A 71,046-nucleotide genomic window follows, 5' to 3' on the forward strand; every position below is an offset into this window, starting at 1 on the left:
CATCACGTATGTATACATGTGTATTATGCAGCTTTCCTAATAACTGAAAGCAATAGATGCCTCAAGGAGAACACTGTAAAAGCATGTATTGCTATACCATCCTCCTGTCTTGAATACTGTGTTTTTAAAACAATTTAATGTGGCAATGGTCTGGATTGGTACATATATGAATGCACAGAAAGATTATGCATGATTTAAAGTAAAAGTAATTCATTTTGTATTGCATGCAATAATAAACTTTTCATTTGTATTGCTCAATAGAGCCATGATACTGAAAATGTTTGCGATTAGTACGTTGACGTGTCTTGAATGACAGGGATTGTTGTTGACGTTACAGGGAACACATTGTAACCGCTTGTTCTGGCCAAAAATGACTTTTGGACGTACAATGTTGATCATAGGACTAGAATCCAGTCAGGTTGTGACACCATGGAGTGGAATGATGGCACAAAGACTGCATTGATCAACTCGTAACCAACCGAATGAGTGTACTGTGGTTTAACTATGCAGTCCTGAGGCCCTGGACATGCTGGAACCAGCCTCTTGTATCAACTGAAGAATCTGCAATAAAAAAGCAACATGGTGCCAATAAACAGTTGCCGCCTCTTCATATCTTTTAATAGACTCATCATTCTGGATTCCAAGCCTCTACCAATGTATGAACTCTTCCATGGACAGATTTAAAAAGGTAAAAAGAATGATATGCCCATCCTCAGTTCCTGGGCAAGAGATGCCTACTGACATTTTGAGAGAGCAAACAAATTTATTATAGTGCAAGGTTTTACAAAGATGCAACATGGTCATAGAAGTATGGAAATGAAGACATTTATTGGTTTACCTAAGTTTTAATACCTGAACACACACACACACAGTGCCATGTCTCATCTATGTGGAGCTTCACATTAGTAAACATTGATAAAGTATATTTCCATCTACCATAAACTATGAGGCAAACACATTTAACAGTAGAATACGAGGTAGCTACTTTTTTAACATTTGAGGGAACCCCCATTTTCACTCAATTGTCCATTTTTGGTGGAACACCACATAGGAATGTCCTCCATTTAGTCAAATTATTCTGAACTGTATTTTGGCATGATGGCACAAACAGATTGGTACCCAGGCTACAAAAAGGCCCTTCAAAAACAGAGAACATGGAACTAGAGAATAAAGTGCAGTTGACGGAGGATTGTCAAACAGAACAGGCTCTTTGTGTTCATTAGGCACAAAACGGGAAGAAAATACTTGGAACTTGTCCAATAAGAAAAACGCACATTTTCTGTTTTAAAACGTTTTGCTATATGAAACACGACCCAGGTAGGATCAGCTTGTCGACTGAACGGATGAGGTCGCTTCATTCGTGCGGGTGTCATCCATCACTGCTGACACATTGCTAAGGTGACTTTCCGTTTCCTGGATCAGTTGTCTCAGCTGGCAGGAAGAACAGACGAGACAAGGTTCAATTTAAAATTGCAGGCAGTCAATTCAGGAAGTGATTTTGAATTTTCTGTTTATTTCCTGAAATTGACTTGTCTTCAATTCAAATTGACCCCCAACCTTGAAGAACACCCTTCACTGGAACGGCATCAGTTCAATGTAACATTCATGGCTAGAGACTAAACATGGTTTGACCACTATGGTGGAAATATTGTCAGATGAAGGGTATCAATGTGCAGGGTAAAAAAAAAAAAAATTAATTATGAATTTGTCTTCCTACCTCACTTACACGTTCTCCTAGTGGTGTTACATTAAAGTTGAGTGTAGAGGCTTTCACCGTTTGGCCAGTGCTGAAAATATAACTAGAGGAAGGACGAAATAAACAAATCGATTCTGACAACTATCCCCGACCACTTGAATCGTGAGATAAAATCTGTGCATGGCAGGTAAAACCAACAATGACTTTAAAAAAAAAAAAGGTTAACTGTGTACATTTACTACTTACCAGTACATCTTGTCTTTCTTGAGGAGAAAGAGGTTTCGCAGAGCAGTCAGGTGCTGTGGTGTCGAGTAGAGGATTACACCCATGAGGCAGAGACAGCCGGCGCATTGGAGAGTGTTGTACACACTATATATGGGGGGGGGGGAGGAAAGACACACTGAGTACACAAAACATTAAGAACACCTGCTCTTTCCATTACAGGACTGACCAGGTGAATCCAGGTGAAAGATATGATCCCTTATTGATGTCACCTGTTAAATCCACTTCAGTGTAGATGAAGGGGAGGAGACAGGTTCTATAATATATATCTATTTTTGTTGCCTGGAAACAATTGAGACATGGATTGTGTCTGTGTGCCATTCAGAGGGTGAAAGGGGAAGACAAAAGATTTAAGTGTCTTTTGAACAGGGTGTGGTAGTAGGTGCCAGGAACCGGTTTGTGTCAAGAACTGCAACGCTGCTGTTTTTTTAAATTCTCAACAGTTTTCCTGTGTGTATCAAGAATGGTCCACCATCCAAAAGGACATCCAGACAACTTGACACAACTGTGGGAAGCATTGGAGTCAACATGGGCCAAGCGTCCCTGTGGAACGCTTTTGACACCTTGAAGACTCCATCCCCTGACGAATTGAGGCTGTTCTGAGGGTATTAGGAAGGTATTCCTAATGTTTAGTATACTCAGTGTATAACTAGTAAAAAATATACACTGCTCAAAAAAATAAAGGGAACACTTAAACAACACAATGTAACTCCAAGTCAATCACACTTCTGTGAAATCAAACTGTCCACTTAGGAAGCAACACTGATTGACAATACATTTCACATGCTGTTGTGCAAATGGAATAGACAAAAGGTGGAAATTATAGGCAATTAGCAAGACACCCCCAAAAAAGGAGTGATTCTGCAGGTGGTGATCACAGACCATTTTTCAGTTCCTATGCTTCCTGGCTGATGTTTTGGTCACTTTTGAATGCTGGCGGTGCTCTCACTCTAGTGGTAGCATGAGACGGAGTCTACAACCCACACAAGTGGCTCAGGTAGTGCAGTTCATCCAGGATGGCACATCAATGTGAGCTTTGGCAAAAAGGTTTGCTGTGTCTGTCAGCGTAGTGTCCAGAGCATGGAGGCGCTACCAGGAGATAGGCCAGTACATCAGGAGACGTGGAGGAGGCCGTAGGAGGGCAACAACCCAGCAGCAGGACCGCTACCTCCGCCTTTGTGCAAGGAGGTGCACTGCCAGCACCCTGCAAAATGACCTCCATCAGGCCACAAATGTGCATGTGTCTGCTCAAACGGTCAGAAACAGACTCCATGAGGGTGGTATGAGGGCCCGACGTCCACAGGTGGGGGTTGTGCTTACAGCCCAACACCGTGCAGGACGATTGGCATTTGCCAGAGAACACCAAGATTGGCAAATTCGCCACTGGCGCCCTGTGCTCTTCACAGATGAAAGCAGGTTCACACTGAGCACATGAGCACATGTGACAGACGTGACAGAGTCTGGAGACGCCGTGGAGAACGTTCTGCTGCCTGCAACATCCTCCAGCATGACCGGTTTGGCGATGGGTCAGTCATGGTGTGGGGTGGCATTTCTTTGTGGGGCCGCACAGCCCTCCATGTGCTCGCCAGAGGTAGCCTGACTGCCAATAGGTACCGAGATGAGATCCTCAGACCCCTTGTGAGACCATATGCTGACACATGCACATTTGTGGCCTGCTGGAGGTCATTTTGCAGGGCTCTGGCAGTGCACCTCCTTGCACAAAGGCGGAGGTAGCGGTCCTGCTGCTGGGTTGTTGCCCTCCTACGGCCTCCTCCACGTCTCCTGATGTACTGGCCTATCTCCTGGTAGCGCCTCCATGCTCTGGACACTACGCTGACAGACACAGCAAACCTTTTTGCCAAAGCTCACATTGATGTGCCATCCTGGATGAACTGCACTACCTGAGCCACTTGTGTGGGTTGTAGACTCCGTCTCATGCTACCACTAGAGTGAGAGCACCGCCAGCATTCAAAAGTGACCAAAACATCAGCCAGGAAGCATAGGAACTGAGAAGTGGTCTGTGGTCACCACCTGCAGAATCACTCCTTTTTTGGGGGTGTCTTGCTAATTGCCTATAATTTCCACCTTTTGTCTATTCCATTTGCACAACAACATGTGAAATTTATTGTCAATCAGTGTTGCTTGCTAAGTGGACAGTTTGATTTCACAGAAGTGTGATTGACTTGGAGTTACATTGTGTTGTTTAAGTGTTCCCTTTATTTTTTTGAGCAGTGTATATTTTAAAAAAGGCACATTGATCATACCATGCACTGAACAGACCATCCAGGCTCCACTCACGTCCACTATTGATGGTCACATCTTGGGTTACCTCTGAAAAGAGATGACATCATTAAAGCTTTAATCCCCTATGCGTACTGCCTCTTCCAAGAGATCAGGTCCTTAAAGGTGTAACAGTACTCCTTCTGTCCCTCTCCTCGCCCCGACCCGGGCTCGAACCAGGGACCCTCTGCACATAACTGACACCCTACGAAGCATCCATTACCTATCACTCCACAAAAAAGCCACAGCCCTTGCAGAGCAAGGAAAACAACTACGTCAAGGTCTCAGAGCAAGTGACATCACCGATTGAAATTGGCCATTGAGAGGCTTTGAAGCCACCCGTCGGCCATATTGCCTCTGCCCAGTAGGAGCAGTCCTCCATAGGAATGAATGGAATTCTACAATATTTCAATTAAGTGTTCGAAGGACAAAATGACATGTATTTAAGTATTTTTGCAGAGATTTGTTTTGTCCCCGCGGTACAGACGGCTATTGGTCCGCTAATACAGGACTAGTAAAGGACCATTAAATTACTTTAAAAAAAAATTAAAAATAAAGAAATAACTAATTCATCACCGCAGCTATGTTTCTATCCATCGAACGTTCTAACGTTGCTATGGGCACAGCCAAACAATGGAAGTGATGGATTCCACTTCCTCTTTACTTCCTATGGCAAACATGCCACAGTACATTATTTGAAGGAGTCAATTTCTAAGTAAAGAAGTATGTGTATTAATATCATTCAAGTTAGCTAACGTTACCGTCCCAAAGGTGTCCGATGGGGTTGAGGTCAGGCCCCTGTACAGGCCTGTCAAGTTCTTCCACACCGATCTCGACAAACCATTTCTGTATGGACCTCGCTTTGTGCACGGGGGCATTGTCATGCTGAAACAGGAAAGGGCCTTCCCCAAACTGTTGAAAGCACAGAATCGTCTAGAATGTCATTGAATGCTGTAAAGATTTCCCTTCACTAGAACTAAGGGGCTTATTCCGAACCATGAAAAACAGCCCCAGACCATTGGGGCAGGTAGCGTTCTCTGGCATCAGCCAAACCCAGATTCGTCTGTCAGATTGCCAGATGGTGAAGCCTGATTCATCACTCCAGAGGACGCGTTTCCACCGCGCCAGAGTCCAATGGCAGCGAGCTTTATACCACTCCAGCCGATGCTTGGCATTGCGCAAGGTGATCCTAGGCTTGCGTGCGGCTGCTCGGCCATGGAAACCCATTTTATGAAGCTCCCGACAAACAGTTCTTGTGCTGACGTTGCTTCCAGAGGCAGTTTGGAACTCGGTAGTGAGTGTTGCAACCAAGGACAGACAATTTTTTTTACGTACTACGCGCTTCAGCACTCGGCGGTCCGTGAGCTTGTGTGGCCTACCACTTCGAGGCTGAGCCGTTGTTGCTCCTAGACGTTTCCACTTTACAATAACATCACTTACAGTTCACTGGGGCAGCTCTAGCAGGGCAGAAATTTGACAAACTGACCTGTAGGGAAGGTGGCATCCAATGACAGAGCTCTTCAGTAAAGGTCATTCTACTGCCAATGTTTGTCTATGGAGATTGCATGGCTGTGTGCTCAATGTTATACACCTGTCAGCAACGGGTGTGGCTGTAATAGCCAAATCTACTCATTTGAAGGAGTGTCCACATACTGCTGTATATATAGTGTAGGTCGAGAGTTTTTTTTTTTTCGGCTTCCCCAGTCATTTCACCCACGCACCGCTACTGGATGTGACAGAGTTAATAAACCTAAGTTTGTAGACAACAAAAATCATTATACCTGGGCTAAAACACAGTGAGTACACAATATCAAGTGAGTATCACAATATCAAGTGAGCGTCACAATTAAAATGCAAAATGCAGTGATGCAGGGTAATTTGGAGAGAAAAAAAACCCTGCTCAAACGTCCTGCTTTGAACGTCCCTGTGCCTGACTATGCAACCATTTGGATCCGTTTGTATCTACAGTGAATTCTACAACTTGATTGGATTCCAACTGTGGTAAATGCAATTGATTGGACATGATGTGGAAAGGCTCACACCTGTCTATATAAAAAAAAAAGGCCCCACAGTTGACAGTGCATGTTAGAGAGAAAAAAACAAGCCATGGGGGTGGAAGGAATTGGCCGTAGAGCTCCGAAACAGAATTGTGTGAAGGCACATATCTGGTGAAGGGTAACAAAACATTTCTGCAGCATTGAAGGTCACCAAGAACACAGTGGCCTCCATCATTCTTACACGGAGGAAATTTGGAACCACCAAGACTCTTCCTAGAGCTGGCGGCCAGGCCATACTGAGCAATCGGGGGAGAAGAGCCTTGGTCAGGGAGGTGGCCAACAACCCGATGGTCACTCCGACAGACCTCCAGAGTTCCTCTATGGAGATGGGAGAACCTTCCAGAAGGACAACCATCTCTGCAGCACTCCATCAAATCAGGCCTTTATAGTAGATTGGCCAGACGGCCGCTTGGAGTTTGCCAAAAGGCACCTAAAGGACTCTCAGATCATGAGAAACAAGATTCTCTGGTCTGATGAAACCAAGATTGAACTCTTTGGCCCGAATGCCAAGTGTCACATCTGGAGGAAACCTGGCACCATCCCTACAGTGAAGCATGGTGGTGGCAGCATCATGCTGTGGGGATGTTTTTCAGTGGCAGGGACTGGGAGACTAGTCAGAATCGAGGGAAAGATGAAGGGAACAAAGTACAGAGAGATCCTTGATAAAAACCTGCTCCAGAGCGCTCAGGACCTCAGACTTGGCAAAGGTTCACCTTCCAACAGGACAACGACCCTACGCACACAGCTAAGACAACACAGGAGTGGCTTCAAGTTTCTGAATGTTCTTGAGTGGCCCAGCCAGAACTCAAACTTGAACATGGTCAAACATCTCTGGAGAGACCTGAAAATAGTTGTGCAGTGACGCTCCCCATTCAACCCGACAGAGCTTGAAAGGATCTGCAGATAAGAATGGAATTAACTCCCCAAATACAGGTGTGCCAAGCTTGTCGCGTCATACCCAGGAAGACTCGATGCTGTAATCACTGCCAAAGGTGCTTCAACAAAGTACTGAGTAAAGGCTCTGAATAGTTATGCAAATGGATTATCCGTTTTGTCATTATGGGATATTGTGTATAGATTGATGAGGAAAAAATGTAACGTAACAACAAATATGGAAAAAGTGAAGGAGTCTGAATACTTTCCAAATGCACTGTATTCTCGACAGTTTAGAAGGTCCAGAAAGGTACATTAGCAGGCCACTCATGATTTATTTTATCAGGATGTAGCCCAGTGTTATGATAGGCCTATTGGAAAATATGGGCTTCTCCTTTCGAACTCGCCCGCCTGAAGTAGGTGTCCAACAAGCTTTTGTAGTCTTGCGTCTCCTGGGCCTCTACAACATTTAAAAGGAATAATCGTTGCAGCGTATAGGTTCAGGTGCGTCATTTCACAACAGATCAAAGACAGACAGGCTGGAGATGTAGCCTATGGCCTAAGTGAGAAGCGTAAGTACATATACATCTGTTACATATGCATTATAGCCCACAATTCACAAGCTCAATGTAAAGCTTAATACTGCAGTGAATATATCCAGTCTGTTTACACAGCGAAAGAAAAAGTTGATTCGATAAAAAAAAAATATAAATATTTGCGCGCTCCCGAAGCGCGCTCCCGAGGCTGCACAGTGTGTTTCTCCCAGTCCCTGCGTGGCAGCTCGAAAATGTACCCTAGTTTCTTTTTTGGGGGGACAACAAATGTATCCTACCCTAGGCTACAACAACACAATGTAATGATGAATGTGATTGTTGTCAAGTGAGTACAAAAACTCTTGTCTATGCTGTAACCCGCAGTGAATAGCCTAAGTGATTTGAATAATCGCTCATAAGCATGGCGTTTTGAATGCATATTAATTTTGAAATAACTACATGTAGCCCGCTTGATTGAACAACCATTTGGATCAGTTTATGGGCCTTTTCACTTGCAGTTTAGCCTACAGGGTCCAGGCACATTAGCAGGCCAGTAATCATAGTGTATTTTTTTCCGGGATGTATCCGTTAACAGACACATGCTAATGTAGGGTTTTCTAATGGCGCCATATGAATTATGATCCATAGTTTCCGGGTTTGGCTTCCGTGTTTTAAAAACCTTCGAAAATGTTAATCGCTTCCAAAAAAAAATAATTTTACACCGGTGAGGGAGTGCCAAGATGGAGGCAACTTCAACACAGCGCCCCCTATTAGTCATCTAGTGTATTTATAAATCACTGGTCACGATTTCTTGTTAGAAAAAAAAATAACATTGAACACCTAATTAGCTAGCTAGATCCAATGAAGTAACTTACCAAGACAAATGAGAGAGTTGCTAGATGTTGCTTCTCCACAGATCCCTCGGGAATCAGCCCACACGGTGTTGCATTGTCCACAATGAAAAGTCACTGGATTCTCGACGATGGCTTGGTTCACTGACTCATTCTCCAGCTTTTGGTCATCTGTGTCGCAGGACTGAAATGACTCAAAATCATACATTTTATATTATATTTCAAAATGCCACGTTGTTCAACTTCAGCGATAACCTCTTCTGTTACTTTCAAGTGTTTTCTGTAATAGTTTTTCACCCCGTGGTTTTATCGTCATCTAGCGGAGAACCAGTAGTAATACTTTTTAATTGGTCGAAAGGTACTTCCGTATACATCTGCCAGCCAATCAAATGGCCTATACTCCAGTTTTTTGAACCTCCGCATTTTAAACGGTCAGGCGCGACAAATACATTGTGTTGACTGTGTTTGTGTGTAACGATACTCGTTCAATTAACGGGAGCTGATTAATTGAACGTGTTTCAGTAACACTGGCAAGCACATTGTTTTGTTTTTCGCCAAAACAAGAAAAATGGACTTGGATTCCATGAAGTATGCCGAATTGCGCAGTATTGCAAAGGAGGTTGGGCTCAAATCGTCAAAACTGAAGGTAAATCGCAAACATTATAGCGGTATTTTCATTGGGTTGTTTGTTTGTGTTGTGAGTGGTTAGTTAGTTACAATAGCTAGTTAACGTTAACCAACCCACTAGCTATTATCCATCTCGTTTGTTATGCAGTGTTACCTTGCTAACTGTGTCCGATCTGTGTCAACTACTACACAGGCTGATAAGCTTCTGAAGGCGCTCAGGGAGCATTTCCAACAACAAACGCAGGAAGATGTTGCCGTGGACGTAAGTTCTGGCTTGAATTTTTCCCTCCCACTTCTGTTCAAATGATAACACTTCAACATGATCTCCTATGTATATTTGGATTTCTTTTGAACTTGCTTTGTTTCTTTATGCCTGTAGATCTGTTTTGCATTGTAATTCCTATTGTCGCTAGTAATAGCAGACTTCTGATGGTCGTGTATTTAGCAGGGAGATGAGACTGGTGTTGACGCACAGGATAACACGGTTAACAGCAACTCAACTCATGATGAAAACAATTCAGCACTGGTTGATGAGCTGTCACAAAAACCTTCAGCTCAGGAGTTTGTGACCGAACGTCGTGGTAGACGGCAACCGAAAATGAGGAAGGAACCTGAAGATGAGGAGGCAGAGTGTGAACCTGCCAAAGCGCCACTCACCCCAGCTGAGGTATGGGACCACTATGAAAAATGTATGCACTCACTCTTGTAAGTCCCTTTGGATAAGCGCTTCTGCTAAATGTAAGAGTTGTGAGAAGTGTTTCTTGCACTGAAATACTGCTGTGCGTGTATCTCTGACAACCACAAATGCATTTTTGCTGCTTTATATTTTATTGAGGAATAGCAAGCTAAACTAGTGTTTTCAATATAGGTTGTTAACAAGGTGACTGAATCCATCATCGCCAAAGGGAGTGGCAAGAGAAGGAGAGTGTCTGCTGCTAAGGATTCTGGGGTGGCTGTGCCTGAACACAAAGTTGCAGCAGTGATGTTTGGTTAGTCTGGAGGACTCTAAAGGCCATGATGATTTGTGTAGACACATTTTTTGTTGTTGCCAGAAGTCTTATGTAGGGGTGTGTCTCTGGCCTTTTGTTTATGAAATAGGTGACTACATGAGCATCACCTCTGGTTATAATAATCCTATTATTGATCACGTTCTCATATTGCTTTGCACAGGAGTGGGACAGAAAGTGGTGAAGCCCGTAGGAAGGATCCCTCGCCACGAGGGGCTCCTGAAGAGGACTATGTTAAAGCCTACTACACCAAGTTAGTCGTCTGAATCATATTTGCTGTTGCTACACGATCTTAATAACATGCTCAAAAACTCTCTGTTCTGTTATGAAGAAAGTACTAATAACCACTTTCTATCGTAGACTTCAGGAAGCTCCACGAGGCGCATTTCAAAAAGATGGAGTCCATTGATTCATACGTGGAAAGGAAGACCAAGAAAATGGATTCGTTCAGAAATTCAGTTAATGAATTGAAGGTAATGAATTGTGTGTATAACGTTATAATGGAGATGATTGGGATCTGGCCACTGTGTGGTTTTCATTAAATAATAAGCCCATTCAACATGGCAACCATTGTTTTATTGTAGTCATTAATTTATACGTTTTTGCAAGTAGTTAACTATATAACCACTTTATTCTTCAGGTTCTTTCAGATAAGACTCTTTTGACACCAACTGAAGGAAAAACTCAAACAGTAAGTAGACTTTTTGGTTTCCATAGATGTTAAAAGTGAATTTACTACCCACCAATGAAACAGGTTTCCTTTCAAATGTAAAACCAGATGGCTATTTTGAGAGGGATGATTCCCAAATCCAATGTGTTGCTTGGTGTGGTCAATGTATTGTCGTGTTTTTGCAGAGCTTAACCTCGAGCCGCGCCTCCCTGTTCAGCCCTGCATCCCAGAAACCAGCTACAGACAGACGCAGAGTCTCAGCCAGAAAACCCGCCCAGAAGGACACGGTTGTCCCATTCAGACCCACAGTCCTGTCCACACGCCGGATCAACGTTCGGTGAGACACTCAAACATTATTTTGTCTTGAGTATTCCTAGTTATTTTTAGCAGTGTTGAAGCTTCTAGGTGTCTATGTTGACCACTTCTGATTTAACATTCACATCATTAAACAATGCTCTTGTAACCTATGTGAAATGGCTAGCTAGTTAGCGGTGGTGCGCGCTAATAGCGTTTCAATCGGTGACGTCACTCGCTTTGAGACCTTGAAGTAGTGGTTCCCCCTTGCAGAGGGCCGCGGCTTTTGTGGAGCGATGGGTAACGATGCTTCGTGGTTGACTGTTGTTGATGTGTGCAGAGGGTCCCTGGTTCGCGCCCGGGTCGGGGCAAGGGGAACGGACTAAAGTTATACTGTTACACTCTCATGAGTTGCGAACTGGCTTCGTTCAGGTGACCACTATGTATTGACATTTCTTGGGAAGGATTTAGTTACTTCTGAATACTATTGCCAGTTTGTGGAATGAAACTTGTACATGGGCGGCAGGTAGCCTAGTGGTTAGATTGGAGGGGCGGCAGGTAGCCTAGTGGTTAGATTGGAGGGGCGGCAGGTAGCCTAGTGGTTAGAGCGTTGGGACTAGTAACCAAAAGGTTGATAGATCGAATCCCTGAGCCGACAAGGTAAAAATCTGTCATTCTGCCCCTGAACAAGGCAGTTATTAACCCACTGTTCCCCGGTAGGGCGTCATTGTAAATAATAATTTTTTCTTAACTGACTTGCCTGGTTAAATAAAGGTTAAATAAAATAAATAGTCAGTCCAACGGTTGGTTTGTGTACAGGTTCTCTCAAGCTACTCAGGATAATGAGCACAAGAAAACCATGGTGAAGACGCCAGCACGCATGGCACCCCGCATGGACCTCCTCACTCCTGGGAAAGAGACTACATTTGGAGGGAAACCTGAAGTCAACAAGACCTTTGTTCTCTCCAGTGCTAAGACACCAGGTAACCTATGCTGAACAAAAATATAAATCAACATGTAAAGTGTTGGTCCCATGTTTCATGAGCTGAAATAAAAGATCCCAGAAATGTTCCATACGCACAAAAAAGCTTATCTCTCTCACATGTTTGTTCATATCCCTGTTAGTGAGCATTTCTCTTTTGCAAAGATAATCCATCCACCTGACAGGTGTGGAATATCAAGAAGCTGATTAAACAGCATGATCATTACACAGGTGCACCTTGTGCTGGGGACACTAAAAGGCCATTCTAAAATGAGCCGTTTTGTCACACATCACAATGCCACAGATGTCTCAAGTTGAGGGAGCGTGCAATTGGCATGCTGACTTCAGTGCTGTTGCTAGATAATTTAATGTTCATTTCTCTACCATAAGCCGCCTCCATTGTTTTAGAGAACTTGGCAGTATGTATAAAACATAAAAAATAAACGCTGACCAGGTGTAACCACGCCAGTCTAGGACCTTCACATCTGGCATCTTCACCTGTGGGATTGTCTGAGACCCACCATCCAGACAGCTGATGAAATTGAGGACTATTTCTGTCTGTAATAAAGCCCTTTAGCGGGGAAAAACTCATTCTCATTGCCTGGGCGTGGCTCCACAGTGGGTGGGCCTATCCCCACCCATGACTGCACTTCTGCCCATCCAGGCCCACCAATGGCTGTGCCTCTGCCAAGTCATGTGAAATCTATAGATTAGGGCCTAATTTATTTTAAATTGACTGATTTCCTTATCGGAACTGTAACTCAGTAAAATCTTAATTGTTGCATTTTATAGTTTTGTTCCAATGTACATCCTGTTAAATCGAAATCTAATTTTAAGTCGTCTTTGCTTGTTATTTTCTGTGCATTGCTCTACTGAATGGATTCCTTAACTGGCTTTTGTTTTGTTTATTTTCTTCAGCGTTTGTGTTTAATGCAAACACCAGTGTTCTTTCTAACTGTCCTGAAACCAACAAGAAGGCCAACTTTGATCTGAAGGCCAGTCTCTCTAAGACTCTCACCTATAAGCCTCATAAGGGTAAGATATACATGTCAGCATTCAGATTCCGACTGTATACATGTCAGCATTCAGATTCCGACTGTATACATGTCAGCATTCAGATTCCGACTGTATACATGTCAGCATTCAGATTCCGACTGTATACATGTCAGCATTCAGATTCCGACTGTATACATGTCAGCATTCAGATTCCGACTGTATACATGTCAGCATTCAGATTCCGACTGTATACATGTCAGCATTCAGATTCCGACTGTATACATGTCAGCATTCAGATTCCGACTGTATACATGTCAGCATTCAGATTCCGACTGTATACATGTCAGCATTCAGATTCCGACTGTATACATGTCAGCATTCAGATTCCGACTGTATACATGTCAGCATTCAGATTCCGACTGTATACATGTCAGCATTCAGATTCCGACTGTATACATGTCAGCATTCAGATTCCGACTGTATACATGTCAGCATTCAGATTCCGACTGTATACATGTCAGCATTCAGATTCCGACTGTATACATGTCAGCATTCAGATTCCGACTGTATACCGGTGCGTTCGGATTCCGACTGTGTGTACCGGTGCGTTCGGGTTCCGACTGTGTGTACCACTGCGGTCAGCACGAACCTGGTTGTCTGTAGGCTAACAAAAACATTTATTTTACTGGTCATCGTTTCTGGTTTGCCTGTATATAGGAAAGCTGAAGCCATTCATGGTGGCCAAAGAGAACACAGTGGACCAGTCTCAGACCGTTCCCACACACCAGAAGAACTACAAACAGCATCCGGTTCAGGCAAGGTCAGTATCCGGAACAACCGGTTAAAAGTGGAGGGGGAATCGTAATGAATTCCTGGCTCTTTCTCAATTCACCTTTCCTTGATTCCTCTAAACATATTGGAGAGGAATGTCAGATAAGGGACTTTTTCCATCCACAAGATGGTGCTGACAGACATGGCAGCTCTGCTTCTAGCTCCTAAGAAACTTTTCAGTATTTTTTACTTTTTTTTGTATGTTATTGCTTACATTATTAGCCCATAACTTTTTTTTTGTTGCTATTACATACAGCCGGAAATAACTTTTGGATATCAGAGTGGCAGTAACTCACCAGCATTATGACCAGAAATGAACTTAACTCAGAGGCTGCTCCATGACACCTCCGACGGAGAAGAGGTATTCTTTAGTCTGACTCGGGAGGCGTGCACACCATCCACCGGTTCTGAGTATATTACTCGCTAATGTTCAATCTCTGGACAATAAAGTAGACGAGCTCAGGGCGAGGATCTCCTTCCAGAGGGACATCAGGGACTGTAGCATACTCTGTTTCACGGAATTATGGCTCTCTGGATATACTGTCCCCCGTCCATACAGCCAGCTGGGTTCTCAGTACATCAGGGAGACAGGAATAAAGAACTCTTAATAAACCAATTAGGCAGTCTTGACACACAATTTTGAACAAAAATGCAATGGTTCGTTGGATCAGTCTAAAACGTTGCACATACACTGCTGCCATCTAGTGGCCAAAATCTAAATTGCGCCTGGGCTGGAATGATACATTATGGCCTTTCTCTTGCATTTCAAAGACGATGGTACAAAGAAAAAAAAAAAATTTTGTATTGTCTTTTACCAGATCTAATGTGTTATTCTCCTACATTAATTTCACGTTTCCATAAACTTCAAAGTGTTTCCTTTCAAATTGTACCAAGAATATGCATATCCCCGAGCTCCAGGCAGTTAGATTCAGGTATGTCATTTTAGGCGAAAATTGAAAAAAGGGGTCCGATCCTTTTAAGTTATTGCACAGAACAAAACGTAGTTAAGAACAAATTCATATTTACAATGACTGCCTACCCGTCATTGTAAATATGTGTATGTGACCAATAACATTTGATTTGAAAAGGAGATGAGGAATCAAGGAAAGACAAACTGAGAGAGCCTCTGTTTTAAAACTTGTTTTGTCTCCGAATGATTGGCTGTTTAACCTGTTTATGTTGATCTCCATATTGCTTTTTTTTCTAGGGAGGAAAGGAGGACAAAACATACTGAAGTCAGGAAGCAGAAGAAAGAGAAGCTGCTTGGAGCCAGACGAGGCCTCGTCATCACCTGATTTATTCTATACTTACTTTTGCTCTTGTGAAGTTTATTTTCTTGTCATTTCAGACCTGCTGATTTAATGCCTGTTTCACTTTACCCTTTTTCTCTACTTTGACTGTCAGTTCCAACCGAGTTTTTTGATTGTTCGATTTTTAGATTCACTTATAACAACGTTTAATAAAAAAATATATATATTAACTTTAGTATGGTACAAGTAATGTTTTTCATATTTTGTATACCTGTGTCGTTTTTGTAGACATTTACATTACATTTTAGTCATTCACGCTTTGAACACAACGATCGTGTCCTTGGTTGCTAGCCCCCTTGCGCAAAATGGTACGCAGCATCATCTGGTTATGTATGCAACAAAAGGTCAACATTCTCCTTCTGCTACTATTTCTGTCGACACCGAACGCACCACACCGTACGCACCACACCATACGCGCACCACACCGTACGCACCACACCGAACGCACCACACCATACGCGCACCACACCGTACGCACCACACCGAACGCACTTCATCGCAATGTGTTTTCATTGGAAATTAATGTAATTCTTGTGTACCAAAATGTAATGCCCGCTGTTGGTGCGTATGCAGATGGTCTTATCCAGAGCGACTTTTCCGGGGGCGATATTTTTTCTCTGTGCTGGCTCCCCCCCCCCTCCTTCTCCTTCTTCGTACCTAAATATTTTGTACAGTTTGGTCCTATTTCTTATTCATGTGAATTGTATATATATTTTTTTTTATATAACAATTTTTAACTTAGCTGATGTAAAGGCAATGTAAATACCAGTAGTAAAAAAAATAATTTCCCAAAGTAACGTTTCTTGTTTTTATTGAGGACTTGGATGGATGCTTGTATACCTCATATGCAGACTCGTGTGTGTGGTGTGTGTGCACGGACGTTAGATGGCTATGAAATCAATCTCCAGTTGAAAGGGACCCATCTGCCTTTTCACTTCAACGTGATTCCAATGGTGTTGACTTAATTAAAAACAGAAGGCTTTAGAATCGTTTTTTGTCTGTTTACTTGCTTGTATGCTTCTCAATAAGCATATTTGAAACATAATTTTAGTTAGCATAACATGTCGTGATACAATGTATTACTGTAAGAAAATCCATCGATACTTTGTCTAACCAGAGGGGATTTTGATCATCTTGTATCCCACCGTGACTAGAGGAAGCATTTTTGAGAATGACATTTGTAAAATAGTAATCAGATGTTAGTCTTGGACCCAAACACTTCTGGAACATATTAGCTTTCACAAGATCACACGGTGATACCAGAAATTGGAAATGAGTCACGCAAGTAGTTAGCGTTGTCCCAGATCTGTTTGTGCTGTTGTGGAAACCTATTTGGCGTTGGCATGACAGCACAAACGGACTAGTAGCCAGGTTAATATGTACTTTGTGCTGTCGTGGAAACCTATTTGGCGTTGGCATGACAGCACAAACAGACTGGTAGCCAGGTTAATATGTACTTTGTGGGACTCAAACCACTGAAGACAGTTCTGAAACTCTGGACACCTGGCTATACTGCACCTTGACATCTTACCAGCAAGACCCTCCCCCGTGTGTACAGGAAGTAACTGTATATGTCATCTTTCTGGTTGGAGAAGTCCGTCTCAGCCCTGACGTTGACCATCCATGGACACCTGGCAACACGGATGTTGAAACTGGACCAATCATGATGCTTACTGTCAAACAGATCCTGTAAAAAAAAAAAAAAAAATGTTTAGGTTTAACATAATAAATGGATACTTTACCTAAACTAATTCTGTAACACGGAAGGACATGCTCATTGTTTGGGAGAGGAAAGACTAGCCTGAGTGCCAGTCTGTCTGCGATCACGCCAACTCATTGTCATTTCAGATTTCCACCGATCTAATGTCCATTGCTCGTGTTTCTTGGCCCAAGCAAGTCTCTTCTTCTTATTGGTGTCCTTTAGTGGTTGTTTCTTTGCAGCAATTTGACCATGACGGCCTGATTCATGCAGTCTCCTCTGAACAGTGTATGTTGAGATGTGTCTGTTACTATGTGAAGTATTCATTTGGGCTGTAATTTCTGAGGCTGGTAACTAATGAACTTATCCTCTGCAGCAGAGGTAACTCTGGGTCTTCCTTTCCTGTGGCGGTCCTCATGAGAGCCAGTTTCATCATAGCGCTTGATGGTATTTGCGACTGTACTTGAATAAACTTTCAAAGTTCTTGGAATTTTCCGGATTGACTGACCCTCATGTCTTAAAGTAAAGATGGACTGTTGTTTCTGTTTGCTTTTTTGAGCTGTTCTTGCCATAATATGGACTTGGTCTTTTACCAAATAGGGCTATCTTCTGTATACCACGCCAACCTTGTCACAACACAACTGATTGGCTCAAAAGCATTAAGAAATTCCACAAATGAACTTTTAACAAGACACACCTGTTAATTGAAATGTATTCCAGGTGACTACCTCATGAAGCTGGTTGAGAGAATGCCAAGAGTATGCAAAGCTGTCATCGAGGCAAAAGGGTGGCTACTTTGAAGAATCTAAAACATAAAATATATTTTGATTTGTTTACACTTTTTTTGGTTACTACATGATTCCATATGTGTTATTTCATAGTTTTGATGTCTTCACTATTATTCTACAATGTTGGAAATAGTAAAAAAAAATATTTAAAAAACTCTGGAATGAGTAGGTGTGTCCAAACTTTTGACTGGTACTGTACGTGTAATAATATTGTAATATTCGACTAGTATTGGACTTGATAGACTACAATAAGCACATTATGGAAGATAGCTTTATTTTATTTGTAAACTTTTACAAGGATTTTAACATTTCATTTTTTAGAATCTTAATTTTTATTTTTATTTTCTATATTTTCAAAGTGTAATTAAGACACTTTACAGTAACAGTAACAGCTCTGTTAAATTATCCCATGGAACTTCACAGAGATTCGACATTAGATGTGGAATTAAACAAGGATGCCCAGTTTCTCCTTTCTTATTTTTATTGGTCACACAATTTATGGCACTTCATCTCAATAAGGATAGTTTTAGGGGTATTCAGATACAAGATAAAGAGAAAATATTCACAATTGGCTGACGACAACGCCATTTAAAAGATCATAATGAAGCCAGGAAAACTATTGAGTGTATTAGTCAATCAAATGTATTGATAAAGCCCTTTCTACATCAGCCGATGTCACAAAGTGCTATACAGAAACCCAGCCTAAAACCCCAAACAGCAAGCAATGCAGAAGCACGGTGGCACAGAAGCACATTCCTTAAAAAGACAGGAACCTAGGAAGAAACCTAGATAGGAACCAGGCTCTGAGGGGTGGCCAGTCCTCTTCTGGCTGTGCCGGTGGAGATTATAACAGTACATGGCCAAGATGTTCAAACGTTCATAGATGACCAGCAGGGTCAAATAATGCCTTCTCACATGTATCTCGTTTTTCTTTGAATATTAGGAAATGTGAATAATTTGCGTTGAAAAGACATGACTTAAACTCAGTATGTAATATCCCTGTAAAAGATGTGTACTTCTGTAAAAATCTGAAGGTCTGTTCAGATTAGTTTATACCTCCCTTGCCTTCGATGTTCCTCTGTCAGTAACTAAAATGGTTGATACTAAATTATTTAACTTCATATGGAGGAATTAACCTAATTATTTAAGAAAAGCGGTAATATGTAGCACCCAAAGTGAGGGAGGTTTGAATGCTCTGGATTTTAAAACCTCTAATATAATCTTTATCATCTAATATTAAATATTTTATTTATATATTCCAACAGATTGGTGGTCAGAATTCTTACTCAAATGCAACTTGTGGGTAAGATCCCTATTTAGCTTGCTACCTTTCATTAACAAGTACTTATAAGACACAATGTTACGTTCAAGCCTGAGAAGTTTCAAATAGTTGTTAGAGCTGTCCCTAAAGGTGCTATTCTTCTCTTAGGAGAATATAACAATACTCAAAGTGCAACTGTTGAGGATTTTGTAGCCTCAATACAGCTAGAAGGAATTTACATGTTAAACTATACATGTAATAACATGTATATAAGGAAACTATGTCAATATGTTACTATTCCCTTTGCTAGAACATACTGGAATACAGCCCTAGGACAAGTGAACTGGAACAAAGTCTCGTTGTTGTCTGGCAAATATTGTATATCTAATAAGGTGAAAGAAGAATCATACAAACTCATTCATAGAATCTATCCTCTAAAGACCTTTATTGTACACAGATTCTAAATAGCTATTGATAATAAATGTGTATTTTGTGGTTGTGACCCAGAGACTCTTGACCATTTATTTTGGGAATGTTCTTAAGTCATAAAATTTAGGAGTGAGTTAGAATATTTTATTTTAAAATAAACTACTATTAATGTTCATTTGAAAAACTCTGATATGTTTTATTTTGATCCAAATGATATATACCCTGATTTAACTTTAATTGTTAATTTGTTTTATTTTTCATGGATTATTTATCCATAAAATAAGTGGGAGGAGAACAAACCCCACTTCACATTGTTTAAGATATAATTTAAATATTATTTTGAAATTATAAATAAGTTTAAAAACAAAAAAGCAATACCATACAACTTTTTGACAATTTTTAAATCTCGATATGTAATACCCCTGTCTGTTAGCTTAATGTAATCTTGTTTGTATATTTTTGTTTTTGCATTTGTTTTAAAGTTCATAATAATAATACAAAATAAACTAGATGGATTTATGTTTCTAGAACTGTACCGCAATTGAGAATCGATTCACGTTTAGTTGGAGTATTTGGCTGTTTTGGCATCCAGAGCCAATTCACCTTTAAACAGAACATGTGAATGATGACTTTAGCTAGTCAGCTAATTTTCCCCGTTGGATCTGTCTCTTGTATCGATTTAGAACTGGCCTTTGGTAGATAGCATTGTGTTCATCACTCACAGCGTAGAATACATATGATAACATTTGTATAATGTTTTTATTTAATTTCACCTTTACTTAATTAACCAGGTAGGCTAGTTGAGAACAAGTTCTCATTTGAAACTGCGACCTGGCCAAGATAAAGCAAATTACAATATAGCAATTAAACACTGGAATGGTAGATGTGCAGAAGATGAATGTGCAGTAGAGATACTGGGGTGCAAAGGAGCCAGATAAATAAATACAGTATGGGGATGAGGTAGATAGATGGGCTGTTTACAGATGGGCTATGTACAGGTGCAGTGATCTGTGAGCTCTAACAGACTTATACATGTGTAATCATTAAGAAATAACGTATAGTTCCCATATCCAAGGTTTGTGGTCCGTGTAGATTAACATCCTCCCTGGAAACACCGCTGCTATTTTCGGTTCCACTAGTTTTTTGTTGTTGCTGTTGGGCCGTTTGTCATTGAGGCGCATGCTCAGTGGTACTCTAGCGCCTTTGTGTGTCTCAGGACCAGTTCAGGTCTGGCGGTGCTAAACTACTTAGCTACCGCCGTTTCTCCCGTCTTCAACAACACACCGCACACAGAGGTAGCCGAGCTTATCAACTAGCTAAATCATGGTGAATGTAAAGAAACGGAAAGGTCGAGTCGTTATCGACTCTGACTCTGAAGACAGCGCTAGTGATGATAATTTAGATCAGGTGAGTCTTGCACCTTTTCTGGATTTGAATTTGTTTTCCGCTACTTAGCAGGCAGGGGTGGTTGACAACCGGATAAGAACAGTTTGGGTTAGCTAGCTAATGTTAGCATGCTGGCTGTGTCTTGAGTTTGGAGGAAAACACCGCGCCGTAGGCCTGAAGTTTTATTGGCGTTATTTAATTCCCAGTATAATATCATGTGGCAACATTAATCTAACCCGTTGTGATAATTTGGTCATCGGAGAATACACTGACCTGCGGATTTATAACATTATATCCTGCAAGACGTAATGGGCGCTGCTAAAGTTATATTTTGGTGTTGACAAAACAGTTAGCTAGCTAGTTAGCTTAACCATAAGCTAAAGTTAGCTTCGGAGGAATGTGTTGAAAGATAGCATGTCATGTTACTTACTTTACAGACAATGTTGTGCTATTAAAAACATGCCAATCGTAGATTTAACATCACGTAACTTGCCGCAGTGAAGTTGCTAACTAGCTAGTTATCTTTGCTAGCTTGGTGTTAAACTTAATACTAGTTAGTTAGCAGCTAATTAATATCATAATGCTTGTGTTGGTAGTTAACAATTCGGCCTGTTGGTTAACATAAACAAACATAGCTACAATTTAAAATTGACACACACTACAACAGAGAGATTTATTACTAAGTGATGTCTCATTAGTTATTTACACAGCATCATATTGAAATACAATAAGTTAAGTTGCACAACCTATAAAATGAAAGACGACACAATAAAAGTGAGTGACTGAGAAACTATGAATCACTTACTACTACAGTACTATAACGCTTTCTAACACGCAGAAACCACTGTAAATATGCTGTAAAGGAGATTTGTCGGTCAATTGAAATGTTACCTTAACACATCCGCTGTCCCCTGAGCGAACCATGCAGCATTCATCCTGTAAAAATCTATTAATATTAACTGTTGATCTATGTTGTTACAAGATGTCAGTTTCTCCACTATTGTGCCTTTTTCTCTATTCAGAATATCTAATAATATCTATATCGTAACATAATGTGTGCTCCTCAACTTCGGCCTCTGTTTCCCCGTCACTATAAGTTCACTCGTCCATGCTTTAATCTCACCTCTTGTCTCTCTCACCCTGTGGCCCCCAGGAGCTCCTGTCTCTGGCCACCAAGAGGAAGAGGGTGGACTCGGATGACCAGCAGGACGACCAGCAGGATGACCAGCAGGACAACCAGCCGGTCAGCAAGCCCGCAGCCTCATCAGACTCAGAGACATCAGACAGTGATGATGAGGTATGTCACAGTAACGTCCTCTCTCCATATTGTTTGATCTTCTTACGGCTGTTTTCCCCGGACTAAGAAGCACGCCCAATGTAAAGGGTCACCTTTGAAATAACTTCTTAATCCCCCAGACTAGGCTTAATCTGTGTGCAGGAAATCAACCCTCATGAAAGAGACACTGTATAAGTGAACATTACTTTCATATCGTCCTTGACGCTTCACTTGACGTTCTGTTTTCTGTGTTGTTTTCACGTAGTGGACCGCCGGTGGTCCTAAAGTCAAGAAGAAGGTCAAGCCAGGGAAACCGACGGCAACAGAGAAGAAGAAAGAGGCAGCGAAGAAGAGGGTTCATAAAGCTGCTTCGTCCGGGAGTTCTGGTGGAGACAGTTCTGCTGACAGCTCTGCCCCCGAGGAGGGTACGTTTAAAAATATATATTTAAAAAAAAAATGGTTGCAGACAGATTCTACACCCTTTCTTACGAAGTGTGAACTTACATACGCCCTCTCGTGGATTTAATAGTGGAAACTCCCTCCAGCAGGGCGATAGAGCGTTGGGTTAGTGGTTAGAGTGGAGGGGCGGCAGCGTAGCCTAGTGGTTAGAGCGTTGGGCCAGTAACCGAAAGGTTGCTAGTTTGACTCCGAGCTGACAAGGTAAAAATCTGTCATTCTGCCCCTGAACAAGGCAGTTAACCCACTTTTTCTAGGCCGTCATTGAAAATAAGAATTTGTTCTTAACTGACGTGCCTAGTTAAATAAATAAAATAAACCTGCTTACAACAATCTAAAGCTTTTACGTCCACACTTCAGGAGGTAACCCAAGAGATTAGTAGCTGTCAGTGGTTCCACTAACAACAGTAAGTTCTCTGAAGGTCCGGGCTCATTCTGGAATCCTCTGTCCTTGGCTCCTTCTCAAAACACATTGGAGAGGATGATCCGAGGGGAGGGACCTTCTATCTTCTCCTACAATACGGTTGAGAAGGAGGTGAGGAGATGGGATGCAAGGAAACATATAAAGACGAATTGAGACAGACCCCACGAGAGTGGTTAATTGCTGCCTTTGGTTAATGTGACCAACAATTGATTTGACTCTCATATTGAAAGGTGCCTTAACACAGACAAAATATGCTGCTATAGAGCCGGCCCTGTATCGTCGTGGCCATAGAGCCGGCCCTGTATCGTCGTGGCCATAGAGCCGGCCCTGTATCGTCGTGGCCATAGAGACGGCCCTGTATCGTCGTGGCCATAGAGACGGCCCTGTATTGTCGTGGCCATGGAGGCGGCCCTGTATCGTCGTGGCCATGGAGGCGGCCCTGTATCGTCGTGGCCATGGAGGCGGCCCTGTATCGTCGTGGCCATAGAGACGGCCCTGTATCGTCGTGGCCATTGAGACGGCCCTGTATCGTCATATAGATGCAGTCTAAAAGAGGATCCCATTTATGCCGTCTTTCTCTCCACAACAATGCTAATGCCATATAATGTTCTCCTCCACCAGGTGAGGTGTCTGACTCAGAGAGCAACAGCTCTGCCTCCAGCTCAGACTCCTCGTCGGAGGACGATGTCTTCAGGGACGGCTACGGAGAGGACCTGATGGGAGACGAGGAGGACAGGGCTCGGCTGGAGCAGATGACTGAGAAGGAGAGGGAGCAGGAGCTCTTCAACAGAATAGAGAAGAGGGAGGTGCTCAAGAGGAGGTGAGAATAGGACAAGCAGAGGAGTTGTTACCGTCTGTCTGGGGTCATAAGAGTACAGGGCCAGGGGTGTGTTCAGCAGGAGAGTTGTTACCGTCTGTCTGGAGCCATAAGAGTACAGGGCCAGGGGTGTGTTCAGCAGGAGAGTTGTTACCGTCTGTCTGGAGCCATAAGAGTACAGGGCCAGGGGTGTGTTCAGCAGGAGAGTTGTTACCGTCTGTCTGGAGCCATAAGAGTACAGGGCCAGGGGTGTGTTCACCAGGAGAGTTGTTACCGTCTGTCTGGAGCCATAAGAGTACAGAGGCTTGTTGGCTTGTGAACATTATTCTAGTTATTTTGTTCATATAAAGAATTTTTAAGAAAGGTGAATGAATAGCACACCCAAGATATAGAGTTTCACATCCCTGTGGCTGTTATACTTGATCAGTAGACCAGTTGACTTTGTTCGGCTGTTTTAGGTGATATGAAATGAATATCCTGGGATTATTACTACGTAACTCGTCATCGAACACCGTTCGCCTGACACTGTGAATCTTTCTGTCAGATTTGAAATTAAAAAGAAGCTGAAAACAGCGAAGAAGAAGGAGAAAGAGGAGAAGAAAAAGAAACACGAAGAAGAACACAAGAAGCGTGAGAGATCATCCAGCGGTCATCATGAGGACCGAAGTCATCAGGACCAGCAAGTGGTGAGTACATCTTCTAATCCCAGAACCTTGTATAGAAACAACAGCACTTACTTTAGTTTGTTCCGTTAGTCCTTACCGGTACATTGTGACTGCGTTCTCCTTGTAGGTTATGTCTCACAACAAGGAGAGGAGAACTAAACGGGATGAGAAACTAGATAAAAAGTCTCAGGCCATGGAGGAACTGAAAGCAGAGAGAGAGAAGAAGAAAACCAGGACAGGTCTGTTGACTGTGCAGTGTTTGTCCTCACATTTCCATTGTCATCAAGCGATACATGTAGTCAATAGATGGCATTTATGGACTGGGTCAACGGGTGGTTGTGAAACCGGGGGGGGGGGGGGGGTGTTATCTGTATTTCTCCAATAAGAAATGTTGGTTTTCTTATTTCCTATTCCTATATAATTCTTATTTCCTTTTGTAAAACATTTTGGTTTGTCTTCCTGTGTATTGAACTTTGATCTCTGTTGGGAGAACAGAAGACATGTTTGTGAAATGTACTTTAAATAAAGTTTAAAGTGATTTGTCTGCTAAATGACAATATTTTTTAAATTTGGACAGCGGAGCTCCTGGCGAAACGGCTGCCCCTGAAAACCAGCGAGGTTTACTCAGACGATGAGGAGGAGGAAGAGGAGGAGGATGACGACAAATCATCTGTAAAGAGCGATCGCAGTTCACACTCTTCATCTTATTCCGAAGACGAGGAGTGAGTATCTTTTTATCTATCCGCTGCAGATAATGATAGACAGATAATGCTTTAATTGATAGTACTACTGTTTGTGTGTCAGCTGTAGATATACAGATAATGCTTTAATTGATAGTACTGTGTGTGTCAGCTGAAGATGGACAGATAATGCTTTAATTGATAGTACAACTGTGTGTGTCAGCTGTAGATGGACAGATAATGCTTTAATTGATAGTTCTACTGTGTGTGTGTGTGTGTGTGTGTCTGCTGTAGATGGACAGATAATGGTTTTGTTGATAGTACTACTGAGTGTGTCAGCTGTAGATATACAGATAATGTTTTAATTGATAGTACTGTGTGTGTCAGCTGAAGATGGACAGATAATGCTTTAATTGATAGTACTACTGTGTGTGTCTGCTGTAGATGGACAGATCATGGTTTTGTTGATAGTTCTACTGAGTGTGTGTGTGCGAGTGTGTCTGCTGTAGATAGACAGATAATGCTTTAATTGATAGTACTACTGAGTGTGTCAGCTGTAGATGGACAGATAATGCTTTAATTGATAGTACTACTGTGTGTGTCTGCTGTAGATAGACAGATAATGGTTTAATTGATAGTTCTACTGAGTGTGTCAGCTGTAGATATACAGATAATGCTTTAATTGATAGTACTGTGTGTCAGCTGAAGATGGACAGATAATGCTTTAATTGATAGTACTACTGTGTGTGTGTCTGCTGTAGATAGACAGATAATGGTTTTGTTGATAGTACTACTGAGTGTGTCTGCTGTAGATAGACAGATAATGGTGTAGTTGATAGACGGATAATGCTTTAATTGATAGTTCTACTGAGTGTGTCGGCTGTAGATAGACAGATAATGCTGTAATTGATAGACAGATAATGGTTTAGTTGATAGTTATACTGAGTGTGTCAGCTGTAGATAGACAGATAATGCTGTAATTGATAGTTCTACTGTGTGTGTGTCTGCTGCAGATAGACAGATAATGATTTAGTTGATAGACAGATCATGGTTTAATTGATAGTTCTACTGAGAGTGTCTGCTGTAGAGAGTTGTACTGTTGTTCAGTGCCAGGCAACGTTTTGATAATAGCTCTATATGGACAGTTTGTTCCATTCCGGGTCTTGTAAGTTGTTTTTCTTGAGATAAGAAAACACTTGACCAACGTTTCTGTTTCCTGTCTTTGTGTCGTTCCAGGAAAGAGGAGACGCCACCGAAGTCGCAGCCCGTGTCACTACCAGACGAACTGAACCGCGTGCGTCTGTCCCGACACAAACTGGAGCGCTGGTGTCACATGCCGTTCTTCCAGAAGACCGTGAACGGTTGCTTCGTACGGATAGGCATCGGGAACAGTAGTAGCAAACCAGTTTACAGGGTAACAAGATGCAGTTATTTATTGGGGCAGTTTCCTGGACCCAGATTAAGATAGTTCAATGGTGAATCTCCATTGAAAGTGACTAGGGCTTACTCTGTGTCTGGGGGAAACCAGCCGTATTCCTATTTAACTTTGGAGATTGTTCCTTGGCAATGTTGCTGTAGACCTTTTTCTATATGTTTTGTGTCATTTGAATTTTCAGTTAGCTATGTTCAATAATTAGTATTTCTTGTAATTCCCTGTGATAAGGTGGCTGAAATAGTTGACGTGGTAGAGACGGCTAAGGTGTACCAGTTGGGAACGACCCGGACGAACAAAGGACTACAGTTACGGTACGGCGGCATCATTCATTTAAAACTACTCTGCTCTTACCTGCTACTACCCTTGGCTTTCTCCTCTGCCCGTTTCTCTCCTACTCTGCCCGTTTCTTTCCTCCTCTGCCCGTTTCTTTCCTCCTCTGCCCGTTTCTCTCCTCTTCTGCCCGTTTCTCTCCTCTTCTGCCCGTTTCTCTCCTCTTCTGCCCGTTTCTCTCCTCTTCTGCCCGTTTCTCTCCTCTTCTGCCCGTTTCTCTCCTCTTCTGCCTGTTTCTCTCTGCTTGTTTCTCTCTGCCTGTTTCTCTCTGCCTGTTTCTCTCTGCCTGTTTCTCTCTGCCTGTTTCTCTCTGCCCGTTTCTCTCCTCCTCTGCCCGTTTCTCGCCTCCTCTGCCCGTTTCTCGCCTCCTCTGCCCGTTTCTCGCCTCCTCTGCCCGTTTCTCGCCTCCTCTGCCCGTTTCTCGCCTCCTCTGCCCGTTTCTCTCTTCCTCTGCCTGTTTCTCTCTGCCTGTTTCTCTCCTCCTCTGCCCGTTTCTCTCTGCCCGTTTCTCTCTGCCCGTTTCTCTCTGCGCGTTTCTCTCTGCCTGTTTCTCTCTGCCTGTTTCTCTCTGCCTGTTTCTCTCTGCCTGTTTCTCTCTGCCTGTTTCTCTCTGCCTGTTTCTCTCTGCCTGTTTCTCTCTGCCCGTTTCTCTCTGCCCGTTTCTCTCCTCCTCTGCCCGTTTCTCTATGCCGACTAAATGTTTCTCTGTGCTCTGTCCCATATTTCTCCTCTAGGCATGGTGGTGACACCCGAGTCTTCAGACTGGAGTTTGTGTCCAATCAGGAGTTCACAGAAAACGAGTTCATGAAGTGGAAAGAGGCGGTGAGTTGACTGGAGGAGCATGCTGATTGGATGGTTGACTTGAGGGAGTGGCAGGAGGAGAATGCTGATTGGATTGTTGACTTGAGGGAGTGGCAGGAGGCGAATGCTGATTGGATAGTTGACTTGAGGGAGTGGCAGGAGGCGAATGCTGATTGAATAGTTGACTTGAGGAAGTGGCAGGAGGAGAATGCTGATTGGATGGTTGACTTGAGGGAGTGGCAGGAGGAGAATGCTGATTGGATGGTTGACTTGAGGGAGTGGCAGGAGGCGGATGCTGATTGGATGGTTGACTTGAGGAAGTGGCAGGAGGAGAATGCTGATTGGATAGTTGACTTGAGAAAGTGGCAGGAGGAGAATGCTGATTGGATGGTTGACTTGAGAATGTGGCAGGAGGAGAATTCCTGATTGGATAGTTGACTTGAGGGAGTGGCAGGAGGAGAATGCTGATTGGATGGTTGACTTGAGAATGTGGCAGGAGGAGAATTCCTGATTGGATAGTTGACTTGAGGGAGTGGCAGGAGGAGAATGCTGATTGGATGGTTGACTTGAGGAAGTGGCAGGAGGAGAATGTGGGTGCGTTCAGCATGACGCAATGTTTTGGAACGTTCAGATAGAAATATTCCTTGTAGAACAAACATGCCTCTCTGATATGTAGAATAAGGAATCACATTAGATCTATTCATGACATTTCTATCTGCGATGTTAAACAACATTTAGTTACTGAACATCAAATCAAATTTTATTTGTCACAGCTGTACATAGCTGTACATAGTCCATCTGTAAACTACCCACCCAATTTACCTACCTCACCCCCCATACTGCTTTTATTTATTTACTTTTCTGCTCTTTTGCACACCAGTATCTCTTCTTGCACATGATCATCTGATGATTTATCACTCCAGTGTTAATCTGCTAAATTGTAATTATTCGATTTATTGCCTACCTCATGCCTTTTGCACACATTGTATATAGATTCTCTTTTTTTCTACCATGTTATTGACTTGTTTATTGTTTACTCCATGTGTAACTCTGTGTTGTTGTCTGTTCACACTGCTATGCTTTATCTTGGCCAGGTCGCAGTTGCAAATGAGAACTTGTTCTCAACTAGCCTACCTGGTTAAATAAAGGTGAAATAAAAATAAAAAAACATGTGCCGAATACAGCAGGTGAAATGCTTACTTACAAGCTCTTAACCAACAATGCGGTTATTTTTTTTAAGTAAAAAAAAAAAAGGTATGAGATAAGAATAACAAATAATTAAAGAGCAGCAGTAAATAACAATAGCGGGGCTCAATGTGGAGGCTATATACAGGGGGTACCGGTACAGAGTCAATGTGGAGGCTATATACAGGGGGTACCGGTACAGTGTCAATGTGGAGGCTATATACAGGGTGTTACGGTACAGAGTCAATGTGGAGGCTATATACAGGGGGTACCGGTACAGAGTCAATGTGGAGGCTATATACAGGGGGTACCGGTTCAGAGTCAATGTGGAGGCTATATACAGGGGGTACCAGTACAGAGTCAATGTGGAGGCTATATACAGGGTGTACCGGTACAGAGTCAATGTGGAGGCTATATACAGGGGGTACCGGTACAGAGTCAATGTGGAGGCTATATACAGGGTGTTACGGTACAGTGTCAATGTGGAGGCTATATACAGGGGGTACCAGTACAGAGTCAATGTGGAGGCTATATACAGGGTGTTACGGTACAGAGTCAATGTGGAGGCTATATACAGGGTGTTACGGTACAGAGTCAATGTGGAGGCTATATACAGGGGGTACCGGTACAGAGTCAATGTGGAGGCTATATACAGGGGGTACCGGTACAGTGTCAATGTGGAGGCTATATACAGGGGGTACCAGTACAGAGTCAATGTGGAGGCTATATACAGGGTGTTACGGTACAGAGTCAATGTGGAGGCTATATACAGGGGGTACCGGTACAGAGTCAATGTGGAGGCTATATACAGGGGGTACCGGTACAGTGTCAATGTGGAGGCTATATACAGGGGGTACCGGTACAGAGTCAATGTGGAGGCTATATACAGGGTGTTACGGTACAGAGTCAATGTGGAGGCTATATACAGGGTATTACGGTACAGAGTCAATGTGGAGGCTATATACAGGGGGTACCGGTACAGTGTCAATGTGGAGGCTATATACAGGGGGTACCGGTACAGAGTCAATGTGGAGGCTATATACAGGGTGTTACGGTACAGAGTCAATGTGGAGGCTATATACAGGGGGTACCGGTACAGTGTCAATGTGGAGGCTATATACAGGGGGTACCGGTACAGAGTCAATGTGGAGGCTATATACAGGGTGTTACGGTACAGAGTCAATGTGGAGGCTATATACAGGGTATTACGGTACAGAGTCAATGTGGAGGCTATATACAGGGGGTACCGGTACAGTGTCAATGTGGAGGCTATATACAGGGGGTACCGGTACAGAGTCAATGTGGAGGCTATATACAGGGTGTTACGGTACAGAGTCAATGTGGAGGCTATATACAGGGGGTACCGGTACAGTGTCAATGTGGAGGCTATATACAGGGGGTACCGCTACAGAGTCAATGTGGAGGCTATATACAGGGTGTTACGGTACAGAGTCAATGTGGAGGCTATATACAGGGGGTACCGGTACAGTGTCAATGTGGAGACTATATACAGGGGGTACCGGTACAGAGTTAATGTGGAGGCTATATACAGGGGGTACCGGTACAGAGTCAATGTGGAGGCTATATACAGGGTGTACCAGAGTGGGGGGGCAAATGGTCTGGGTAGCCATTTGATTAGCTGTTCAGGAGTCTTGTGGCTTGGGGGTAAAAGCCGTTTAGAAGCCTCTTGGACCGAGACTTGGCGATCCAGTACCACTTGCCGTGTGGTAGCAGAGAGAACAGTCTATGACTAGGGTGGCTGGAGTCTTTGACCATTTTTAGGACCTTCCTCTGATACCGCCTGGTATAGAGGTCCTGGATGGCAGGAAGTTTGGCCCCGGTGATGTACTGGGCCGTACGCACTATGCTGATTGGATGTAGACTTGAGAAAGTGGTGGTAGAGAATGCTGATTGGATGTAGACTTGAGGAAGTGGTGGTGGGAGAATGCTGATTGGATGTAGACTTGAGGAAGTGCCAGTGGGAGCGTGCTGATTGGATGAGGCATGGTTGCTTTAACTCCACCACTTAGTAGATGGCAAGATTTCAAACAGACCAGTTGATTAGCGAGAGTGAATGGATACTTAGATGGATACTTAGATGGATACTTAGATGGATACTTAGATGGATACTTAGATGGATACTTAGATGGATACTTAGATGGATACTTAGATGGCTGGTTGGATGGCTAGTTGGATGGCTGGTTGGATGGCTAGTTAGATGGTTGGATGGATGGATGGCTAGTTGGATGGCTAGTTGGATGGCTAGTTGGATGGCTGGTTGGATGGCTAGTTAGATGGTTGGATGGATGGATGGATGGATGGCTAGTTGGATGGCTGGTTGGGTGGCTAGTTGGATGGCTAGTTGGATGGCTGGTTGGGTGGCTAGTTGGATGGCTAGTTGGATGGCTGGTTGGATGGCTGGTTAGATGGCTGGTTAGATGGCTGGTTAGGCGGCTGGTTGGATGGCTGGTTGGATGGCTGGTTGGATGGATGGCTGGTTGGATGGATGACTAGTTGGATGACTAGTTGGATGACTAGTTGGATGACTAGTTGGATGACTAGTTGGATGACTGGTTAGGCGACTGGTTGGATGACTAGTTAGGCGACTGGTTGGATGACTAGTTAGGTGACTGGTTAGATGGCTGGTTGGATGCTAGTTAGATGGATAGTTAGGTGGCTAGTTAGCCTCACAGGTTATGTCATGTTATGTCAGGCCTGTCGTAGTGCAGTCTCTCTTGTGGACTATTGAACGTGTTATGTCTCTTCTCTCTGTCTACAGATGATCATAGCCAGTATGCAGGTTCCCACTCTAGATGAGATCAATAAGAAGGAGCAGGCCATCAAAGAGGCTTGTAACTACAAATTCAACGACAAAGACATAGAGGACGTAAGTACACTACATGACCAAAAGTATGTGGACACCTGCTCGTCCAACATCTCATTCCAAAAATCATGGGCATTAATATGGAGTTGGTCCCCCCCTTTGCTGCTATAACAGCCTCCACTTTTCTGGGAAGGCTTTTTCACTAGATGTTGGGAGGGGACTTGCTTCCATTCAGCCACGAGCATTAGTGAGGTCGGGCACTGATGTTGGGGCTATTAGGCAAATTCATCCCAAAGGTGTTCGATAGGGTTGAGGTCAGGACTCTGTGCAGGCCAGTCAAGTTCTTCCACACCGATGTCCACAAATCATTTCTGTATGGACCTCGGTTTTTGCACGGGGGCATTGTCATGCCGAAACAGGAAAAGGCCTTCCCCAAACTGTTGGCACAAATTTTGAAGCACAGAATCGTCTAGAATGTCATTGTATGCTGTAGCGTTAAGATTTGCCTTCACTGGAACTAAGGGGCCCGAAACCATGAAAAACATCCCCAGACCATTATTCCTCCTCCACCAAACTTTACAGTTGGCACTGTGCATTGGGGCAGGTAGCGTTCTCCTGGCATCCGCCAAACCCAGATTTGTCCGTCAGACTGCCAGAATGTGAAGCGTGATTCATCACTCCAGAGAACGTGTTTCCACTGCTCCAGAGTCCAATGGTGGTGAGCTTTACACCACTCCAGCCGACGCTTGGCATTGCGCATGGTGATCTTAGGCTTGTGTGCGGCTGCTCGGCCATGGAAACCCATTTCATGAAGCTCCCGACGAACAGTTCTTGTGCTGACGTTGCTTCCAGGGGCAGTTTGGTACTTTGTAATGAGTGTTGCAACCGAGGACAGACTCATTTTAATGTGCTTCAGCCCTCTGCTTGTGTTTCTAGCTCCAACAGTGCAGTACTATCTAGTAATTCACAACAATACACACATCTAAAGTAAAAGAATGTAATGAAGAAATATATAAATATTTGGACGAGCAATGTCAGAGTGGCGTTGACTAAAATACAGTAGAATAGAATACAGTATATACAGATGAGATGAGTAAAGCAGTATGTAAACATTATTAAAGTGACTAGTGTTCCATTATTAAAGTGGCCAGTGATTCCATGTCTGTGTGTATATAGAGCAGCAGCCTCTAAGGTGCAGGGTAGAGTAACCGGGTGGCAGACGGTTAGTGATGGCTATTTAACAGTCTGATGGCCTTGAGATAGTTGGGGGGGGGGGGGTGTTTCAGTCTCTTGTAGAGGTCGACTGATTAATCGGAATGGCCGATTTTAATTAGGGCCGATTTTTCAAGTTTTCATAACAATCGGAAATCAGTACTTTTGGACACCGATTTTGGCAATATTTTTTTTATACACCTTTATTTAACTAGGCAAGTCAGTTAAGAACACATTCTTATTTTCAATGAGCGACAGATTTTTACCTTGTCAGCTCGGGGATTTGTTTTTGCAACCTTCCGGTTACTAGTCCAACGCTCTAACCACCTGCCTTACATTGCACTCCACGAGGAACCTGCGTGGCAGGCTGACTACCTGTTACGCGAGGGCAGCAAGAAGCCAAGGTAAGTTGCTAGCTAGCATTAAACTTATCTTGTAAAAATCAATCTTAACATAATCACTAGTTAACTACACATCGTTGTTATATGCGTTGCATAAAATTGATGTGAATTTCTCAATTTCTCATTGAATCACAGCCTACTTCGCTAAACGGGTGATGATTTAACCGTTTGGCGCATTTGCGAAAAAAGCACTGTCCGTTGCACCAATGTACCTAACCATAAACATCAATGCCTTTCTTTAAAATCAATACACAAGTATATACACTGCTCAAAAAAATAAAGGGAGAGGGGGCGCTAGAGAGCGTGCTATGGAGTAGACGTGCATTGCTAGAGCTCCGCTCAATTTTGAAACAAATTAATATTTATCTTAACCTCTCACAACCTATAACTTCAAACAAATATGACAAAGGGAAAAGGCAACAAAAAAGGGGGCGCTAAACAAGATAATTGGAAGGAGATAGACAACGAACCAATTTCAACGTCGCCGACCCACGAGGAGCTAGCTGAAGAGGCTAGCTTCCAAGAGTTCCCCACAGATCCTACTCAACGTGACATACTGGCGGCCATAAACGCACTAAGCAAGAAGGTGAACACAAGGTTGGCTGATATCTCAAAGAGTATTGGGACTTTGGCCGAAACTGTGAAGGCAACTAAGGGAAGGGTGCACGAGGTTGAGCAGACGACAATCGATCACGAGGCCAGGCTACAGGACATAGAGAAACAGTGCGCAACGTTCAAAAATGACAACAAAACCCTGAAGGCCCGACTGGAAATGCTCGAGTCGCATTCAAGACGCCAGAACATCCGAATATGTGGGATCCAGGAGGACACTGAGAAAGGGAAACCCACTGAATTTGTCTCGGAGCTGATACCGGCATTGCTGGGGAGTGAACACTTCAAAACGGCCATCCTGATCGACCGCGCACACAGAGCACAGGCAACGAAGCCGGCCAAGGGCGGGCCACCAAGGCCATTCATTGTAAGGCTGCACTATCCCCACACCAGGGATCTCATCCTCAAGCTGGCTAGTCAAAAGTTCCCCCTTAACTACAACGGAGCCAGGGTGTCTTTCTACCCAGATCTTACCTTGGAGGTGAGGAACCAACGGAAAGAGTATGATGAGGTACGCAACAAATGCAGGGCGGCCAACATCCGATATGGATTCCTCTTCCCAGCCCGGTTTAAGGTGACAGTCGAGGGATCAACACGTACGTTTGACAACGCAAAAGAGGCCGATCTGTTCTTGACAAGCAAGCTCCCCGGCTGAGGATACAGAACGGCTGTGCCAGCAGGCTAAATGGCCAAATACAGGCCAGGAATGTGTGTGAATTGAATTTCCGGCCTATGTCTTTTCGATCAGAAGATCAGAAATTGGGACTTATATGATAGGTGAGATGTTGTGGCTAATATAGCATTGTTTGGCATGTCATGTTTTGGCGCCACTCACCCCCTAACGTGAGAGTTAAGTTAAGTGTTATTTAATATTAGTTTATATGCGGAGCATCTATAGAGGACGAGTTAGTTCAAGCTTTATGTCTAGACACCCTAACGTTTGTGTGTTAGCCAAGGAGTGCTTCGTTTGGGGAAGTCACTCAGTAAAGGGACGGGAGGGGGGATGGGGTCTGTGTTTTATGTTCACGTTTATTAGTACAGGTGGCATGACAAGCTCCCGCACGGCGGGACGTTTTTCTTCTGGGTTTTGTAGGACAGCAGCAATTTGCTTTAAAATAAGAAATGCCACATAGTGACCGAGCACAGAGTAGACCAGGTGGAATAAAGATAGTCAGCTGGAACTGTAATGGATTAGGGCATGTCGTGAAACGAGCTAAGGTTTTTTCTCATCTTAAATCACTGGGTGCTGACATAGTGCTTCTTCAAGAAACTCATATTAAACGCTCCGCGCAGGCCAAGCTACGAGTCGGCTGGATCGGTCAGATATACCAGTCTAACTTTGATGCAAAAGCGAGAGGGGTAGCAATCCTGATAAGGAAAAACATTCCTTTTGTTTACTCAACCTCGATTTCAGATCCTAATGGTCGGTATATTATTGTGGCTGGTACACTGAATTCAAAACCAATAACCTTGGTCAATTTATATGGACCCAACTTCGATGATCCATTATTTTTTCAAAGGGTATTTAAGGCCATACCAAATATCTCGGATACAAGTGTTATTGTTGGAGGTGACTTTAACTGTACGTTAGATCCTCTTTTAGATAAACAGCTATCAAGGTCACTTCAACAATCAAATGCCAGTGTCTGTCTAAATACATTGATGACAAACCTTAACATTGTCGATATTTGGAGACTGACGCACCCAACAGACAGGGATTATTCTTTCTTTTCATCAGTTCATAAATCATATTCCAGAATTGACTATTTTTTGTTGGACTCCAAACTAATTTCAGCAGCTGAGTCGGTTACCTATCACCCCATTCTAATTACGGACCACTCTCCTCTGTCCATGGTGCTGAAACTCGACAATATGTCGACAGGTCGGCGACCGTGGCGCTTAGACGCATACCTGTTGAAAGATGAGGCTTTTTGTCAGTATTTGAAGGAGCAGATTGCCTTTTTCCTCAGTACTAACGACACGGGGGATGTTGACGACTCCACCCTTTGGGAATCTCTAAAGGCTGTGATTAGAGGTTACATTATTTCTTATACATCAGAGAGGAAGAAACGTGCCAATACTAGGCTGAGAGAAATTGAAAGAGAGTTAGGGGAACAGGAGAACGTTTTTAGGACAAATTCCTCGTATACAGTCCTTGAGAAGATCACAAAGTTAAAGTATGAATACAATACCATCCTTTCGAAACGGGTGGGCTCTTTACTTGCTAGAACGCAACAAAGTTATTTTGAACTGGGGGACAAACCACATAAATTATTAGCAAGACAGCTAAGGCATGTACAAGCATCTAGAGCTATTCACAAAATAAAAGACAAGAAGGGTAAAATAGTAACAGATCCGCAGGACATTAATAAATGCTTTGCACAGTTTTACTCAGAGCTATACCAATCAAAATGCGATGCTACTGATCCACAAACTATGGAACGCTTTCTCGCTGAATGTGAACTTCCTAAACTAGACAGGGGGGCAGCTGCCGCACTCGATGCAGGGATAACCTTAGATGAAATTAACACAGCGATAGCACAATTTCCAAACAGCAAGGCCCCTGGGCCCGATGGATATGTAATAGAATTCTATAAGAAGTACTGCGCTAGTCTATCTCCACTTATGCTGCGAATGTTTCAACAATCCAAAGAAAATACCAAACTCCCGCAAACACTGTATGAGGCTACAATAGCCCTGATCTTGAAAAAAGATAGAGATTCCATGGAGATGTCGTCGTATCGCCCCGTGTCGTTACTCCCCATAGAAAACAAGGTGTTGACAAAGATATTGGCAAACCGATTGAAAAAATATATTTCCGACATCATACACCCTGACCAGACAGGTTTTATCCCGGGCCGACATATATACTACAATTTGAGACGCCTTTTCAACGTAATGTATCATGATCATAAAGTTGAGGCAGTGGTAATAGCTCTTGATGCAGAGAAGGCGTTTGATCAGATTGAGTGGAAGTATATGATGTCGGTTCTGGAGCATTTCGGATTTGGAAAGGAATTTATTAATTGGATAAGAATTATTTATGCACACCCAATGGCGTCCGTGGTGACCAATCAGGAAATGTCGCAGTCATTCCGCCTGTTCAAGGGGTGCCGACAGGGGTGCCCTATTTCGCCTGCTCTCTTCGCTATAGCCATGGAACCCCTTGCTACTCGCATTCGGGCATGTGCCGATATAGCTTCTGTTAAAATAAAAGACACACAGCACAAAATTTCCCTATATGCAGACGATGTTCTTTTGTTTTTGTCCAAGCCTAAAACTTCTATTCCACCATTACTTAACTTGATAAACACATTCGGCTCCTTCTCTGGCTACAAGATAAACTGGCAAAAAAGTGAGTTGATGCCAATATCACGGCCTGTGGATATGCAATTTCTGCAATCTACCCCGTTTAGAACAGTGAGGGACAAGTTCACAAGCCTTGGCATTGTAGTGACAAGAGACCTTGACCAGCTATTGAAAGTGAATTGGGACATGAAAATATATCAGCTTAAACAAAATATAGATTTCTGGAAAACTCTGCCTATTTCCTTGGTTGGTCGTATAAACGCTATTAAAATGGTTGTCCTACCCAGGTTTCTTTACCTCTTCCAATGTCTACCCAATTTCATACCACAAAGCTATTTTAAGAAACTGGATTCAATAGTAACTCCATTTTTATGGGATAACAAGGCAGCCAGAATTTCAAAGAAGCATTTATGCAAGTACAAGATAGAGGGGGGCTTTGGCCTTCCTCACTTCAAACTGTATTATTGGGCTGCTAATCTGAACATTGTGTCTTTCTGGAGGGAAAGTTTACCTGCGATGAGACAGAAGGATATGCCTATATGGCTTTTGATCGAGCAGGCCTCCTGTCAACGTTCCTCATTCCCTGCACTTGTTAATAGCCCATCATATGTGAAAAAAGCCACTTATGACTCCAATCCAGTCATTTGTCATACGCTTAGGATCTGGAAACAGATTAGGGATTTTCTTAACATACCCACTGTTTACATAGACAGCCCGATTAGCCTGAATCATGCTTTCCACCCTGCATTGGATGATGTGGTGTTTTCACAGTGGAGGGAGAAGGGGCTCACAACAATTGGTAATTTATACATAGACGGTCAGTTAGCTTCATTTCAACAATTACAGGCAAAGTTCAACATGCCAACAACACATTTTTTCAGATACCTCCAAATCAGGAATTTCTTAAGGACACATATCCCACAGTATGGCATGAAGCCAAATAGTCCTACATTAGATAGCTTGATCCTTGTCAAACCCCATTCAAAAGGGTCGGTCTCTAGACTGTATGATGTGCTACAGGCCCACATAGAGGTATCCACAGACACCATTAAAAGGGCTTGGGAACAAGAACTTGGTTCAGAAATCTCAAATGAGGACTGGATAGAAGCTCTCAGGAATATAAACCACAGTTCAGTGAATGCCAGACACAACCTTGTACAGTTTAAGGTGATACACAGGTTACACTACTCAAAAGTAAAACTGCATAAAATATTCCCGGACACCTCACCACTGTGTGAGAGGTGCAAGCAGGAGGAGGGGACGTTGACCCACTTATTCTGGACATGCCCTAAATTACATGCTTACTGGGCTCTCATTTTTGATTACTTATCTAAGGCCTTTGATAGAGTTCTAGCCCCAGACCCATTGATCGCTCTGTTTGGTACAGTTGATGGGAATAACCAGGAGGGGAAAGCTGTCTCTCTTTGTACTCTATTAGCCAAAAGGCTCATATTGCAATTTTGGAAATTGGAGACTGTACCTACCTTTGAAATGTGGTTACGGGATTTAGGGAATGTAATCCATATGGAAAAGATTCGATACAACACCTCCAATAGAAGTCCATTGTTTTACAAAATATGGCAGCCGATACTGGATAAATGGTCTAGTCCCGCTTCATAACTGGGCTGACGATCTGCTGCTACTCTGTGCTGTACTCCACTCAATATTTATTTTTGGCTGAACTACACTGCTTGTAATGACTATATGCTGTCTTCTTATACATGTACCACCTAATAGGATTTTGTTTTATTTTGTGTATGTGTGAGTTAACTTTTGTTTTGTCCTCTAAACTGGCCATCCCATCCAACAGTACAATGAATGTCATTGTTTGTATTGCTGTCTTTTTTACTTTATTTTTATTGGAAAATAATAAACATATTATAAAAAAATAAAAATAAATAAAGGGAACACTTAAACAACACAATGTAACTCCAAGTCAATCACGCTTCTGTGAAATCAAACTGTCCACTTAGGAAGCAACACTGATTGACAATAAATTTCACATGCTGTTGTGCAAATGGAATAGACAAAAGGTGGAAATTATAGGCAATTAGCAAGACACCCCCAAAAAAGGAGTGATTCTGCAGGTGGTGACCACAGACCACTTCTCAGTTCCTATGCTTCCTGGCTGATGTTTTGGTCACTTTTGAATGCTGGCGGTGCTTTCACTCTAGTGGTAGCATGAGACGGAGTCTACAACCCACACAAGTGGCTCAGGTAGTGCAGCTCATCCAGGATGGCACATCAATGCGAGCTGTGGCAAGAAGGTTTGCTGTGTCTGTCAGCGTAGTGTCCAGAGCATGGAGGCGCTACCAGGAGACAGGCCAGTACACCAGGAGACGTGGAGGAGGCCGTAGGAGGGCAACAACCCAGCAGCAGGACCGCTACCTCCGCCTTTGTGCAAGGAGGAGCACTGCCAGAGCCCTGCAAAATGACCTCCAGCAGGCCACAAATGTAACCGATGTGAAATGGCTAGCTAGTTAGCGGTGTGCGCGCTAATAGCGTTTCAAACGTCACTCGCTCTGAGACTTGGAGTAGTTGTTCCCCTTGCTCTGCATGGGTAACGATGCTTCGAGGGTGGCTGTTGTCGATGTGTTCCTGGTTCGAGCCCAGGTAGCGGCGAGGAGAAGGATGGAAGCTATACTGTTACACTGGCAATACCAAAGTGCCTATAAGAACATCCAATAGTCAAAGGTATATGAAATACAAATGGTATAGAGAGAAAGTCCTATAATTCCTATAATAACTACAACCTAAAACTTCTTACCTGGGAATATTGAACTCATGTTAAAAGGAACCACCAGCTTTCATATGTTCTCATGTTCTGAGCAAGGAACTTAAACATTAGCTTTTTTACATGGCACATATTGCACTTTTACTTTCTTCTCCAACACTTTGTTTTTGCATTATTTAAACCAAATTGAACAGGTTTAATTATTTATTTGAGGCTAAATTGATTTTATTGATGTATTATATTAAGTTAAAATAAGTGTTCATTTAGTATTGCTGTAATTGTCATTATTACAAATAATTTTTAAAAATCGGCCGATTTAATCGTTATCGGCTTTTTTTGGTCCTCCAATAATCGGTATCAGTATCGGCTTTGAAAAATCATAATCGGTCGACCTCTAGTCTCTTGGTCCCAAAGTTGATGCACCTGTACTGACCTCTGGGGTGAACAGGCAGTGGCTCGGGTGGTTGATGTCCTTGATCTTTTTGGCCTTCCTGTGACATCGGGTGGTGTAGGTGTCTTGGAGGGCAGGTAGTTTGCCCGCGGTGATGCGTTGTGCAGACCTCACCACCCTCTAGAGAGCCCTGCGGTTGCGGGCGGTGCAGTTGCCGTACCAGGCGGTGATACAGCCCGACAGGATGCTCGCCGAAGAACTTGAAGCTTTTCACCTTCTCTACTGCGGTCCTGTCTGTGGATAGGGGGGTGCTCCCTCTGCTGTTTCCTGAAGTCCACGATCAGCTCCTTCGTTTTGTTGAGGGAGAGGTTATTTTCCTGGCACCTCTCCGCCAGGGCTCTCACCTCCTCCCTGTAGGCCATCTAGTTGTTGTTGGTAATCAGGCCTACCACTGTAGTGTCGTCTGCGAACTTGATGATTGAGTTGGAGGCGTGCATGGCCACGCAGTCATGGGTGAACAGGGAGCAAAGGAGAGGGCTGAGAACGCACCCTTGTGGTGCCCCAGTGTTGAGGATCAGCGGGGTGGAGGTGTTGTTTCCTACCTTCACCACCTGGGGGCGGCACGTCAGGAAATTCAGGACCCAGTTACACAGGGCTGGGTTCAGACCCAGGGCCTCCAGTTTAATGATGAGCTTGGAGGGTACTATGGTGTTGAATGCTGAGCTGTAGTCAATGAACAGCATTCTTGCATAGGTATTCCTCTTGTCCAGATGGGATAGGGCAGTGTGCAGTGCGATGGCGATTGCATCATCTGTGGATCTATTGGGGCAGTATGCAAATTTGAAGCGGGTCTAGTGTGACCGGTAAGGTGGAGGTGATATAATCCTTGACTAGTCTCTCAACGAACTTCATGATGACGGAAGTGAGTGCTACGGGGCGATAGTTCAGTTTCCTTGGCTTTCTACGAAATAGGAACAATGGTGGCCATCTTGAAGCATGTGGGCACAGCAGATTGGGATAGGGATTACGGGGCGATAGTCATTTAGTTCTTTGCCTTCTTGGGTACAGGAACAATGGTGGCCATCTTGAAGCATGTGGGCACAGCAGATTGGGATAGGGATTACGGGGCGATAGTCATTTAGTTCTTTGCCTTCTTGGGTACAGGAACAATGGTAGCCATCTTGAAGCAAGTGGGGACAACAGACTGGGATAGGGAGAGAGATTGAATATGTCCGTAAACACTCCAGCCAGCTGGTCTGCACATGCTCTGAGGACGGGCTAGGGATGCTGTCTGGGCCAGCAGCCTTGCGAGGTTTAACACGCTTAAATGTCTTCCTCACGTCGGCCACGGAGAACGAGAGCCCACAGTCTTTGAGAATCTGTGTGGCCTACCACTTTGCAGCTGAGCCGTTGTTGCTCCTAGACGTTCACAATAACAGCACTTACAGTTGACCGGGGGCAGCTCTAGCAGGGCAGAAATTTGACGAACTGACTTGTTGGAAAGGTGGCATCCAATGGCGGTGCTGCGTTGAAAGTCACTGAGCTCCTCAGCATGGGCCATTTTACTGCCAATGTTTGTCTATGGAGATTGCATGGCTGTGTGCTCGCCCGTCCGTTGCTGACAGGTGTGGCTAAAATAGGCGAATCCGTTCATTTGAAGGGGTGTCTGTCCACATACTTTTGGTGATGTAGTGTATCTGTGCGTCCCAAGTTGACGACACCCTTATTCCCTATGTAGTGCACTATCTGTTTGTCATCTGTACAGGCTTATTTTCCTGCCATACCTATTTTGTAAAGTATTAATTATGCTGTATACTAGGCTTGGGCGAAATACTATTCGTATAGGGCTATTTAGAAATGGAGACGGTATGATTTTCAATACCGTTAAATTATTTTTATTTTTTTATATGTATAAAATGCCTCCCGGGGCTCAGTGCTACGCCAGTGCTTATAGTTAAAGTGCTAAGAAATCCTAAGATGTGTCAAATACTTTCTATCCAGCTCAGGGCTCCAGCTACGATCGAACTTGTTGATTACAGCAGCACTCCCCTCCTGGATCCAGATCCATGTTGCCTAAATTGTTTTGTGGGAAAGAATAGAAGATATGTGTATTTACAAATGTTATTTGGGGGGGATAGTGCCCCTTGTTTTGTGCACTTCCGGTAATACCATATGCCCCGGTATGGTACAGAAAGTACACGATAGAATAACAATCTGGATACTGCCCCAAACCCCTAGTGTATAATGTTGAATTTCAACCCAGATGTGATTGTTGTTTATTTGTTGATTCACAGATCGTAAAAGAGAAAGACCGATTCCGAAAGGCGCCTTCCAACTACGCCATGAAGAAAACATCACTACTCAAAGACAAGGTAGGTGAAGAAACGTCTCTTAACCCAGGAAGTCTGTTTTTCATTACTACTGCTGTGTACTACTGTGTGTACTGCTATGTGCTGTGTGTACTACTTTGATGTGTGTACTACTGTGTACTTGTTTATACTTGTGTGTACTACTGTGTGTACTACTGCTGTGTACTACTGTGTGTACTGCTATTTGCTGTGTGTACTACTTTGTGAACTTGTTTATACTTGTGTGTACTACTGTGTGTACTGCTGTGTGTACTGGTGTGTACTACTGCTGTTTATTGCTATGTGCTGTGTGTACTACTGTGTACTTGTTTATACTTGTGTGTACTACTGTGTACTTGTTTATACTTGTGTGCTACTGCGTGTACTGCAATGTGCAGTGTGTACCACTTGTGTGTACTACTGTATACTTGTGTGTACTGCTGTGTACTACTGCTATGTGCAGTGTGTACCACTGTGTGTACTACTGTGTACTTGTTTATACTCGTGTGTACTGTTGTGTACTACTGCTGTGTGGTCCTCCCCTTCCTCCTCTGAGGAGCCCCCACTGGTGTATCCACATGCTATAATGTGTGTTCTCCCCTCCAGGCCATGGCTGAGGAGAGTGGAGAAGGAGACCGAGCCAAAGAGATCCAGGACCAGCTGAATGAGTTGGAGGAGAGGGCCGAGCATCTGGACAGACAGAGGACCAAAAACATCTCTGCCATCAGGTGAGACCACCGCCTGTCCTCCGTCGTCGCCTGTCTTCCCCCGCCGCCTGTCGTCCTCCCCCGCCGCCTGTCGTCCTCCCCCGCCGCCCGCCTGTCCTCCCCCGCCGCCCGCCTGTCTTCCCCCGCCGCCCGCCTGTCTTCCCCCGCCGCCCGCCTGTCTTCCCCCGCCGCCCGCCTGTCTTCCCCCGCCGCCCGCCTGTCTTCCCCCGCCGCCCGCCTGTCTTCCCCCGCCGCCCGCCTGTCTTCCCCCGCCGCCCGCCTGTCTTCCCCCGCCGCCCGCCTGTCTTCCCCCGCCGCCCGCCTGTCTTCCCCCGCCGCCCGTCTGTCTTCCCCCGCCGCCCGTCTGTCTTCCCCCGCCGCCCGTCTGTCTTCCCCCGCCGCCCGTCTGTCTTCCCCCGCCGCCCGTCTGTCTTCCCCCGCCGCCCGTCTGTCTTCCCCCGCCGCCCGTCTGTCTTCCCCCGCCGCCCGTCTGTCTTCCCCCGCCGCCCGTCTGTCTTCCCCCGCCGCCCGTCTGTCTTCCCCCGCCGCCCGTCTGTCTTCCCCCGCCGCCCGCCTGTCTTCCCCCGCCGCCCGCCTGTCTTCCCCCGCCGCCCGCCTGTCCTCCCCCGCCGCCCGCCTGTCCTCCCCCGCCCGCCCGTCTGTCCTCCCCCGCCCGCCCGTCTGTCCTCCCCCGCCGCCCGTCTGTCCTCCCCCGCCGCCCGTCTGTCTTCCCCCGCCGCCCGCCTGTCTTCCCCCGCCGCCCGCCTGTCTTCCCCCGCCGCCCGCCTGTCTTCCCCCGCCGCCCGCCTGTCTTCCCCCGCCGCCCGCCTGTCTTCCCCCGCCGCCCGCCTGTCTTCCCCCGCCGCCCGCCTGTCTTCCCCCGCCGCCCGCCTGTCTTCCCCCGCCGCCCGCCTGTCTTCCCCCGCCGCCCGTCTGTCTTCCCCCGCCGCCCGTCTGTCTTCCCCCGCCGCCAGTCTGTCTTCCCCCGCCGCCCGTCTGTCTTCCCCCGCCCGCCTGTCTTCCCCCGCCGCCCGCCTGTCCTCCCCCGCCGCCCGCCTGTCTTCCCCCGCCCGCCCGTCTGTCCTCCCCCGCCGCCCGTCTGTCTTCCCCCGCCGCCCGTCTGTCTTCCCCCGCCGCCCGTCTGTCTTCCCCCGCCGCCCGTCTGTCTTCCCCCGCCGCCCGCCTGTCTTCGCCCGCCGCCCGTCTGTCTTCCCCCGCCGCCCGTCTGTCTTCCCCCGCCGCCCGTCTGTCTTCCCCCGCCGCCCGTCTGTCTTCGCCCGCCTGTCCTCCCCCGCCGCCCGCCTGTCTTCCCCCGCCGCCCGTCTGTCTTCCCCCGCCGCCCGTCTGTCTTCCCCCGCCGCCCGTCTGTCTTCCCCCGCCCGCCCGTCTGTCTTCCCCCGCCCGCCCGTCTGTCTTCCCCCGCCCGCCCGTCTGTCTTCCCCCGCCCGCCCGTCTGTCTTCCCCCGCCCGCCCGTCTGTCTTCCCCCGCCCGCCCGTCTGTCTTCCCCCGCCCGCCCGTCTGTCTTCCCCCGCCGCCCGTCTGTCCTCCCCCGCCGCCCGTCTGTCTTCCCCCGCCACTCAAGTAGCCCGTGTCAGCAAACATTTTTTAGATTGGAAAGTTAGTCGAGCGGGCCAGCTATCTAAACTTAGATATACTGTCAAATGACTGACCGTGAGACCCCATTAATTCTGTTAGTCACTCTCACTCAAATATCACATGGAAAACATTTCTCTCCATCCCATGGCAAAATGTGTAGAATTGCAGGATATTCAAAATTGAGCTTTGGGCCCCAAAAGGCTAGTGTGTGGGTATGGATGTGGGTACACAGACCCGTGAACCTCTGCAGCCCGCCCCATTGATGAGTTCAGATCAAAATTGCCCATACCTGCGCTACCAGCTGTCTCTCTCTCTCTTCCCCTCTCTCTCTCTCTCTCTCTCTCTCTCTCTCTTGCTCTCTCTCTCTCTCTCTCTCTCTCTCTCTGTGTCTCTCTCTGTGTCTCTCTCTCTCTCTCTCTCTCTCTCTCTCTCTCTCTCTCTCTGTGTCTCTCTCTTGCTCTCACCCTCTCTATATCTCTTTTTGCATCTCTCTGTCTATATAAACATATCTGCCTGTCCATCTGTTTTCTCCAGCTACATCAACCAGAGGAATCGGAGCTGGAACATTGTTGAGTCTGAGAAAGCCCTAGTGGTAAGTATCCGTACTACACATGTAGTATCTTAATTTGATCACTGTTACGTAGCAGGAAATTCAAATGAGCCTTGTGATTCACTGAACTTGCAGTTCTCTTTCTGTCATTTAGATCTCACACCTGAACTACTGTAGCCGATCAAAACAAATTTCCCGTTTTAAAAAATAAATAAAAGTGATAATTTATTTTTGTCTTTTTTAAAATACTATTTCTGTCAGGCGGAGGGACAGAATGCCAAGCTGCAGATGGACCCGTTTACTAGACGGCAATGCAAACCAACCATGGTGTCTAACGTAAGTCTCAGATCTTCAAATCAAGTCAAGTTTATTTTATATAGCCCTTCGTACATCAGCTAATATCTCGAAGTGCTGTACAGAAACCCAGCCTAAAACCCCAAACAGCAAGCAATGCAGGTGTAGAAGCACGGAAGCATCTTCTCTCTCGATTCAACTGGAAGGGCTTTATTGGGATGGGAAACATATGTTTACATTGCCAAAGCAAGTGAAATAGATTAAATAGATTATATATAACGAACAGGTAACATTACACTCACAAATGTTACAAAAGAATAGAGACATTTTCAAATGTTATATAATTGTCTTTGTACCGTTTTGTAACGATGTGCAAATAGTTAAAGTACAAAAGGGAAAATAAATAAACATATATGGGTTGTATTTACGATGGTGTTTGTTCTTCACTGGTTGCCCTTTTCGTGTGGCAACAGGTCACCAATCTTGCTGCGGTGATGACACACTGTGGTATTTCACCCAGTAGATATGGGAGTTTATCAATGTTTGATTTGTTTTTGAATTCTTTGTGGATCTGTGTAATCTGAGTGAAATATGTGTCTCTAATATGGTCATAGATAGAGGTTAGGAAGTGCAGCTCAGTTTCCACCTCATTTTGTGGGCACATAGCCTGTCTTCTCTTGAGAGCCAGGTCTGCCTACGGCGGCCTTTCACAATAGCAAGGCTATGCTCACTGAGTCTGTACATAGTCAAAGCTTTCCTTAAGTTTGGGTCAGTCACAGTGGTCAGGTATTCTGCCACTATGTATTCTCTGTTTAGGGCCAAATAGCATTCTAGTTTGCTCTGTTTTTGGTAAATTCTTTCCAATATGTCAAGTCATTATATTTTGGTTTTCTCATGATTTGGTTGGGTCTAATTGTGTTGCTGTCCTGGGGCTCTGTGGGGTCTGTTTGTGTTTGTGAACAGAGCCCCAGGACCAGCTTGCTTAGAGGACTCTTCTCCAGGTTCATCTCTCTGTAGGTGATGGCTTTGTTATGGAAGGTTTGGGAAATGCTTCCTTTTAGGTGGTTGTAGAATTTAGTGGGTATCAGCCTAATTTTGCGTTGCATGCATTATTTGGTGTTTTACGTTGTACGCAGAGGATATTTTTGCAGAATTCTGCATGCAGAGTCTCAACTTCCTGTTTGTCCCTTTTTGCGAATTCTTGGTTGGTGAGCGGACCCCAGACCTCACAACCATAAACTAAGCAAAAAAAGAAACGTCCCTTTTTCAGGACCCTGTCTTTTCAAAGATAATTTGTAAAAATCAAAATAACTTCACAGATCTTCATTGTAAAGGGTTTAAACACTGTTTCCCATGCTTGTTCAATGAACCATAAACAATTAATGAATATGCACCTGTGGAACGGTCGTTAAGACACTAACAGCTTACAGACGGTAGGCAATTAAGGTCACAGTTATCAACATTTAGGACACTAAAGAGGCCTTTCTACTGACTCAAAAACACCAAAAGAAAGATGCCCAGGGTCTCTGCTCATCTGCGTGAACTTGCCTTAGGCATGCTGCAAGGAGGCATGAGGACTGCAGATATAGCCAGGGAGATAAATTGCAATGTCCGTACTCTGAGACGCCTAAGACAGCGCTACAGGAAGACAGGACGGACAGCTGATCGTCCTCGCAGTGGCAGACCACGTGTAACAACACCTGCACAGGATCGGTACATCCGAACATCACACCTGCGGGACAGGTACAGGATGGCAACAACAACTTTACACCAGGAACGCACAATCCCTCCATCAGTGCTCAGAATGTCCGCAATAGGCTGAGAGAGGCTGGACTGAGGGCTTGTAGGCCTGTTGTAAGGCAGGTCCTCACCAGACATCACCGGCCAACCTCAGCAGTAAGGGCTACAAAGTGTATCTCTTCAGAGCCAGGGTGAGGGTTTGCGTGCTGAGATAAAGTATCCTGGAGCAACTATAAGGGTTTTTCTACACGTATAAAATTCTGAAATAACTTGTCTGTCTGCAGTATTGACATGTTGTGTTTGTGTTCCCACAGGCCAGAGACCCTTCAGTCCATGCAGCTATCCTCCAACACCTCAATGAGAAGTACGGAGAAGGGTCGGGCAAAGAGATGGACTTGGAGTTTGAGATGGGCAGGGGAGCGGGACAGGCTGCTCTGAAAGTCATCGACCCGACTAAGAACACCAGCGACCTATCAGAGGACCTCTTTAAAGTTCACGACTTTGACGTCAAGATCGACCTACAGGTTCCCAATGCAGGTGAGACGGACAGTTTTGAAATGCGTATGTAACATGCACAAAGTGGTGGGTTCGATCCATGAGGGTAGTTCAATGTGCAGTAACGATACCGTTTGACATGGCTCATGTATGTCTCTCTCCAGGGTGAAGTTTCCCCTGGGTACAGATCATGGGTTTCCCCTGGGTACAGATCAGGGGTTTCCCCTGGGTACAGATCAGGGGTTTCCCCTGGGTACAGATCAGGGGTTTCCCCTGGGTACAGATCAGGGGTTTCCCCTAGGTACAGATCAGGGGTTTCCCCTAGGTACAGATCAGGGGTTTCCCCTGGGTACAGATCAGGGGTTTCCCCTGGGTACAGATCAGGGGTTTCCCCTGGGTACAGATCAGGGGTTTCCCCTGGGTACAGATCAGGGGTTTCCCCTGGGTACAGATCAGGGGTTTCCATTAAACATGGCTCATGTATGTAAATGTGGCGCCGGCATCATTTTAGACCCATATGCATTGGGTGCGTAACCAGATTAGGGATGTCCACCCACTGTGCTCAGAATGACAGAAATCACATTGAGATTATTGTAATTCATTTTAACGGAACATGAAATTCCGATACACACTATGAAGATGTCACACTAACTTTCCAAAATGTACCAACAAGACGAGTAACAAACAGCAAAATCACTAGCCTATGTCCATCTATTATCCCCCCATTGTATAGACGTTGACCTATTCTATTGGTCAGCTAGTCGAGAAAGAAATGGCCTATACCGAACAGACTCTGGGGCAGTGGTGGGACGATATAGATCCCAAATTCATACAACCAATAGGCCTAGGCTACATAAACATTATAAATAAACATTTTTAAAAAGCAGTTAGGCAGATCAGAACGTTTTATAGCTTAAAATGTTTATAAGCAATTATATATTCACGTTATAAGTGCAGCAATGTGCACAAGACAGTAGGCTACGCTTGAATGTTAGTTCCGTGACTCAATTAGCGGGAAAACACCATTGTTAAAAACGCACCGCAAATGCAACATGAGAGAATTAGGCTACTGTATATATAATTGAACCTTTATTTAACTAGGCAAGTCAGTTTAAGAACAAATTCTTATTTACAATGACGGCCTACACCGGCCAAACCCGGACGACGCTGGGGCCAATTGTGCGCCGCCCTTTGGGACTCCCGATCGCAGCCGGTTGTGACACCGCCTGGACGTGTAAGTCTTTTATAAAAGAACCGCCTCCATGTTTCTATGGTCAGATTCGGGCTCCTTTTGAAGCAAGGTAAAACATGCCTCACAATGTTGCAAAAACGTTCAGGTTTCAAACTATATTAAGTATTTATTTTCAGAATGTCTACGGCCTCCAGTTCATTAGTTAGTGGTGAGTGACACGCTGAGGAAGTCTGCCTTCTGTTTCTTTCAGTACAGGCGAATGGGAAGTGAGCTTCAAATACCTATTTTTAAATCGTGGCCATCAAAACGTTTTTTTTTAACATGCGATCAGATTTAGAATTGTTGCAGTTTTGACTTTTGGCTAGTTAATATTCAAGATAATTTTACTGGTTAATTACTGGAATAATTCATAGATTTGATTCATTTGGTTATCGTATCCAAATGATTCGAAGAGGGCACCATTTTAAGGGTTGGATATAGAGAAACCCTTGAATTAACTGTATCTGTAGTTATTAATGACGTAATTCTCTCACATTTTCTCTTTCAACGAATGAGATCATGTCAACATCGGCTTTCATAACCCTGAAACTAACCAGGAATAGACATGAAGGCTACCAATTTGCATCGGATGTGGACAGTATTGATTATTGGTTTGTAAATTAGACCTGCAGTCTTAACATACTCAATAGGCTTGGGCGGTATAACTTATATACCTTATTCCGGGGTATTTGGAAAAAGTCACAGGTTTTTCAATAATGTCAAAACTATTTATTTGAAGTTTAACAAATTTGAATATTTGTAGCTGCTTTTTAAGTTAATACCTGCAGTCAACTTGCTCAATACGTTAGGAGACAAAGCAGATTCTACATTTCAACTGTGACATTGTAACATTATGAATCTTACCGTAATTCCCCAGAACAGTTGAGCCAGTCACATTATGAATCTTACTGTAATTCCCCAGAACAGTTGAGCCAGTCACATTATGAATCTTACCGTAGTTCCCCAGAACAGTTGAGCCAGTCACATTATGAATCTTACTGTAATTCCCCAGAACAGTTGAGCCAGTCACATTATGAATCTTACTGTAATTCCCCAGAACAGTTGAGCCAGTCACAATATGAATCTTACCGTAATTCCCCAGAACAGTTGAGCCAGTCACATAATGCATTTTACCGTAGTTCCCCAGAACAGTTGAGCCAGTCACATTATGAATCTTACCGTAATTCCCCAGAACAGTTGAGCCAGTCACATTATGAATCTTACCGTAATTCCCCAGCCAGTCGCGTGTTTGTTTGTAAATAACACAGTGGAAGCTGTAATTAGTTTGTTAGTTTTCGCTCGTTAGCATTTAGCTAACAGCGTCTATGTGATTTTTCTATTAGTTTGTGCTAATTTTCTTCGAATTCTGATGAGGCCAAATGGGCTTTTCTTGGGATTTTAGCGCCCCCTTGTGTCCTATGCCGGTAATACTGTAAATCCCGGGATGAGAGAAGGATGGTATGAAGATATGATAATCTGGATACCGCCCAAGCCTAATACTCAATGATTTCCACCACTTTACACACACACAGCGCCACTTTCAGAGGAAATTAAAAATGCAATAGGTAAATGACTTGTATGTCGGTGTTGCCTGCCCAGTTGGATTCCGTTTGTGTGGGAAAAGGTTTGTTGTCCAAGTCTCTATTGTCAGTAATGCTGAGGCCAGCAGACCCCGAAGTAGCTCACAGCCGAAGGAGCTAAACCCACTTATTTTTCTCTCAGTCCAGGAAAGTAAAGTCTTACAGCTTTTCCCTGCAGTGAATTCTCTTCCTCTGATCCCGGGATGGATTGTGAACTCAGTCAGTTAGTCTTGAATGAGCAACCAGTTCGTTCCACAGGATCATTTTTGTTCAAACTGGCGTGGCCACACCGCAAATGAACTTTATCTACCTGTCTGGTTAACAAGTCCTGTAATTACAGGGATACTCACTGAGGGCGGGGCTGATAAGGCAGGGTGTCACGGAACCACTCCGTTCATTCTGAGAATTCAGCACAGTTATGTCCATTTGAGATGAATGAGAGATTTCTTCATAAAGGGTCCACAGTATGTTTCTGCTGTACAGAACCCAGTTCAGCAGTCCCTAGGATGATGAAATACATAGCCTGTAGGTTCTAAACATGCCTTGAGTAAAATACAGATACTTCATGTTACAGCAAATACACATTATACCCCCTTTTTGTTTTTAAGACATTTTACATATCACAGTATGCTTCCAGGTTATACCAACATGTCATGAGTCCTTTCAAAGTTTCATACATTGTTCAGAAATGTATTGAAATATCACTGCTGCAATTGGTGTTACTTTTCCTTCTTATTAAAAGGAATATCATAACCCCCCCCCCCCTTCTTGGAATCCATATCTATGGTACCCGGAAGTCTAGTTGGTAGTCCCGGGTAACACATTAAGATCGTAAAGATGGTCTGCTGATCTGCAGAAAGTGTCTGTTCTTTGTCTCTCTGACACGTAGTCGTAAAAGGGGGAAAGGGAGAGGGGTGTTTTGTAAGCTACACCCCCCCCCTTTTTCTTTTCACCCCATTGTTGCGTGCCAGCGAGCATTTGTTCCTTTGTCATTCATAGCTTTAAGAAGCGCTGTCAATAACCGGACACTTACTCTGGCCTGGAATGTGGTACATAGGGGGAAATCTGTTCTCCACCGTTCGTAACTGAAGGGGCATTTTGTCAACAACAAAATGACATCTTTGCCTGGAGGGTGTGTGACCTCACTCGCGGGCTCTCGTTACAACATTGGGCAATGATTGGGCTTCTAAAAGCCCGTTTCACTCCAGCAGCAACGATCAACAAGCTGTTTGACCTGTAGCAGCAGCTCTCACACGGTCTGCCAGAAGTCTCTGTCGTCCTCATCCACAGCCCGTGTCTCCTCCGCTGATTACCCAGCCTGCCTGTAGCAGCAGCTCTCACACGGTCTGCCAGAAGTCTCTGTCGTCCTCATCCACAGCCCGTGTCTCCTCCGCTGATTACCCAGCCTGCCTGTAGCAGCAGCTCTCACACGGTCTGCCAGAAGTCTCTGTCGTCCTCATCCACAGCCCGTGTCTCCTCCGCTGATTACCCAGCCTGCCTGTAGCAGCAGCTCTCACACGGTCTGCCAGAAGTCTCTGTCGTCCTCATCCACAGCCCGTGTCTCCTCCGCTGATTACCCAGCCTGCCTGTAGCAGCAGCTCTCACACGGTCTGCCAGAAGTCTCTGTCGTCCTCATCCACAGCCCGTGTCTCCTCCGCTGATTACCCAGCCTGCCTGTAGCAGCAGCTCTCACACGGTCTGCCAGAAGTCTCTGTCGTCCTCATCCACAGCCCGTGTCTCCTCCGCTGATTACCCAGCCTGCCTGTAGCAGCAGCTCTCACACGGTCTGCCAGAAGTCTCTGTCGTCCTCATCCACAGCCCGTGTCTCCTCCGCTGATTACCCAGCCTGCCTGTAGCAGCAGCTCTCACACGGTCTGCCAGAAGTCTCTGTCGTCCTCATCCACAGCCCGTGTCTCCTCCGCTGATTACCCAGCCTGCCTGTAGCAGCAGCTCTCACACGGTCTGCCAGAAGTCTCTGTCGTCCTCATCCACAGCCCGTGTCTCCTCCGCTGATTACCCAGCCTGCCTGTAGCAGCAGCTCTCACACGGTCTGCCAGAAGTCTCTGTCGTCCTCATCCACAGCCCGTGTCTCCTCCGCTGATTACCCAGCCTGCCTGTAGCAGCAGCTCTCACACGGTCTGCCAGAAGTCTCTGTCGTCCTCATCCACAGCCCGTGTCTCCTCCGCTGATTACCCAGCCTGCCTGTAGCAGCAGCTCTCACACGGTCTGCCAGAAGTCTCTGTCGTCCTCATCCACAGCCCGTGTCTCCTCCGCTGATTACCCAGCCTGCCTGTAGCAGCAGCTCTCACACGGTCTGCCAGAAGTCTCTGTCGTCCTCATCCACAGCCCGTGTCTCCTCCGCTGATTACCCAGCCTGCCTGTAGCAGCAGCTCTCACACGGTCTGCCAGAAGTCTCTGTCGTCCTCATCCACAGCCCGTGTCTCCTCCGCTGATTACCCAGCTTGCCTGTAGCAGCAGCTCTCACACGGTCTCTGTCGTCCTCATCCACAGCCCGTGTCTCCTCTGCTGATTACCCAGCCTGCCTGTAGCAGCAGCTCTCACACGGTCTGCCAGAAGTCTCTGTCGTCCTCATCCACAGCCCGTGTCTCCTCCACTGATTACCCAGCCTGCCTGTAGCAGCAGCTCTCACACGGTCTCTGTCGTCCTCATCCACAGCCCGTGTCTCCTCCGCTGATTACCCAGCCTGCCTGTAGCAGCAGCTTTTGTACTGTCTGCCAGAATTCTCTGTATCTGTATGCTGTGCGCATGTAATAAATAAGATGCTTAACGAATATACACGTGCGCCAATTAATTCCAATAAATTATGCTAAATAAACCTATAAACCGATAAGCATGACTGGTCAAATGTATTTACATCAATTCATAGGCTAAAAAGACTTATTTCGCCCCCCCCCCCAAAAAAAAATCTTGATAATTGGCTATTTTATTTATCTGCTTTTTTATTGGCCAAACGCCGGCTATTACCAGCTAATGGATCAGCTTCCCCTCCACGAGTCCTAACCTTAACCATTTGTGAGGGAAATGCTAAACTCACTCGAGGTCGGCGTCTAGGGGCACCTACACCGATAACAACAGATGTGTCAGACTAATGTTGTTCCTCCGGTGTGTTTCAGAAGCCAAGTCTCTGTCAGTGAGCGCCAACACCCTGGCAGTGAAGGACGGCGCTCCACGTAGGTCTCTCAACCTGGAGGACTACAAGAAGAGGAGGGGCTTGATCTAAAGAACTACAGGAAGAAGAGGGGCTTCAACTAATGATCAAATGGCCTAAAACCTCAGTCAGTCAGAACCACCTGCATGTTGGTTGGCCATTCGCCCCAGGGCACCAGTGTGTGTGTTTGAGGGATGTGTGTGTGTGTTTGAGGGATGTGTGCGAGAGAGCTGTGTGTGTTTAAGGGAAGAGAGCATGTGTGTGTGTGTGTGAGAGAGAGATGTGTGTGTGTGAGAGAGATGTGTGTGTTTAAGGGAAGAGAGAGAGTGAGTGAGTGTGAGAGATGTGACCGTATCCTTGAGTGTGTTTGAGAGAGGTGTGTGTGTGTGTGTGTGTGTGTGTGTGTGTGTGTGTGTGTGTGTGTGTGTGTGTGTGTGTGTGTGTGTGTGTGTGTGTGTGTGTGTGTGTGTGTGAGAGAGGTGTGTGTGTGTGAGAGAGGTGTGTGTGTGTTTGAGAGAGGTGTGTGTGTGAGAGGCTGTCCACCTTAAACCGATAGGAAATATTAATTAAGAGAAGACAACTTTTTTTTTTTCTCTCTCAAAGGTTCTCTCTTAGAAGACAATTGTCCCCCTTTACTTTCTTCTCATTATTATGTGGTAAAAATCGTACTTGGAATTGTGTTATTTTTCTTTTGTAATTTCTAAGTTTTTATAAATAAATCTAACGTTGGTTCTCCCTCATACGGATCTGAAGTTCACTCTTTTGGTGTCCAGTTCTTTTGCAAGGACATAGTGGTTGTGGATTCTTACCTTGACATGATTTGAGGTTATTGGGACTGTCAACATTTATTGGGGTACAATCTTGATTTTTTCCCCCTGTCTTCAGACACGGACTGTATTTTCTTCATACATGATTTAGGTTTTCCCCTGACCTAAGAGGGCAGTACCACCTGCCACGTTCTCTAGCTGACCCGTCCTCCTTCTCTCAGACAGCAGGGCTGGCTCGTTATCTGCCTAGCTACTGGACAGCACTTTGTAAAGTCTACAAAAAAAATGAATTTACATGGATCACAGAGAGAATTGTTTATTTTCTTTTTAATATCTTATTTTTTTTGGTACCCTTATCTCTCTTTTCCAGAGCAGATTCTAAGTATTATCGATTGTGTCCTTAGTCAGTTCCTGTATTGATGTGGCATGCCATGTAAATAATACCAATTTGCAGTGCGGCAGAATAAAGAGAGGCACTGTTTCGTAAAATCTGTGTTCTCTTTGTGTTTTCTCTTCCTCTCCCCATTACCAGTGGTTGAGATACCTTTGGGTGTAGGAACTATCCCCATGAGTGATTTTTAATCTATGGTAATTTTTTACAGATATCTATCCCATTCCATTATTCACAAAACGTTCTGTCTGGCAAGTTTTTTTTTTTTTTTTAATTTTGTGCATGTTGTAGGAACTCCCAAATTACTGCAGTCACAAGCCATCCACGCTTCAGTCCCCTCCTGAATTTGGGTGCACGAATACACAACATTTTACAATGTCACATGTTTTCTGGAAACTAAATCAGAGGTACTCATGCACAGATGGGGACATCACTAGTTACCACAGTCACAAAGTCATAACCCCCTGCCTATTTATACAATTTATCATCTTAAAACCACACTGCTAATCTTAAATTAACACCAAAAAGCTCATTTTTATTTTCCTACATTTTTTCGATAGTCATTTTGACTTTGTGCCTGTGCTATCTAATGGAAACCCACAGATGGAGAAGATGGCTACAAATCACTTCAAGAAAACAGTTTGAAGCACACAGTCTTTCACAATGTAACATATTGCACACCGAGGAATAAATAATTTTTCATTTTCGTGCCTTATCAAACATTTATTTGAAATCACGGGTAGAGTCAGGCTCCAGTAGCTTACCAGGGATGCTGTTTAAAAAAATAAATGTATTTAACTAGGCAAGTCAAGAACAAATTCTTATTTACCATGACGGCCTACCCCGGCAAAACCCGGACAACGCTGGGTCAATTGTGCACCGCCCTATGGGACTCCCAACCACGGCCGGATGTGATAGCCTGGATTTGAACCAGGGACTGTAGTGATGCCTCTTGCACTGAGATGCAGTGCCACTCGGGGAGCCCTATTTGTTTAGCAAATCTTAAATTGTGAAAGATGTGTTTACAGTCATGACAGACAATTGTTTTTATTAAAGGGGCAGTGAAGTCAAATTAGATTCGATTTTTTTTTTTTATACTTCCACACAATTGAAAGTTTGGAATGACACACAAAATTGTGAAAATTATGATAATGCCCTTATTGTGTAAAAAATGTTTTGAAGGGAAAAAAATCTGGAATTTCAGCCTGTTTGAGTTGGGAAGTAGTTTTTACCCGCCGCATAACGTCACACAGCGATCTGATTGTAACTGACCAATGATCGTTCAATTTATACTTGAATAATATCATCCTACACTGCTGCTGGGCCCACCCAGTCATATTGACATCATATTGACATTTCATTTCTCATTGTTGGAAGCGTTCACTGCAGAGTTAGGCTACCAAAGACTAAAACATTTCTGGAGTTACTTCCTACTTCCTATGTGCAGTAGTTGGCTGCAAGGCAGCAAATGTTTATTTTGAACTGTCTTCCATCGGGAACAATCACTTCATCTGATTTGGCTTCGATTTTTTTTATATACACTGCTCAAAAAAATAAAGGGAACACTTAAACAACACAATGTAACTCCACTTGAGCAGACACATGCACATTTGTGGCCTGCTGGAGGTCATTTTGCAGGGCTCTGGCAGTGCTCCTCCTGCTCAAAGGCGGAGGTAGCGGTCCTGCTGCTGGGTTGTTGCCCTCCTACGGCCTCCTCCACGTCTCCTGATGTACTGGCCTGTCTCCTGGTAGCGCCTCCATGCTCTGGACACTACGCTGACAGACACAGCAAACCTTCTTGCCACAGCTCGCATTGATGTGCCATCCTGGATGAGCTGCACTACCTGAGCCACTTGTGTGGGTTGTAGACTCCGTCTCATGCTACCACTAGAGTGAAAGCACCGCCAGCATTCAAAAGTGACCAAAACATCAGCCAGGAAGCATAGGAACTGAGAAGTGGTCTGTGGTCACCACCTGCAGAATCACTCCTTTATTGGGGGTGTCTTGCTAATTGCCTTTAATTTCCACCTTTTGTCTATTCCATTTGCACAACAGCATGTGAAATTTATTGTCAATCAGTGTTGCTTCCTAAGTGGACAGTTTGATTTCACAGAAGTGTGATTGACTTGGAGTTACATTGTGTTGTTTAAGTGTTCCCTTTATTTTTTTGAGCAGTGTATATAATCCAGTGCCATAGAAATTCAGAACCTTTGCATAGGCTACACAGAACACTTTGCATCAGACTGCATTTCAAATCAGGCTGAGGTCTGTGTATGGTTAATGTACGGTCCGTGTACGTTTCGTTATTTTGATTTCCGAGTCAAAATGGAGAGATCGTTTTTGAATTTGGAAAAAACGAAAATTGGAAATCAACTTCTCATTTCTTGTGTCAAAATTGGACATGGAATAACAGAAAACAAATAATAAAATGTGTTGACGACAAAATGTGGAAAAAGTCAAGAGGTGTGAACACTTTCTGGAGGCTCTGTATCCAACTCCTCAACCTAGTAGTGAAAGTCGATATGTATCTTAATACAAGTGTAGTAGACTTTCAGTAGAGGTAGTATCACGACTGCCATCTAGTGGCTTAAAAAGTGTACAACATGGATATTCTGTACATACACTACAATTCAGCCATATTTGAGACCCAGGATTAGCGCCATGCTTTTTTAAATATATTTTTTGGCACATTGCTTTTACCTGTATTTCCAGCATAATGTTTGCTGCAGGTAGAAGATTGTTGGAAATGTTATTTAATTGACACAAGCTGTCTCCAATCAATCAGTGATTGGTGGGGGATCGGCTAAACCAGGGGAGGCGTAGCTCAAGCAAATATTAATCACACGTAGCATATTATTTGGCAGCGAATTCTGTTTGTAGATCAGTGATTCTACACCTCACTTTGTTCAATCTGATCCTCTCCACAGACTCAGAATTTGTATGTAAAAATGGGGTCAGTTGCGGGCAGTTAAAAGGGAGGGTCAATGAAACCAACCATGGAAGTACATGTAACTGCCAAAATAAAGTAAACACTTCAGTAAATGATGGATACAATGTAGGTGCTTCCACACAGGTGTGGTTTTTATAGTTAATTAAACAATTAACATCCCATCATGTTTAGGGTCACGCAGTGGTGATTTTAGCAAGGAAATCTTGGTGGGGCAAAACACATACAATGTGGGATGCATGCCAGCAAAGCCACAACACGACACTAAACAATACATGAATTACACTATAACAGTGACAAACGCTGCCCACGCACTGTTAAGCCTACATAGAGCTGTCCCAACAGCAGAGTCCCAACAGCAGAGTCCCTACAGCAGAGTCCCAACAGCAGAGTCCCTACAGCAGAGTCCCAACAGCAGAGTCCCTACAGCAGAGTCCCTACAGCAGAGTCCCAACAGCAGAGTCCCTACAGCAGAGTCCCTACAGCAGAGTCCCAACAGCAGAGTCCCAACAGCAGAGTCCCTACAGCAGAGTCCCAACAGCAGAGTCCCTACAGCAGAGTCCCAACAGCAGAGTCCCAACACCTTACCACTGCTACACCTGGCTATCAGCTGAGCCTTGTCTGGCAGTGAAACAGTTCATTCAGCCTCATTTACTGCCTTTTAAAAGAATATAGCTGATATGGATGACTTGCTTAAACGAATGTGGTTTCTACTGACAATTGAGATGTACAAACTATGACATAAAGGGATGACAAGCGGATTAGAGGCAATCCGTAATTTCGATTAAGACATTAATGAGCGAGCTAGGAGGTCCGTGGCCAATACTAAATACATGCTCTTCAACCGATCGCTGCTCGCACCCGCCCGCCCGACTAGCATTACTACTCTGGACGGTTCTGACGTAGAATACGTGGACAATTACAAATACCTAGGTGTCTAGTTAGACTGTAAACTCTCCTTCCAGACTCACATTAAGCATCTCCAATCCAAAATTAAATCTAGAATCGGCATCCTATTTCGCAACAAAGCCTCCTTCACTCATGCTGCTAAACATACCCTCATAAAACTGACTATCCTACTGATCCTGGACTTCGGCGATGTCATCTACAAAATAGCTTCCAATACTCTACTCAGCAAATTGGATGTAGTCTATCACAGTGCCATCCGTTTTGTCACCAAAGCCCCATATACTACCCACCACTGCGACCTGTATGCTCTCGTTGGCTGGTCCTCGCTTCATATTCGTCGCCAAACCCACTGGCTCCAGGGCATCTATAAGTCTTTGCTAGGTAAAGCACCGCCTTATCTCAGCTCACTGGTCACCATAGCAGCACCCACCCGTAGCACGAGCTCCAGCAGGTATATTTCACTGGTCACCCCCAAAGCCAATTCCTCTTTGGCCACCTTTCCTTCCAGTTTTCTGCTGCCAATGACTGAAACGATTTGCAAAAATCACTGAAGCTTATATCTCCCCCTCTAACTTTAAGCATCAGCTGTCAGAGCAGCTTACCGATCATTGCACCTGTACACAGCTCATCTGTAAATAGCCCACCCAACTACCTCATCCCCATATTGTTATTTATTTTTGCTCTTTTGCAGTATCTCTACCACCAGTATCTCTACTTGCACATCATCATCTGCACATCTATCACTCCAGTGTTAATGCTAAATTGTAATTATTTTGTCACTATGGCCTATTTATTGCCTTACCTCCCTAATCTTACTACATTTGCGCACACTGTAAATAGATTTTTCTATTGTGTTATTGACTGTACGTTTGTTTATTCCATGTGTAACTCTGTGTTGTTGTTTTTGTCGCACTGCTTTGCTTTATCTTGGCCCGGTCGCAGTTGTAAATAAAGGTGAAATAAAAAAATATATAACTATTTGTTCAGCACTTTTGAAATGTACAGTGACAGAATTCAGAGCATGGGCCATTCTTACAGTGTTCTCCCTGTACACCAAGTCAGAACCGTTCCTGTTCAAGTGAGTACAGCACCACAAGGTGAGTCCTAAAATGTATTGTATGCTGCTGGATAGATTATGTAATATGCCAGGGAGATATGTATACTGTAGCTAAGAAAGTAATACTAAGTGTATGTTGTGTTAGTAGCACATGTGCCTCACCCTAATAATTTGGTCTATTTACCCCTCCTAATTTCACCTACTGTTCTGATTTGGTGGTACACATGTAGCATTTAACTTCCTTTTGAGAAATGTAATCTATGAATATTTTAAGAGCTTTCAATGTCTGTTAATATGCCCCCTTTGTGGCGCGGCGGTCCTTCGTGGCGCAAATTTTGTCATCAAACTTTGTCATCAAAGTCTGGCATTCTCTGGATTTATGGTGCTTTCAAGACAACTGGGAACTCTGAAAACATAAAGGTTGAATCATGATGACGTCAGTGATCTTCAGGTCGGAGCTCTCGAAAGAGGCCCGAGTTCCAGATTTACAATTCCGAGTTGGATCAAAGTTCAACATTTATTTTCCCAGTTGTAGCTCGTTTTTCCCCGAGTTCCCAGTTGTCTTGAACTCACTAAAGTCAGAACAGTTGTTTTGAGCACGGCACAAATGACGCCTCATTGACAACATGGCCAATGCTGAATGTTTATCATTTTAAACTAGGTAAAGAGACCCTTAATCTTAGCCTTGGGACCACACAGTCACTCCACTGAATAGCAGGCTAATGATAATGAAGTTAGTCACTGATTCCAAACCACTCATTGTTGAATTTGCGATTTCCAACTTGTTGTGTCATGTTTATGTCCAACGGCCGATGAGCACCGATACGTTTTATCTATAATTTCTCTTCATTTATTTCTCTTCATATGACAAGGATTAAAAATAATTTTCACAGGAGATTGTCGACTTGATTCATGATGATGACTGCTAGCTAAGATTTTGAAAGTAAGATGTTGACATGATCAGTCCAATCAAAGCTGCTGTACATATAACGTGATTTGACGTCATTTTATTTGTGACCAATGACTTTGAGCCTTCTTGGATGGGCACTTCTAATGTAATGCTATGGCAGCACCCAAGGGGCTTGAATTTTCTAGCTCTACCCTTAGACTTGGCGGTGACGTATTGTCCCCATGAGTGACAGAACACTGAGCCAATCACAGCACAACACTTGCCCCACCACCACAGAAAGCACTGAGCTAGGCTGAAACACCTGCATTTTGGAGCTGCCTTACTCAAGAAAACAAAATAGAGACAAAGTTTGTATGAGGCTTTATTAACTCAATGATATATATATGTTTTACATAGTTTGCAAACTGATATGTGACACGTATTAATGCCAAAATGACATGCAAAACAGGCAAACAAAAAATATATATATTTATTTTTTGCAAAACAAATTGGGTCTTAAAGAGCCCACCTGCCCTGAATGACCGGTTGCCACCTGCTCTGAATGACCGGTTGCCACCTGCTCTGAACGACCGGTTGCCACCTGCCCTGAACGACCGGTTGCCACCTGCCCTGAACGACCGGTTGCCACCTGCCCTGAACGACCGGTTGCCACCTGCCCTGAACGACCGGTTGCCACCTGCCCTGAACGACCGGTTGCCACCTGCCCTGAATGACCGGTTGCCACTGGGAATAAATCATGCTAAACGAGGTTGGAATGTTCTTACAGAAATTCAACAAAGAACAATAATTTGTTAATTTCACAAATCTGTTGAAATCCCACTGGATGTATTAGACTTTAGAATTGCATTGGGGTCATCCTTATTTCACTGTACAGCCTTACCTATGGACTGTAGATCAATGACATGGTATATCAGTCTACTCAGTGACAGAGTGGCAACCGGTCATTCAGAGAACATTAGCGTGGTATATTAGGTAGCCACTTGTTGTTCTCCTATTGAAATAACAAGCTAGACCCACCCTCTTTCTTTCTACCTGTCCTTGTTTTGTATGTCTTGTTTTGTAATAATTGTTTTGTACCCAGAACTCTGGATCTTTTTATTTCTGTCTGCTCTTTTATGTTTAGTTAAAAATTGTATACCTGCCTTTCATACCTATACACCATTCCTGTGTGTGTTCAATAAAAAATATTTGAACGAGAAATAACAAGCTAGCCAGCTTCTTAACCCTGTTGCCATAAAACGAACGTTATAAGCAGCCAGCTAGCTTCATCTGGCTAGAATGGTTTGACCGGACCGTGTTATGTGTTGTGAAGGTAGCTACAATAGTGGAATTTGCCTGTCGCCTTCAAAATAAAAGTCCCTATTCGAAAGTGATACAGAAGGTTACAATTGGTGGAATCATGCCATATTTAGACGAGATAATGTTAAACAAGGTTAGAGTGTTGGAATGTGGAGCAATGAAATGGGGGTATCAGTCTACTCGGTAACAGAACACAACTGGTGAAGAGTTTAATAATTACTAGCGTCATAGTTATTAGCGTCATAGCCCTTATTTACAAGCATTTCGCTACACCCTCATTAACATATGCTAAATATGTGTATGTGACCAATAAAATTGTATTTGATTATTGTAGGACTTTGAATGTGGGAAATCATCACCCCAATCTGCCTATTGTGCATGTTGACATTCACATTACACTGTACAGCCTTACCCAAGGATTGGGGATCAATTAAATGGGGTAACAGTCTACTCCAGGGGTCTCCAACCTTGTTCCTGGAGAGCTACCATCCTGTAGGTTGTCGCTGCAACCCAGGTTGTGACTAACCTTGTTCAGCTTATCAAACAGCTAATTATTAGAATCAGGTGTGCTAGATAAGGGTTTGAGTGAAAACCTACAGGATGGTAACTCTCCAGGAAGAGGGTTGGAGAGCCCTGGTCTACTCAGTACCCAAGTGCTTTTTTCCCCCAACGTCCTACTCAGAGTTATCAGGATCCAAAACATCCAAATTGTATTGTATTTCCTCTGGAACAGTGTTCAATACACATAGTAGGTTGACAGGTACAATAAATGTGGCTCAATTCACAGTGGTTTCAGAGTCCCGCAATAAGCTAATACTTACTCAAATGGATTTGGACCTAGACTTGGCATTCCGGTACCGCTTGCCGTGCGGTAGCAGAGAGAACAGTCTATGACTAGGGTAGCTGGAGTCTTTGACCATTTTTAGGGCCTTCCTCTGACACCACCTGGTATAGAGGTCCTGGACGGCAGGAAGTTTGGCGCCAGTGATATACTGGACCGTTCGCACTACCCTCTGTAGTGCCTTGCGGTCAGAGGCTGAGCAGTTGCCATACCAGGCAGTGATGCAACCAGGCAGTGATGCAACCAGTCAGGATGCTCTCGATGGTGCAGCTGTAGAACCTTTTGAGGATCTAAGGACCTATGCCAAATCTTTTCAGTCTCCTGAGGATGAATAGGTTTTGTCGTGCCCTCTTCACGACTGTCTTGGTGTGCTTGGACCATGTTAGTTTGTTGGTGATGTGGACACCAATGAACTTGAAGCTCTCAACCTGCTCCACTGCAGCCCACTGAGAATGGGGGCGTGCTCAGTCCTCTTTTTCCTGTAGTCCACACTCATCTCCTTTGTCTTGATCACGTTGAGGGAGAGGTTGTTGTCCTGGCACCACACGGTCAGGTCTCTGACCTCCTCCCTATAGGCTGTCTCGTCGTTGTCGTTGATCAGGCCTACCACTGTTGTGTCATCAGCAAATTGAATGATGGTGTTGGTGCCTGGCCGTGCAGTCATGAGTGAACAGGGAGTACAGGAGGGGACTGAGCACGCACCCCTGAGGGGCCCCTGTATTGAGAATCAGTGTGGCGGATGTGTTGTTGCCTACCCTTACCACCTGGGGGCGGCCCGTCAGGAAGTCCAGGATCCATTTGCAGAGGGAGGTGTTTAGTCCCAGGGACCTGAGCTTATTGATGAGCTTTGAGGGCACTATGGTGTTGAACGCTGAGCTGTAGTCAATGAATAGCATTCTCACATAGGTGTTCCTTTTGTCCACGTGGGAAAGGGCAGTGTGGAGTGCAATGGAGATTGCATCATCTGTGGATCTGTTGGGGCGATATGCAAACTGGAGTGGGTCTCGGGTTTCTGGGATGATGGTGTTGATGTGAGCCTTGACCAGCCTTTCAAAGCACTTCATGGCTACAGACGTGAGTACTACGGGTCGGTAGTCTTTTAGGCAGGTTACCTTAGTGTTCTTGGGCATAGGGACTATGGTGGTCTGCTTAAAACATGTTGGTATTACAGACTTGGGACAGGGAGAGGTTAAAAATGTCAGTGAAGACACTTGCCAGTTGGTCAGTGCATGCTCGCAGTACACGTCCTGGTAATCCGTCTGGCCTTGTGAATGTTGACCTGCTTAAAGGTCTTACTCACATCGGCTGCGGAGAGTGTGATCACACAGTCTTCTGGAACAGCTGGTACTCTCATGCATGTTTCAGTGTTATTTGCCTCAAAGCGAGCATAGAAGTAGTTTAGCTCATCTGGTAGGCTTGTGTCACTGGGCAGCTCTCGGCTGTGCTTCCCTTTGCAGTCTGTATTGGTTTGCAAGCCCTGCCACATCCAACGAGCGTCAGAGCCGGTGTAGTACGATTTGATCTTAGTCCTGTATTGACGCTTTGCCTGTTTTGATGGTTCGTCGGAGGGCATAGCGGGTTAGAGTCCCGCTCCTTGAAAGCGGCAGCTCTAGCCTTTAGCTCAGTGCGGATGCTGCCTGTAATCCATGGCTTCTGGTTGGGGTATGTACGTACAGTCACTGTGGGGACAACGTCATCAATGCACTTATTGATGAAGCCAATGACAGATGTGGAGTACTCCTCAATGCCATCGGAGGAATACCCTGAACATATTCCAGTCTGTGCTAGCAAAACAGTCCTGTAGCTTAGCATCTGCTTCCTCTGACCACTTTTTTTTATTGATCTAGTCACTGGTGCTTCCTGCTTTCATTTTTGCTTGTAAGCAGGAATCAGGATATAATTATGGTCAGATTTGCCAATGTAACAGTATAACTTTAGTACGTCCCCTCGCCCCGACCCGGGCGCGAACCAGGGACCTTCTGCACACATCAACAACTGACGCCCACGAAGCATCGTTACCCATCGCTCCACAAAAGCCGCGGCCCTTGCAGAGCAAGGGGAAACACTACTTCTAGGTTTCAGAGCAAGTGACGTAACTGATTGAAACGCTATTAGCGCGTACCCACTAACTAGCTAGCCATTTCACATCCGTTACACTCACCCCCCTTTCAACCTCCTCCTTTTCCGCAGCAACCAGTGATCCGGGTCAACAGCATCAATGTAACATTATAACTTTAGTACGTCCCCTCGCCCCAACCTCGGGCGCGAACCAGGGACCCTCTGCACACATCAACAACGGTTGCCCACGAAGAATCGTTACCCATCGCTCCACAAAGGCCGCGGCCCTTGCAGAGCAAGGGGAAACACTACTTCTAGGTTTCAGAGCAAGTGACGTAACTGATTGAAACGCTATTAGCGCGTACCCGCTAACTAGCTAGCCATTTCACATCCGTTACACCAAATGGAGGGCGAGGGAGAGCTTTGTATGCGTCTCTGTGTGTGGAGTAAAGTTGGTCCAGAGTTCTTTTTCCTCTGGTTGCACATTTAACATGCTGATAGAAATTTGGTAAAACGGATTTAAGTTTCCCTGCGTTAAAGTCCCCGGCTACTAGGAGCGCCACCTCTGGGTGAGCGTTTTCTTGTTTGCTTATGGCGGAATACAGCTCATTCAATTAATTCAGTGCCAGCCTCTGACTGTAGTGGTATGTAAACAGCTACAAAGAATACAATCTCGGTAGGTAATGTGGTCTACAGCTTATCATGAGATACTCTACCTCAGGCGAGCAATAGCTCAAGACTTCCTTGTACATCATGCACCAGCTGTTGTTTACAAAAATACATAGTCCTCCGCCCCTTCTCTTACCAGACGCCGCTGTTCTATCCTGCTGGTACAGCATATAACCAGCCAGCTGTATGTTGATGTTGTCGTCGTTCAGCCACGACTCTGTGAAGCATAAGTTGTTTCAGTTTTTAATGTCCCGTTGGTAGTTTAATCTTCAGCGTAACTCGTCGATTTTATTGTCCAAAGATTGCACGTTTGCTAGCAGATTGGAGGGAGAAGTGGGGGTTTATTCGATCGCCTACGAATTCTCAGAAGGCACCCTGACCTTCGTGCCCTCTTTCTCCACCTCCGCCTAACAAAATAAGTTACAAACAACGCAAATAAACAATTTTTAAAAACACATTCAACTGGGGGCATCTAAAACGTCTGCCATCCTGTCCGGCGCCCTTTTACAGGGATTACATGAGGGATTTGGACAACTGATATTAAAATAAAAATGAATATGACACATTTTTCAAATCAATATTAAGGAAATAATAATAATCAAAACACAATGCAATATTTTATTTATTTATTTAACTAGGCAAGTCAGTTAAGAACAAATTCTTATTTATAATGACGTCCTACCTCGGACGACGCTGGGCTAGTTGTGCACCGCCCTATGGGACTCCCAATCACGACCGGATGTGATACAGCCTGGATTCGAACCAAGGACTGTAGTGACACCTCTTGCACTGAGATGCAGTGCTTTAGACCGCTGCGCCACTCGGGAGCCCTAATATCACAATGGTCAACAATTTCTTTCCAGAAATGTGTTTAAAACCAATTATTTGTTATAACTAAGCCAAGATAGACCATTGCCTGTCGTTTCCAATGGGAGCAAATGAATCATAGTGGGCATACCCAAGTACGAGTTATCGAGATCCTATTGGTGGGTTCTATCATTATTTGCATATTTCAGTTAGGGAACGCCTACACTGAAGTGCTCGTGTGCAATAATTCAATTCGCCCTTGCACTCCATCTAAACAACAAACACATTTTAAACTTTGGAAAATGGTAAAGTCTACAAACTTAGCCCTCTCTGTTCGTAACATATTCTAGTTTTGGGAACACAAAACGGTATTGAGATCAAATGTTTAATGATGAGAATATTTGCAGAATGTCTGCCAAATTCCATCACATTCCATCTCCCCCCCACTTGGATTCCTCTCATCACCTTGGTGGTGAGTGGACATGCCAACCGGATACTTCAGATTTATACATTCGGTGAAACATCTGGTTTACTGTTCTATCTGTGTCAAAATTCTGACAGCTGGGTTGTATTTTAATCAGGCATCGAGATAGGCGTTCTATTTTTGGGGGTCCTTGCGTTAGTTCCTGGTCCACGTATGAGACAGATCCAAACGCAAATATTTAGCTAACAAAGATTTACCAGATAATGTGTAAATGTGACACTATAGTCTATCTGTTGATGATTCATCCCGGTCTATAAACTGTCTGGGATATTTTTAGTTTTTGACGTCGCTGTTATACGGTAAGTCGACTAGCTAGTTAGCGCTAATGGATGCTAGTATGTTCAAATAGTTTAGTTGTCGAACCCTGTGTAATCCACCCCTGATTTATGCCGAAAGCTGAAAGTTGATATCTCAGTATGTTGTTAAACCTACCCACACAGACCATTTATACTATTTTGAGGGTTAACTTAGTGATCACCCGGATTTCTAGCTAGCCTTCAAAGATGTTAGCAAGATTGTTGATGTTATGGCTATCTGTTGGACGGTAGAAGCTATGTCATAACATTATGCATTATCTTTTGGTTTTAGGGGAACGTCTTTTGACATACACATGAGATTTTGTCACAAAAAGCTATTTATTGTTATTTAATTTCTGAATCTGACAAACTGATTAATTTGTGTTTCTAGGATGCAGAATGTCTTGGTTGGCTGACCTGGCAGGGAAAGCTGAAGACTTCCTGAATAAAGTGGATGCAGGAGCTGCCAGCCTGACCAAACCCCAAGGCCGCACCTCCTCCTTCTCCTCAGCCTATGATGCTCCTGACTCCACCGAAACCTCTCAGTACAGTAGCACTGGCTACAGCACCAACACATCAGACACACAGCAACACCCCTATGGGAACGCCACCTCCCACAATGCACCAGGATCTGGTTTCATTACTGCAGCTGCTGGCAACATAAAAAAATCCAAAGGATCCCTGTTGACTAGCTCAGCCACAGTCTCCCCTACCAGCACCCTTCCCCTGGGGTCTTCCAGCACTGCCTCCTCCTCCAGCTCCATCAAACCCTCCTCCAGCTTTGTGAGGCCCAGTAAGAAGAGTCAGAGTGAGCAAGATGTGGATGATGACCTGTTGTTTGACTTCCTTAACAGCTCAGAGCCTCTGGCGGCCAACGAGAGGAGGGAGGTCAGACCAAGAGATCCTCTCAGAGTGTCTCCTGAAGGATCAGGCTCCCCCCAGCCAGCACCTCCTGCTTTGGCTGCTGCCCCCCTCATGGTCCCCTCAGCCCCCTCCACACCCCCCTCTCTACGGGGCATGTCTCGGTCCTCCAGCTACAGCTCTCTATCCACCAGTACTCACAGTGCCAAAACAGGGGGTTCAGAGGATGGCTCTGCCAAAGAAAGTCAAGGTACTGACACTTCAACTGGTAATGTTTAATGTCAAGGAACATACGTGTATGCCTTTTTTGTTCTTTTATCTCAATGTTTGGTCGACGACATACAAGTTTATGGAATAATCAACACAGTGTTCTTGTTAACAATTTCTAATTTAAGTCAGTTCAACGTTCCCTCCTTTATATGTATTCTCTCTTTCTCTTTTTTCCCCAGACACACCTGATGGTTCTGACTCTGGGTTGGCGGTTCCCCAGTCTATCACCTACCTATCAGAGTCTCCGGCCACATACGAGGCCCCTCCCCCAGCCCTGGCCCCGCCCCCTATAGAGGAGCAGCAGAGTCAGATGATGTCCAGTCTGCGTTTGGAGAACCAGCTACTGAGGTCAGAGGTCACCTCCCTTAACCAGGAACTGGCATCCATCATCCAGAGAGCCAAAGACACTCAGGAGGGTGAGAGAGAAGACTGAGGAAGGAGACTCATGTCCGGTCCCACATCTGTTTCTGCTGTCTTGCCAACTCCTATGGTCGTTGTCATGCCGATGGATGTTGTCTTGCCAAGACAGCGCTGACAGATCTGGGACCAGGTTATCCTCATGTATGTGTAGCAGACACCAAAAATAATGTGGTTTGGTTATGTCTGTCGTGGGCGTAACTGTATGGTCATAAATCTCTTTTCCTACAGAATTGAACCAGACACGGTTACGCACAGAGAAGTGGAATTCGGACCAGTCTCGCACAGACCGCACGGTCAGGGAGCTGCGGTCGCAGGTTGATGACCTCACAGAGGCCCTCGGCGCTAAGGACGGGCAGTTGGCCGTGCTGAAGGTCAGGCTAGATGAGGCAGATCAGTTACTGAAGTCACGGAGCTCTGCTTTGGAGGAGGCTCAGACTGAGAGGTCCCGGTATGTTTACAATCTTTGTAGATGGATAGGCCTGGAAGTACTAAATCTGTCTGCTTCATTCATTATTAGTAAAAGACAACTACATTTGTCAGAAGTCCAGGTATGTTTAATTAACCAAATCTTTGTGAATGAATAGATCCAGTCAATGAGGCTGTCCTACTGCCTCAACGTTTACATATTAGTAAAAAATATATATTTTGTTAAAAGTCTGAGAATAATCAACATCCAACAGTGGTTACATGGGTAGAAATGTTGTTGGCTCCGGAGGCTCTGTGTGAGGGGCTCTCTGAATAGCTAGTCTATGTGTAACGGAGGTAAGAACGTGCCGGAAGCTCACTCCACAGCTAGCTTTAAATGTCGCCCAATGAAGCTATTGAATCGGATCCTTTTCTGTTGAATCGGATCCTTTTCTGTCGGACAACCGGTTGGTACGTTGTCAAGGAGGCCGGTCATGTGTCTTTATGATCAGAGGACCACTGGTCCGAGCCCGGTGACTAAGGGAACCCGGGACAGTGGAGGAAGCGAAGCTGTTAGCATCAACTGAAGTTGGTTTTGCACTAGGGAGACAACAACTAACTTTGTACCCCCATCGTGTCCAGGATCCTCCAGGACCACACAGAAGGAAGCAGTATGCAGTCCCAGGCCATGACGACCATGCAGGAGAGACTGAGGGAGGCAGACATGGCTCTACGCAGGGAACAGGACGGCTATAGACAGATGCAGGTAGATATATACACACACACACACACACACACACACACACACACACACACACACACACACACACACGGTCCCGACTCTCAAGTACACATTGATATTTGTTTAAAAAAAATGATGAATCTTTAATCTGTCAAATACAAATGAAGGATGGCATGTGTAACTAGTGGAAACGGGGCACGTTCTTCATGTACAGTACATTCAGAAAGTATTCAGACCCCTTGACTTTTTCCACATTTTGTTTTACGTTACAGCCTTATTCCTAATCAATCTACACACAATACCCCATAATAACACATTTACATCAGTATTCAGACCCTTTACTCTGTACTTTGAAGAAGCACCTTTGGCAGAGGTAATAGCCTCAAGTCTTCTTGGGTATGACGCTACGTACCCGGGGCGGCAGGTAACCTAGTGGTTAGAGCGTTGGGCCATTAACCGAAAGGTTGCTAGATTGAATCCCAGATCTGACCAGATAAAAATCTGTCGATCTGCCCCTGAACGAGGCAGTTAACCCACTGTTCCCCGGTAGGCCGTCATTGTAAATAAGAATTTGTTCTTAATTGACTTGCCTAGTTAAGTAAAGGTTAAATACATTTTTTTTTAAATACAGACTTGGCACACCTGTATTTGGGGAGTTTCTCCTATTCTTCTCTGCAGATTCTCTCAAGCTCTGTCAGGTTGGATGGGGAGTGTCGCTGCACAGCTATTTTCAGGACTCTGCAGAGATGTTCAATCGGGTTCAGGTCCGGTCTCTGGCTGGGCCACTTTAGGACATTC

The 71,046-nt window shown here is 44.6% G+C and overlaps 4 protein-coding genes across 6 annotated transcripts in view; 3 read left to right on the plus strand and 1 right to left on the minus strand.

The window, feature by feature from the left end:
* Positions 1-803: 803 nt before the first annotated feature.
* Positions 804-8,877, minus strand: oip5 (opa interacting protein 5). The gene is made up of 5 exons (XM_038967666.1): positions 8,597-8,877; positions 4,243-4,309; positions 1,943-2,065; positions 1,718-1,799; positions 804-1,431 (listed from the first exon to the last, which is right to left on the minus strand). Exons 1-5 carry the CDS (start codon positions 8,778-8,780, stop codon positions 1,324-1,326), a joined length of 564 nt encoding a protein of 187 aa, XP_038823594.1. The 5' UTR covers positions 8,781-8,877; the 3' UTR covers positions 804-1,323.
* A 139-nt stretch (positions 8,878-9,016) lies between these two features.
* On the plus strand, positions 9,017-16,076 carry LOC120023384 (nucleolar and spindle-associated protein 1-like). 2 transcript variants are annotated; one of them, XM_038967389.1, is made up of 12 exons: positions 9,017-9,218; positions 9,393-9,461; positions 9,645-9,866; positions 10,068-10,188; positions 10,370-10,459; positions 10,567-10,679; positions 10,847-10,897; positions 11,062-11,213; positions 11,990-12,153; positions 13,071-13,187; positions 13,866-13,968; positions 15,187-16,076. In XM_038967389.1, exons 1-12 carry the CDS (start codon positions 9,141-9,143, stop codon positions 15,272-15,274), a joined length of 1,368 nt encoding a protein of 455 aa, XP_038823317.1. In that variant the 5' UTR covers positions 9,017-9,140; the 3' UTR covers positions 15,275-16,076. The 2 variants fall into 2 exon arrangements, with proteins under 2 accessions (XP_038823317.1, XP_038823318.1); XM_038967390.1 differs by having other exon boundaries at positions 9,648-9,866.
* Positions 16,077-20,677: 4,601 nt separating this feature from the next.
* rtf1 (RTF1 homolog, Paf1/RNA polymerase II complex component) lies at positions 20,678-54,855 on the plus strand. 2 transcript variants are annotated; one of them, XM_038967106.1, is made up of 17 exons: positions 20,678-20,873; positions 22,006-22,149; positions 22,394-22,553; positions 23,630-23,828; positions 24,370-24,511; positions 24,618-24,729; positions 25,068-25,212; positions 26,407-26,584; positions 26,834-26,916; positions 27,670-27,757; positions 31,701-31,808; positions 42,699-42,776; positions 43,359-43,480; positions 45,591-45,648; positions 45,868-45,942; positions 47,955-48,177; positions 54,081-54,855. In XM_038967106.1, exons 1-17 carry the CDS (start codon positions 20,790-20,792, stop codon positions 54,185-54,187), a joined length of 2,106 nt encoding a protein of 701 aa, XP_038823034.1. In that variant the 5' UTR covers positions 20,678-20,789; the 3' UTR covers positions 54,188-54,855. The 2 variants fall into 2 exon arrangements, with proteins under 2 accessions (XP_038823034.1, XP_038823035.1); XM_038967107.1 differs by lacking the exon at positions 31,701-31,808.
* A 12,527-nt stretch (positions 54,856-67,382) lies between these two features.
* golga5 (golgin A5) overlaps positions 67,383-71,046 on the plus strand; it is a 17,344-nt gene continuing 13,680 nt past the window's right edge. The window contains exons 1-5 of the mRNA XM_038967007.1: positions 67,383-67,553; positions 67,942-68,661; positions 68,861-69,097; positions 69,330-69,549; positions 70,149-70,272. Coding sequence (XP_038822935.1) covers positions 67,950-68,661; positions 68,861-69,097; positions 69,330-69,549; positions 70,149-70,272 — 1,293 coding nt within the window. The 5' untranslated portion in view covers positions 67,383-67,553; positions 67,942-67,949. The remainder of the gene's footprint in view (positions 67,554-67,941; positions 68,662-68,860; positions 69,098-69,329; positions 69,550-70,148; positions 70,273-71,046) is intronic.

Source organism: Salvelinus namaycush, chromosome 28 (assembly GCF_016432855.1).
Source record: "Salvelinus namaycush isolate Seneca chromosome 28, SaNama_1.0, whole genome shotgun sequence".
Taxonomy (NCBI): Eukaryota; Metazoa; Chordata; class Actinopteri; order Salmoniformes; family Salmonidae; genus Salvelinus; species Salvelinus namaycush.

Bases quoted from the DNA above. Each gene is read 5' to 3' on its own strand.
- rtf1 (XM_038967106.1), top strand. From the start codon at position 20,790: ATGGTGAATGTAAAGAAACGGAAAGGTCGAGTCGTTATCGACTCTGAC. The intron at 26,585-26,833 runs GTAACAAGATGC...CCCTGTGATAAG, and splicing joins GTAGCAAACCAGTTTACAGG to GTGGCTGAAATAGTTGACGT. The intron at 45,943-47,954 runs GTAAGTCTCAGA...GTGTTCCCACAG, and splicing joins AACCAACCATGGTGTCTAAC to GCCAGAGACCCTTCAGTCCA.
- oip5 (XM_038967666.1), bottom strand. From the start codon at position 8,780: ATGTATGATTTTGAGTCATTTCAGTCCTGCGACACAGATGACCAAAAG. The intron at 4,310-8,596 runs GTAAGTTACTTC...ATCTCTTTTCAG, and splicing joins CAACTCTCTCATTTGTCTTG to AGGTAACCCAAGATGTGACC. The intron at 1,432-1,717 runs GTAGGAAGACAA...TCTTCCTGCCAG, and splicing joins TAGGAGAACGTGTAAGTGAG to CTGAGACAACTGATCCAGGA.
- LOC120023384 (XM_038967389.1), top strand. From the start codon at position 9,141: ATGGACTTGGATTCCATGAAGTATGCCGAATTGCGCAGTATTGCAAAG. The intron at 9,462-9,644 runs GTAAGTTCTGGC...TCGTGTATTTAG, and splicing joins AGGAAGATGTTGCCGTGGAC to CAGGGAGATGAGACTGGTGT. The intron at 10,460-10,566 runs GTTAGTCGTCTG...TTTCTATCGTAG, and splicing joins GTTAAAGCCTACTACACCAA to ACTTCAGGAAGCTCCACGAG.